This window comes from Dromiciops gliroides, chromosome 4 (assembly GCF_019393635.1).
Source record: "Dromiciops gliroides isolate mDroGli1 chromosome 4, mDroGli1.pri, whole genome shotgun sequence".
NCBI lineage: Eukaryota > Metazoa > Chordata > Mammalia > Microbiotheria > Microbiotheriidae > Dromiciops > Dromiciops gliroides.
In genome coordinates this window covers 87,826,661-87,898,749 of record NC_057864.1, presented here as the reverse complement: position 1 = coordinate 87,898,749, position 72,089 = coordinate 87,826,661, and the positions used below count along the sequence as shown (strand labels likewise).

The following is a 72,089-nucleotide window of genomic DNA, read 5'->3' as shown; positions in this document are numbered from 1 at the left end:
CCTGTTGAGTTTTGAAGGAAAACAGTGTTCCAAGAAGTGGAAGTAAGGAAAGAGTTCATTCAGTGAATGGAGAATAGCCACTGCAAAAACAGGAAAATGAGTTGTATGTATGTGAGTGCAGAACAGTATATAGGTCAATGTCACTGCATTGTTGAAAGAGTATGGAAGAAGTCTGAAAGGTTCTGAAAGTTTTAAATTCCAGAGTTTTTGATTTGATCATAGAGTCACTAGGGAATCAATGGAGTTTATTTGTTTACTTAGTCTCTCTCCTTACAGCCAGTTTGTTTTAATTTTGTATGTGTCATTTATATATTTATATGTGTCATGTTGTACCCCCCACTAGAATTTAAGCCATTGACGCCTTCTCAGAATAATGCTTTTATATGTAAAAAATAAAATACATAGGATTACAAAGGAAAATACTTATGTTGAAATAAGATATAATTTCCCTCTTTTCAAATTCACAGACCCCTTGAATTTATCCATATACCCTCTAGGGATTTATGGGCTCTAGACCAAGAATCCTTGCTTTATATTCATATCTTGTACAATAAAGTTAACACATTCTGGTACTATCTCCCTACTGCTTTCCTCCCTACTTTTCAATCTCTCTTTCCCTCGACACATCTCTTTCCTTGTCAGATAAAATTTCCTGTCTCAAAGTGCACACACATTTCTCTTGAAAGATAGTGATTGTTTAATCATCTCCACTGAATTTATTTCAGGGATTTCTTTGCAGATAACTTGTATTCTTGAAAGGAGAATAAAAGACATTCATATAATTTAAGGAAATCAATAATTCCAACTAGAAAAAATGCTTATGGATCTTATAATTTCCTATAAATTGTACCTGCTTGTTTCCGAGACTAATGAATGCAGTATGGAAATTCTTCACACTCTGGCTCAAGCTGGATGCAAACCTATTTGCAGGCAGCCTTGAAAACCTATAAAATTCAGCCTAAGTCCATTTTAAATGTAAATAGTGAAATCTTAGCAGGGTTTGAATGTCAGAGTGAAAAAGTCTTATTTTCAAAGATTGCAGAAAGCTGTCAGGGAGAGTAGGAAGCATTGTGGCTCCTCATCTGGAAAATGAGAGGGTTCAACTGGATGGCCTTTGAGGTCCCTTCAGCTCCAGATCTTTGATCCTGTGGTTCTATGCCATTTATTTATAAACTAAATTCAAAAAGGGAACAAGCCAGACCCAGTTCTACACATTTACTCCCTTCCCTGTAGAATGTAGACTGTCTTGAAAAACCTTTCAGTTCTCTGAGAGGTGAATGAGGAACAATGGTAGAATGACATAGGTTAATAGCAAGGTATACATACATATTTAAATACATGCATACCCATAGTTATGTTGTGAAGACACCCACAATTTACATATGTACATACATCTATCATGAGCATATGTCTGATTCAGGCATGCATGTGTATTTATTTGGCTGGAACTGTGATTCCATCTATGTGGGGAACCTCTGTTTATGGAAATTCCTCCTACAGATTCATATTAGTAATTTGTCTTCAACTTTATAGTCCTACCCCAATGATTCTCTCTATCTCTCTGTCTGACACAGAAACACACATGATATTTCATGCAGGGAGCTCATAATAGCTTAGTACTTGATTATTTTACCATCTGCATTTTAGGAAGAATTTTTATATGAAGATGCATACAACTTCATGTAAATTAAAAAAAAATAAACATAATGAATTTAAGACTTTGCTACAATAAAGTACCTTGGATTTTGTAAAGTCTATTTGCCTCTTTCTCACTACCAAATCTATTTTTTCTCTACCATTTTTCTTTAATCATCATAAACTTGGATAAATAGTATAGTTGGAAAACACCAACAACACTGAAATTAAGAGAAGAGAATTAATTGGAAATCAATTCTAATTAATATGGCAAATGTTCTGATGGTGGAACTTGCTCTCTAGATGCCTCTGCATTAGGGTGAGTGTCACTGTGATTGATTTGAGAAGCATGGGGTTAAAACCCTTCTCTAAGCATTTAGAAGTCCCTGTAGCTACTGCTGTTAGTGTAGTGGGGACTAGACACCTGAGGCTCTGGCTCTCAGCAATTAGGCTTAATTGGCTAGCATGCTTTCCTTAGGGGATTGCCTGAGATGCCTAATTAGCAGCAGGCAGTTGATTTTCCAGTAGGGCGCTCCCTAACTTTCTCCCAAGTTTGGACTTTGAACTGGTTGAGGGCTTAGAGGTGGAACTTTTTCTTCATCTAATGGCTTGAATTTTGATGAGAGATGATCAAGTAGGATACTGATGTCTCTATAACAGAAATTCCTGATCTTTATCTTGAGCTTGTTTATGGGCTCCATTCAGAATTTAGATGTGGGATTTGGCTAATCTACAACTCCAAAATCTCCATGTTCATCTTTTTTTGGCTGATTCTGTATAAGACAAATCTATGAGAAGCAAAGTTTGTCCTTTTTTTTTTTTTCAGTGAATAGGACTAAAGGAATGACAGCAAGAAAGAATAGTTATGATTTTTCCACCAAATTGGTTGCTGACCTTTAGACTGATTTTGACATATATTTTTTTCATCAGTGGTAGGTGGAACACACAAAGGCAATGCAGCTAGTGACTTTTATGGTGCTAGTCTCTGTGAGCATGATCAGGACTCATGATACATTTAAAAAAATGTGCAGAAAAATGAGAGACACAAAATCTCTCTCTCCCTCTCTCCCTCTCTCCCTCTCTCCCTCTCCCTCTCTCCCCTCCCTTCCTTCCTGCCTCTCTCCCTCCTTCCCTTCCTTTCTTCCTTCCTTTCTATTCTTCTTTCCTTTGTATGCTTTTATACACACACAAAGACTATTTATATTCATCATCATGACCAATTTTAAAATATACTTATTGAAAGGGCTTCTATGCATGGTCCTAAAGAAGCCCCCAGGCATAGTAAATAGATACAAGAATCACTGTATTTGATAATTAGTAATTTCCTTGTATGAAATATTGAAGAGGAAACTGTTGTACTTCTATAGGAAAGGAAACATTTTCTTATCAACATTTAATACTTTAAAAATACATATATACACACACATATTCACATATATATATGTGTGTGTGTGTATGTGTGTGTGTATGTGTATGTATGTATGTAAACTCTTGTTTCAGAGATGCCTTATGACATTAAGGACCCAGGTACACCATGGGGCATTTTCTTACTTCCTTGAATTGAAACCACTATCCAGGAAACTTGGAAAAAAATCTCTATATGTCACCCATTGATCCTATGACAATGAACTCAAATCCCCATAAGAAATCATTCAGTTAATAAAAACTAAAGAAAAAAGTTAAAGAAAATGAAATAGATTGCACAAGAGATGTTGCTACTGTTAGGCCATCCAACAAGGGTCTTTACAGCTTCATGTGAAGCCTCCTGGATCTTCACTGATTTGGCTACTGAAGAAGGAAATTTCAATATGCTTCTTCAAAGTAGTTTTTATTATAAGTTTCATAGTGCAGGTAGGGGGAGCCAGGTGGCACAGTAGATAGAGAAGTGGCTCTGAAGTCAGGAGTATCTGACTTCAAATCTTACCATAGACACCTAGTAGCTTTGTGACCCCGAGCAAGTCACTGAACCCCAATTGCCTTAAACATTAGGGGTTATATCCAGTTTTCTTGATGTCTAGCTTGCTACTGGACCCAGATGTCTCTGGAGGAAAGAGTGAGGTTGGTGACCTTGCACAGCCCTACCTCACTTAAATCTAATTCTGTGGGGGGCAGCTAGGTGGTGCAGTGGATAAAGCATAGGCCCTGGATTCAGGAGGACCTGAGTTCAAATCCAGACTCAGACACTTGACATGTACTAGTTGTGTGACCCTGGGCATGTCACTTAACCCTCAGTTCCCCTCCCCCCCAAATCAAATTCACTGCAAATCATGACATCACCTTAATGTCATGGTCCTCTTCAAGAATGAAGGACAAAGAACAACATCATAGTGCAGGTTCTCACTGAAGTTATTGTCTTTTGCCAGCAATCCTGCCAAAATGTGGGGTCCCAAGTGCTTGGTCAGGGAGCAGGGCCCTACCATGATTTTGCTTTCAAGAAAGTTAATGGGGGGCAACTAGGTGGCATGGTGGATAAAGCACTGGCTCTGGATTCAGGAGGACCTGAGTTCAAATCCAGCCTCAGACACTTGATACTTACTGTGTGACCCTGGGCAAGTCATTTAACCCTCATTGCCCCACCAAAAACAAAAAGTTAATAATACCAGATTTGAATATGGTGTGGTAAAATAATGGAATTTGGCAGATTCCCCAGTGTTAGAACTGATTGATTTAGTAGTGTTTAAATTGGGTATTAATGAGAAACTACTAAGTACCCACTTAAGACGATTAAATTTTTAGCCACCTAGTTTAAACTTGTCCAACCCTGAGAAGGAGTGTCCTCAGAGGCTGTGGACTTCATCATCAACAGGGAACCAGTTGTAGCCACACTACTTGAAGGACCTCTCCTTTGGGGGAGAGAGAAAAAGGTAGAAAAAGGGACCCCAACAGGAAGTGGCTGACTCAATCTTGGTCTCTTTCTGTCCTTGGAGGAGCATTTGGATCAGATTAGAGGCTGGCTGCTGACTCCCATAGAAATTACAGACCCCTGGTGGTGAGTTAAATCCAGACCTTTGAATTAGCTGAGCTGAAAGTGAGTTTTGGTTTGAGACAGCCTTTGCCAGGGAAATTATCCATTTTCCTTTTTTCCTATTCCCTTGTCCTTGACTTTATTAATTTCACCTTTGCTGTGTATTTTATTCCCATCAAATAAAACCTGATTTATTAGTGGAAAAGAAACTGTTAAGCTCCTTTCTTATTGGCCTGGGAGAAATAACTAAAAAAGGCAGTTCAGAGGGGAGGAAACTTTGGACCTAGAGGTCCCTCATTATTTTCTGAACCCCAATATTACGGTGAGCCACCCAATTAACTCCCCCCATATTAAATTTAGTCCCTACAATGGAAACCTAAAATCTCTGTATTCTTTTTCTTTCTGCCATTCTGTAGAGTTTTTCTTTCCTTCTTTCCTTCCTTCTTTCTTTCTTTCTTTCTTTCTTTCTTTCTTTCTTTCTTTCTTTCTTTCTTTCTTTCTTTCTTTCTTTCTTTCTTTCTTTCTTTCTTTCTTTCTTTCTTTTATTATTTCTTTTTTTCAGTGCAACAAACTTTTATTTTATTTTTTTACAGTTGCATGTAAGGGTAGTTTTCAACATTCATTTTCATAAGATTTAGAGTTCCAAAATTTTCTCCCTCCCTCCATTTCCTCCCCCCTCCACCAGACATCAAACAATCTTATATAGGTTATATATGTACACTCCACAAATGTTTTCTTTATCAGTTCTTTCTATGGGGGCAGATGGTATACTTCTTCATTAGTCCCTTGGGATTCTCTTTGATCATTGTATTGCTGAGAGTAGTTAAGTCACTCACAAATGCTCATTGAGCAATACTGCTGTCACTATGCACAATGTACTCCCAGTTCTGTTCACTTCACTATACATCAGTTCATATGAGTCTTTGCAGGTTTTTCTGGGATCATCCTGCCTGTCATTTCCTATAGCACGATACCATTCCACTACAATGTCATTCTACAGCTTCTTCAGTCATTCCTCAATTGATGGACATTCTCTTGATTCCCAATTCTTAGCCACCACAAAGAGTTGCTATAAACATTTTTTGTACAAATTCTCCCCCTTTTATCTTTTTCATGATTACTATTGTTAATTGTTTCCCTCCATCCTATTCCCTTCCCCATGACATGTACTCTATTATTTATTTTCTTTCACCCTATCCCTCTTCAAAAGGAATTTGCTTCTGTCTTTCCCCTCCCCCAATCTACCCTGCCTTCTTTTGCCCCTCCCTCTTTATCCCCTTCCCTCATATTTTTCTGCAGGATTAGATAGATTTCTCCACTCAATTGAGTGTGTATGTTATGTCTTCTTGAGCCAATTCTTATGAGATTGAGGTCTTTGAGCCAATTCTGATGAACGTAAAGTTATTTACTGCCCTGCTCCTCCCCCATCTCTTATGGTATCACCCTTCCTGAGGACATCTGTACCCATTTTGAACTTATCTTGGTATACAGTGTGAGATGTTCATCTATATCTTGTTTCTGCCATACTATTTTCCAGTTTTCCCAGTAGTTTTTATCAAATATATTACCAAAGCTTAGATCTTTGTATTTATCATATACCAGACCGTTATGGTCATTTACTATAAATAATGTAATGTGCATTTAATCTATCCCACTGATCCAATATTATATTTTTTAGATTGTACCATATTGTTTTGATAATTAATGCTTCATAATTCTGTTTGAGATTTGGTACTATTAGACTACCTTCCTTCACATTTTTCTTTTCATTGATTCCCTTGATAATCTTGACTTTTTCTTCCTCCAGATGAATTTTGTAATTTTTTTCCAGCTCTATAATTTTTTGGTGCACTGAATAAATATATTAATTTAAATAGAATGGCCATTTTTATTATATTGATTTGGCTTACCTACAATAAATTAATATTTTCACACAAATAAAGTCACATCTAAACAATTGAAAAAATATTAATTGGTCATTGGTAGGATAAGCCAATACAGTAAATATGACAATCCTATATAAATTAATATATTTTTAGTGCTTTATCAAACTATCAAAATATTTTATAAATCTAAAAGAATAATAACAAAATTCATCTGGAAAAACAAAAGCTCAAGGGTATCAAGGAAATCAATGGAAAAATGCAAAAGATGGTCTAGAAGGACCAGAACTCAAACTGTAGTATAAAGTAATTATCAAAACAATCTGGGACTGGCTAAGAAATAGAAAGGTGAAAAAATTTAAAAAAATTAGAAATAGAAAGGTGCATCAGTGGAATATAATAGGTACAAATTATACTATAGTAGATTATAGTAATCCAGTATATGATAAGCCCAAAGATCCAAGATTTTGGAACAAAAACATTATTTTATGAAAACTGCTGAGAAAACTGGAAAACAATATGACAGAAACATCTCACACCATGTACTAAAATAAGGCACATGATTTATGTATAAAGGGTGATACTATGAGCAAATTAAGAGAGCATGGAATAATTTATATGTCAGCTTTATGGAAAGAGGAAGAATTAGGACCAAAGAAGGTATATAGAGCAATACAAAATGTAAAATAATTTTGATTATATAAAATTAAAAAAGATTTTGCACAAACAAACCTAATGTAACCAAGATTATAAGAGAAGCAGAAAATTAGGAAAGATTTTTTGAAATAAATATCTCTGATAAAGGCCTAATTTTCCTAGTATATAGAAAACTGAGTCAAATTTATAAAAATACAAATAATTCCCAATTGAAAAATGGCCAAAGGATATGAACAGGCAGTTTTCAGACAAAGAAAACAAAGTTATCTATAGTCGTATGAAAAAATGCTGTAGATGACTATGATCAGAGAAATGCAAATTAAAACAACTCTGAGGTATAACATCACACCTACAAGAGTGGCAAATATAACAAAAATTGAAAACATTGGATGTTGGAGGGGATGTAGGAAGGCTGGGACACTAATCCACTGTTGGTGGAGTTGTGAATGGATCCAACCATTCTGGAGAACAATTTGTACCAAGTATATGTATTTATCCATTTATTCCACTGCTAGGTTTTTGTTCCAAAGGTTTCCCCAAAAAGAGAAAAAGGTCTATGTGTACAAAATTATTTATAGCAGCTCTTTTTATGGTGGTCAAGATTTGGAAATCAAAGGAATGCCCATCAATTGGGGAATTGTGAAACAAGCTGTGGTATATAATGGTGATGGAATATTATTGTGCTCTAAGAAATGACAAGCAGGATGACTTCCAAAAGGTCTGGAAAGACTTCTATGGACTGATGTATAGTGAAGTGAGCAGAACCAGGAGAACATTGTGCACAGTGACAGCAAAACTGTTTGATGAAGAACTCTGAATGATTTAAGTATTCTTAGCAATACAGTGATCCAAGACAATCCAAAAGGACTAATTTCAAGCATATTATCCACTTCCAAAGAATGAACTGATATTGATTGAACACACACTGAAGTATGCTATTTTTCACTTTCCTTCATTTTTTTCTTTTATTCAAATTTTCTTATCAATATGACTAATATAGTAATGTTTTACATGATTTCACATGCTTACTTCCTGAGGGAGAGGGGATAGGAGGGAAGGAAGGAGGGACAGAATTTGGTATTCAAAAATTTAAATAAAATATTTATTACTAAAAAATAAATTTATATTTTTCTAATTATTTACATCTGACTTTATTTGTGTGAAAAGGTTTTTATAGTTTTGTTCATATATTTCTTGGGTTTGTCTTGGCATGTAGACTTCCAAGTATTTTATTTTTCTACAGTTATTTCAAAGGGGATATCTCTATATCTTGCTACTGGACATTATTGGCAATATATACAAATGCTAATGATTGATATGGTTTTGTTTTATATCCTGCAACTTCGCTAAATTTGTTAATTATTTCAAGTAGTTTTTAGTTGATTCTCTAAGTATACCATTGTATCATTTGCAAAGAGTTATAGCTTTGTTTCCTGGTTGCCTATTCTAGTTTATTTAATTTTTTTTATTTATTGCTATATCTAATATTTCTAGTACAATATTGAATAATAGAGATGATAATGGGCATCTTTGCTTCACTCTTTTTTTTTTTTTTGCTTCACTCTTGACCTTTTTGGGAAGAATTCTAGCTTATTCTTATTACAGAGAATACTTGCTGATGATATTAGATAGATACCACTGATCATTCCAAGGAAAGCTCCCTTTATTCCTATATTCCCTATTTTAAAAAAAATAGGAATGGGTGTTATATTTTGTCAAAGGCTTCTTGTGCATCTATTGACCTAATCATATGATTTCTGTTGGTTTTGTTATTGATATGGTCAACTATGCTGATAGTTTTTCTGATTTTGAACTAGCCTTGCATTCCTGGTATAAATCCAACCTGTTCATAGTGTATTATCCTTGTAGTACATTGCTGTAATCTCCTTGCTAGTATTTTATTTAAATTTTTTGCATAAATATTTATTAGGGAAATTTGTCTTTCTCTATTTTGGTTCTTCCTGGTTTAGGCATCAAAAAACATTTGTGCCACAAAAATAATTTGGTAAGACTACTTCTTTGCCTATTTTCACAAGTATTTTATATGGTATTGAGGTTAATTGTTTTTCTACTTCTCTAATTAGATTAAAATCATTTTAAAGCTCTTTTAGAAGTTGTGTTTGGGCCTGAGACTAAACCACATTTTTCTTTAGGTTCCACATGCAGCGATTTTGACACTGTTGTCATCTTCTACATTTGTGCCTTGATCCTTCTAGTCAACAATATAACTTCCTATAGTTAAATTCTGTTGTTGTTTTTTACAGTTCATACTCATCCCTGTATGTTTTGTGACTTGGTATTTTTATGTGAGTATTGGCTGTGGTCATGCACTGATCCAAGCTTCTTGTTCTGGGATTTATTGTCTTGCTGCTGGCTTTCACTGGTCCTCACGGTCTAGGCGCTGGCCTGTTCCAGAGTTGGGGTTTTACTATGTTGCTATGGAAATAGCTCTCTCTCTCTCTCTCTCTCTCTCTCTCTCTCTCTCTCTCTCTCTCTCTCTCTCTCTCTCTGTCCTGCACATGCATGTGTGTGTGTGTGTGTGTGTGTGTGTGTGTGTGTGTGTGTGTGTGTGTGTTTGCAGACTGGCCCTAGGAGAAGTATCTTGTTTCTGGTTGGCCCTGGAGGTAGGGTTTCACTCCTGGAAGGACCTAGGTAAAACGGCCTCACCACCATTAAGCAATGGGGGTAGGGCTTCTAGGGTGGGGCCTTGCTGTGCTACACAGACAGCTGGCTTTCCTGGGATGGGGGAGCTGCTGGCTTGTAGGGGGACAGGTTCTCACTGGCTGGTGGATTGTCCCAGGCTTTGAAACTTGATGCAGGCCCCTTCCTGTGAGGCTGGCTGTTTTTCTTTGACCTTGCTCCACTCTTACCCATTGAGACCCAGCTTTCCTGCTGTGCTGATAAACTGTGTCCCTGTTCCTAAATCAATTTGAGGCAATTTTCAAGTTGTTTGGAGAAGAATTTAGGAGGGCTCCAAGTGGTTCCTTCCTCATTCTGACATCTTGACACTGGGAATAAACTAATGCATGTGATGTTTAAAATCCAATGTATGATCACCTTACCTGACCCCAGTGTGGAGGAGAAATTAGCTAATATTTACTGTTAAATTTGGCAACAGTTTAGGCTTTTAAGTATTTATTAAAGTGTATTAGAAGTTAGTGAGAGACAGACGGTGAGAGCAGATCTCTTAAAGAATGGAAAAACCTAGCTTAGATCTATGTGGGATAGACAGAGAGAAAACATTGCCTTCACCCAGCAGCCCACGCTTCCAAAGAGAACATGTGAAGTTCTGAAAGTTAGGAGATCTGTCTACCCTGCCTGCTTCTTCCACCACATGCTTGTTCCTGCATGTAAAAGAGAGAGATCCTCAGTGGCTTCTTCTGGAAGCCCCCTGTGGAACAGGAAGCAGGGCAATCTCCACACACAGCCCCAAGCTAATTGGGTGGTCCATTGATTGACATGACTTACAGGTGGTTTATGAATAGAGGTAACTTCCAGATGCCAGGGAGCATCCAGATGCTTGTCACATGATTTCTTTAAAGGGGGCATCTCCCTGGTTCTCACAATGTCTTTCTCAGCAGGGAGTGGCACCCTAATTCTCACATGAAATCATGAGCTACATTAAGAAATATATCACTTTCAGAAATAAAGAGGGAATTTTCACTCTCTACTATGTCCTAACAGAACACATATGTAAAACTGTATTAATATCACAATGTAAAAAAGACATTGATAAGCTGGAGAGTCTTCAAAAAATGGAGCATGGAATGGTGAAGATGCAAGTTCTTTTCATTAGAGGAATTGGAGGCAGCTAGATATACTAGATAATGTCCAGCATGTGGGATTAGGGAGACCAGGGTTTGAATCCTGCCTCTGATATTCCCTAGTTGGGTGATCTTAAGCCTTGGATCCCAGGCAATGTTCACTTCAAATGCCATTTAATGTCTACCAGGTTATTTTCCCATATTCTAACTGCTGTTTCTTCCTCCACATGAAAATCTCTGTCACATTCCACCTATTGTTTTTGGCACAGTAATCAAAATATTAATGTTAGTTATGGAAAAGATGTCAATCAGATTGCCCATGGATCAACTCAACATCCCTGTTACTCTCTGGAACAAAACATACTTCCTGATGAACAATCTCCCCCTCTCCACCCCCCCCCCCATAATTTTGTTTTCTTTTGTGGGACAATAAGGGTTAAGTGACTTGCCCAGGGTCACACAGCTAATAAGTGTCAAGTATCTGAGGCCGGATTTGAACTCAGGTCCTCCTGAATCCAGGGCTGGTGCTTTATCTACTGTGCCACTTAGCTTCCCCTCTCATATTTTTAACCCAAGAGCTCAGTTGTGAAATAGTCAATACTTAATGAAATTATAAAATTTATTTCATTCATCCATTCATTTATACTCAAAGTATACAATTTGGAATTAATTTAACTGTACTTTAGGCTTTTAAAAAAGGTCTGAATTACTAGAACTGCCTAAAAGATGCAAAGGAATTATAGATGACAGCCTTCAATTTTCTGAACTCTTTGGAGCCATTTTAGAAATACATTCCTACATTTTGTCAGCATATTCATTAGAAAAGTTCAAATTTCCAAAAAACATATTTCATTTTTATTTTGAAATTAATAAAATTCAAAATGAATAGTGCTTCCCTTATTAACTTAATAGATTGTTTGACTGTATTGAGGGTTTGGGGCCTTCTATAGACATAATTATAATTACATAGCGTTTTTTGTGAACATTACCTTATCATAAATGAAACACTCCCAAATGGATAACCTTGTATAACTACATAATTGAATCATGGGTAATATGACATAAGGAAAATCATACAGAATGGATTTGAGGTTTCACCATTATAAGTGGTAGCTTATTAAGAGACTGTAAATTGCAAATTTAGGGGGCTAGTGGCCTCAGTTGAGTTACCTCAATTGTGACACATACTTATAATGTAAATCTTCTAAAACTAAGCATTGCCATCTTTAGAAAATGTAGACCTCTTTTTCAGAGCATTTCTCTAACCCATTTGTAGGTGGCTTGTTTCATAGCTTCCAAAGGAAAAAAAGGTGATGTTATACACAGTAATATGCTTTGGCACACTTTCATGTAGCATATTGGCCTGTCCATAACAAAAGATGATGGTTACCTTTTCTATGTGGCTATTATCTCCTACCCTCAGGGAATCTTTTCCTGAAAGCAGAAAAACAGTACTATAATCATAGTGCCATAATCGAGAATTTCTGAACATTCTTCTCACATTCAGTATTATCTTCCTTGGTATTTTCTATTTTTTGGTGGTAATATGAATGCCAGATACTAGGGAATTCCATGGTGTTATAGTCTTAATATTTCCTTATTATAAATGTTTACAATATGATGAATTAATTTATTAACAATTTTGTTGAATTGTGGTATATTAGTGGCTTACTAGTAAACAAATAAATGTTTCACTGTTATATAGTATATCAGCTATTTAGTTTTTCAGCTAGTGTAAAATTACATTTGGATAATATATATTACACAGATTTCAAAATCTGAGGCAGTGAATCTTTTTATTGAAAAGTTTCTACTTTTGAGACTTAACATTATAGCATTATCCCTTGACAGAAAAGTAATATTCCTATATTAAAGCAAGATTTTTTCCTTACATTTTAGCAGTCTTCAGATATTTACTACTATGAATAAAGGTACACAATAATTGTCTGATGTTTCTTCTTCTTCAGGAAGCCATCACTTTTGCATGAAGCATTATTTAAAACAACTTTAAAACAAAAATCTGAAAAATTTCAAAGGTTACATATTCTATTTTAATCATATACTTTAAAAATAGACAAATCTTATAGGTTTAATCATAACTATAGATAATGGCATTATTAAATCATACACATTTTAAATAATTCATTTGTTTCTTATTTTGTAAAGTGTTTCCTTAACTTCTTTAAAATGTTTTGGTTTTTCTGTTTTTTTTAATTCTTTAAAATTTTAAGAAGTCTAATTTAGAACATAATTTCACATACCTCCTTCCATATGTCTTTTTGACATAGTAATGCTATATTTTTTATATAAGGAATTATGTAAAAGCTTCAAAAATTTTCAATTTCATATTGTCTGGACAAAATAATTTCCATTATAAATTAAAATGATTAAAATCACATAGCAAATAACATGGGAAATAACAATTGATATATTCATTCTTTCATTATTCAAATTACATTGTCAAGTAATTTTTCTAAAGGGCAAGTGCCTTACAAAATTGTAACATGGCCAGAAGAATAAGTTTATGTAAAGTGATATTATCATTAGTCTATGCCCATAACTTTAACTGGTCACAGTTTCTCAGAGATTACCTAAATCTGAGAGCTGGGAAAGACCTTAATTTGGAAAGAATGAGGTCACCTACTGCATCCTGGGTCATTGCTAGTCATCTTGACTTTTGTCTTACCACTGGACTCCAATGACTCTGGAGGAAAAAGTGAAGATGACAACTTTCCACCGCTCTGCATCACTCAGATACAATTCATGGCTAAGTCAAGATATCATGCTTATGATGTCACTAGTCTTCTTTTAAGAACAAAGGATGAACAGCAACAACAATGTAGACTAGATCAGAAATTCCCTCTATAAAACCTTTAAATGCTTGTCTCTTCTGTCTTTAAATACCTTTAGTTTTGGAGAAATTCCTACCTCCTGAGGCAGGTAGTTCTACTTTTGTGTAATAATAGCTATTGCTATTATTTTGTGTAGCTTAAACTGTTAGATAATCTCTTCCAAGCATGTGGATATCTTTTTCTCTACAAGTGCAATCCTCCATACAGAGGCTATCCATTGCTCCTAGGTCTGTCTTGGAGACCAAGTAAAATGTCTAAAACCTATCATATGTCATATGTCATATGTCATAGTCATTTTTCTCTGTCCCAAATTAATTGTCCCCTGTTTCATCAAATTATTATTGAACAGCATGGTTTCCTGACCTCTTTTTCACCTGACTTTTCTTCTTAAATGTTTTAATCTGACAAAGTCTTTCCTAAAATGTTGCTTCTAGAACTGAATGCATTCTTCTAGATATAGTCTACCAAATGGAGAACACAACACTACCATCACCTCCTTCCTTCTGATTACTACATCTACTAACAGTTAAGTAAGGCCTTTCAGCTCATGTGTGACACATAATTCACATTGAATTCCTTACCAATGAACTATAGGGACCAATTTTTAAATGGGGAGGGTTAGCTAGGTGGCTCACTGCAATATCGGGGCAAGGAAAGAGACTGACAGCTTCCCTCAAAACAGAGCAGGATTTATTTAACAAGAATGATTAAGGGAAAGGAAATAAAATGGGGAAAGGGAAATAATACAACCTGGATAACACCACCACCCAGGAATCAGCTGAGAACACACAGCAGCATCCTGTCACCTTCCAGATTCAAGCTAGAATGGCGAAAACCCTCCCTTCTTCCCAGCAGACCCCAGACTGACCACACACAGCCCCAAGTCAATTGGCTGGAAACGCTGACTGACAGTCACATGACTGCCCTCACTGGGCTTCCAGTAATTATAATTTTACCAGGCCCATGTAGGTGTTGGCAAGTTGTGATGACATAAGATGCCAGCACCATGGTGATGGCTACAACCAGTGGGTAAAGCACTGTGCCCTTTGTGGAGGTGCTGGCCTGAGCCTCCGGCCAGTGAGCATGCTGGAGTTTTTAAAATTCTAGCCAAAAGATGGGGTCATAAAATCCTCAAAAAACAATTAATTTTATACACAATCAATAAGTGTGTTTTTAAACACCTACTATGTATCAAGTGTAGTTCTAGGTGCTGAGGATACAAAGACATACATGGATTCACTCCTAACCTAACATAGCTTAATTTTTATAGGGAAGACAATTTACACATATTAAAATATACTTTATAAATGTGAGATTATTCTTTTTGGTTGGGGGGGGTAGGGAAAGACTAGTAGCTAAGGGAACTAGGAAAAAAATCTAATGTAGGAGATATTTGAGATGGGCTTTAAATGAATCTAGCAATTCTAAGAGGTAGAAGTAAAGAGAGAATATATTCCAGGCACTGGAGACAACAAATTCATAGGAACAAGAAATGGAATGTCATGCATGAAGAACAGCATGATGGCCTATTTGGCTTGTGCATTTGAAGGATAGTATCACAGCACAAGACTACAAAGCTCAAGTTAGGGATTTTTATTTTGTCCAATGGGGAGCTGTGGAATTTGCTAAATCCATTCTTGCTTTAGCTCTTGTCCACCAAATGTGTTCGGATAATGTTGGATGATGATGGTATCATTCAAAGTGTCGATACTTCTTGCAAGTTTGTGTCATTTCGAATTTTGATAAGCATGCCATCTGTCTTCATCCAATCTAAAAATGTTGAACAGAACATGACCAAGGACAAGTTTTGGAGAAATCTACTTTGGCACACTTTCAGTGGATTATTAATCAAATAATCTATACTTTTAAGAGTCACTCTTCAGTACTTTAAAATACAGTGTGAATGACATTATATTTTGCACATTAATTTGGCTGATGCTTGGCTAATTTTGGGTCCTTAGAGGCATTTATGTTGTAAGAATAATATCTCATTCATAACAAACATTGTGCTGTACACTACATACCTGTTTCTTCTTTGCTCTCATGATATTTAAAAAAAAATTTTCCCCTTCCCTTTCTACCCTTTTTTTCATTGTCACCTTTATGGAAAATTTTTGTATATCTGCCTTCTGGGAGATTTTCAAAAAGGTAAGTAGAAAAGTGAAAAAATTAGTCAGGCTAGACTATGTTCATCTAATATCTTTTCTCCCCTCTTTTCCCCAGAAGTTGCTGAAATTAACTTCTCTTTTTCTGAATCTTTTTTTTTTGAGAGTATATCATTGTGAACCACGCTTTGGTGAATCATTAACCAAAAAAAATGTACTGGCCAGTCTTTAAAATTCTAGTCAATGGGGAGTCTCTACATTTTTATATAATACCCCCACACTATTGATATTGAAATGAGAAAAAAGATGCTATCAATTATCTCCAGAATTTATCACAGTGCTTAGCACCTTATAGGAGTATAAGAAATGCTTGTTGATTGTTTGATCCATCCCTGTCTTTATGACCTATTCTAAGCTTTCAAAGCACCATGACTTGCTTGGAAAGTCACATGAATAGCTCACATTGAACTACTGGTGTGTTGACTACACATCAAATACAGAACTTCATTCCATCTCATGTATCATTATTATACTCTTGTTAACAATATAAGTAATCAGTTTCTTTTTCTTTCCTTCTTTTAGTGAGGCAATTGGGGTTAAGGGACTTGCCCAGGGTCACACAGCTAGTAAGTGTTAAAGTATCTGAGGCCGGATTTGAACTCAGGTACTCCTGACTCCAGGGCCGGTACTCTATCCACTGCACCACCTGCCTCCCCTAGTAATCAGTTTCTAATGGCAGCTACTATAGTGTTCTTCAGTCAATGATGAGTCCATGAATTTCTCAAATTAGGTAGTCCATGATTTCCCCTTCTGTACTGCTAACACCTATGGACCATATAAAAGCTACTTATTAAAAAAGAACAAATGGAATCCAAGAGTGTAGTTTTGACAGTACCTTCTTTCTCTTTTTTACACATCTAATATCATTTCAGTGGAAAGGACTTTTAAATATGAATTTACAGCCATGGCCCCTCAGTCACAGCTTCTAGGGTCCACAGGTTGTACTACAGAATCAGAAATTCAAATGTTAAAAATTGAACTTAGTCAAAGGATATGAACAAGCAGTTTTCTGATGATGAAATCAAAGCTATCTATTACCTTATGAAAAAATGCTCTAAATCCCTATTGATTAGATAAATGCAAATTTAAGCAACTCTGAGGTACCACCTCACACCTATCAAATTGGCTAATATGACAAAAAAGGAAAATAATAAATGTCAGAGAAGCTGTGGAAAAATTGGAACATTAGTGCATTGTTGGTAGAACTGTGAACTTATCCAACCATTCTGGAGTGCAATTTGGAACTATGCCCAAAGGGCTATGGTACTGTTCATATCCTTTGACCCAGTGGTACCACTGCTAGGTCTGTATCCTAAAGAGATCATAGAAGAAGGAAATGACCCACATGTTCAAAAATATTTATAACAGCTCTCTTTGTGATGGCAAAGAATTGGAAATCAAGGAAATACCCATCAATTGGGGAATGGATAAACAAGGTGTGGTATATGAATGAAATGGAATACTATTGTAGTGTAAGAAATGATGAGGAGTTCAGAGAAACCTGGAAGGACTTACATGAACTGATGCTGACTGAAAGGAGCAGAACCAGGAGAACATTGTACACAGTAATAGCAACATTGTGTGATGAACAATGGGGATAGACTTAGCTCTTCTCAGCAGTGCAACGATCCAAAACAATTTCAAAGAACCCGTGATAAAAAAATGTTCTCAACATCCAGAAAAAAAGAACTGTGAATCATGAATGCAAATTGAACCATACTGTTTCTCCTTTTGGACTGTTTTTTTATTCCTTCTTGTTTGAGGTTTTTCCTTTGTGCTCTGATTCTTTCACAAGATTACTAATGTAGAAAATATGTTTAATGTGATTGTACATATACAACCTATACCAGACTGCTTTCCATCTTGGGGAGGAGGGAGGGAAGGGGGGGAGAAAAAAATTGGAACTAAAAAAAGAAAATGTTCTCAACATCCAGAAAAACGAACTGTGCATTATGAATGCAGATTGGACTACACTGTTTCTACTTTTGAACTGATTTTTCCTTAATTTTTGAGGTTTTCCTTTGTGCTCTGATTCTTTTTTCACAAGATAACTAATGCAGAAATATATTTAATGTGATTGCACATATATGACCTATATCAGATTGCTTCCTGTCTTGGGGAGGAGGAAGGGAAGGGAAGGTGGGAAAAATTTGGAACTAAAATTCCTATGAAAACAAATGTTGGAAACTGTCCTTATATGTAATTGGAAAATAATAAAGTACTTTTATTAAATAAAAAGTTTGAACTCAGCATCTTTCCTTGTTGTTGTAGGGCAATGAGGGTTAAGTGACTTGCCCAAGGTCATACATCTAGTGTCCAGTGTTTGAAGTCGGATTTGTACTCAGTTCCTCCTGAATCCAGAGATGGTACTTTATCAAATCTGCTACCCAGATGCCCCCATAAGCACTTCTTTTTGCTCCCATTTTATTGCCAATGGCATTAACTAGGATGTGGTTGTATTTGTTCCTATTAAAAAACAATTGACAAGTTTCTCCCCACCTCTATGATATCTGGTTGATTTGAGCTTCCAATTGATTTCCAACATAATTACCTGAGCTAATCTTTCAATAACTCTTCATATTGGATTTCTCTCTCTCTCCCTACCCCCCCCCCCCGCCCCTGTCTCCTACAAACACCTTTGGATAATCTATTTTCAATTCTGTTTTTGTCATGTCTCTGGTAGTGATATTGTTTAATTATTGTTGGAAAATCTTCTTTTATACCCTATGACTATGTATTATTCCCCTTTCAGATTATCTTCTTTCTAATCTTTAAACATCTTGAACCTAGTAATTTACATGTTGTTTTTTTTTTTTTGTCTTTTCTCTATATATATGAATGTGAACTCCTTGAGGATAGGCACTGTTTTTGCCTTGCTTTGTATAGTGCCTTGCAGATAATAAGGGACTGTTCAATGCTTGTTAACTGTTAACTTGCTCACATATCAAATGTAAACTCTCTAACTTCTTGTTCTTTCTTTAGATTATCCTCTCAAGCAAACAGAAACAAACAAACAAACAAACAAACAGTTAAAAACAAGACAGACAACCATAGGTGTTTCCAAATTCTTCTTTCCTTGTTGCCTGGGTAACAATGGAATTCTCCACCCATCCATTCATCCATCTATCTGTTCATCCATACATTTATCTATACCTTTATCTATCTCTTTTCATTCTCCTTTAATTTTTTTATATATTTTTATTTTATTTATTTATTTATCTATTTGTTTGTTCGTTCATTTATTTATTTATGTTTGCAGGGCAATTAGGGTTAAATGTCTTGCCCAGGGTCACACAACTAGTGTCAAGTACCTGAGGTCTGATTTGAACTCTGGTCCTCCTGAATCCCAGGCCAGGGCTATATCCACTGCGCCACCTAGCTGCTCCTTATTCTCTTTTTATTTATGATTTTTTCTATTAAATAATATGAAAAGGATTTGTTTTCTTATTGCTTTATATATTTTACCTTATCACAATGAACTGATAAAATGAATGAAAATACTGTATATTCTAAAGTATTATACTGATGTGAGACTTTATTTTATTTATGAACTGCACTACTAAATTGGAATCTGCTTGTGAATATAAACCAATTTTTCTCCCTATCCCACATAATATCTAATAGTGATTTTTTTCATTCAGTAGGCTGTCAACAGTCACCTGGCACAATAGTAAGCATAATGCAGATTTTCAGTAAACTTGAGAATTGAATTGATTAATTTTGAAATTTAAGTGTGTGCATATTACTATTTCTTCAACATAGGCAACCTGTGCGGAAGCCATGCTTCTGACTTTCTGGACTTCAACACTATACCTAAGTCTGAAGCATCTTGCCATGGTGTCAACCCCCTTCTTCCATTAGTGATTTCCTTCAAATGTCATCATTTAGGGGAGGGATGAGGCCAGTCAATCTGAATTCCACTTCTTGGCTGTACTTTCTGTCTTTCTAGACTTCAGCATCCTGTTCCTAGCTATTACTTCCCAACCCCTTTAAACCCTTATTAGAATATAAAGCTTATTGAGTGCAGGGACTACCTATCTTATCTCTTGGATTTCTATCCCCACCACTTAGCATAATGCCTGACACATAGTACAACCTTAATAAATGTTTGTTGCCTTGACTTGCCATTGCATATAGAGCTAGATGTAATTCCACCTAATGTCTATACTGAGGGAAACACAATCATCCAATATATATAATATATATTTTTCTTCCATTGAGCTTTCCATTTTGAAAGCTAATCATTAAATAATTTAAAACTTCTGCCTTAATTAAGGCCTATAATAGCACATGAAAGTGTTTTTGCCAACCCTGGATGCTCTACTGGAAATGGGAAACAAAAAGAAAAAAGCCCAAACAAATAAAAAAAAAAAAACACTTGTTAAATGCAAACAAGTCCACGGGTTAACTGTCCTAATAAAAATCACTATGTTTCAGAAGAGAAAACTAAATAAAAGCAACACACATGAACTTGATAGCATTTATTTCTTTACTACATAATTTCTGTCTATAAAGAACAAATAAACATGGGTAGTATAAAACCTTAGAATGCCTTTAATAAAATTCTAAATATTCTTAAAGTCACTACAAAATGATATTACTGCACCTTTTAATGGTTTAAGTTGTTTATTCAAATAAGTCAGTTTAGGAAAATAACTTTTTATTGAAATATAAATACATATAAGCTTCATAATATGACCTTTTATAATCAATCTTTAACTTTGAATGTTATGAGTATTTTTCTCTTTTAAAAATATTGCTTTTAGCAAATAAGGGCATAGGAAGGAACAAAGGAAGGAAGAAAAGAAGTAAAGAAGGGGGAGGGAGAGAGCATGCAAAGGCCACTAAAAATTGTTGGACATCAAATGATCCTTAAAAAGAACTGCTTTGGTAGATTGATCATAAACCAACTGTTAAAATCTCCCTGGAAATGCACATGGCATTAATAATGGGTTATTGTATGTCCCCATAAAATTGTTATGTTTGTGTATTAAGCAAGTCCTGCTTTGGGTGATTAACTTTGGAACCTGTTTTTCTCATCATATAATACACATTTCTCCCATTTTTTCTGTTTATAAATGGTAATGAAAATCAGCCATATGACTTTGGATTCATTATTATAGTTTTATAGCAAACATGGAATGTTTGAAAAAGAAAAGAAAAATAAATCAATAATTTAGAAGCTCTGTGTACAAAAAATATTTGCTCTTTTTAGGAACAACCTAGTGATTAAGAAATATATTTCAATTAAATATTTAAATGATATAGATGCCCAAAACATTCGAGATATCTACATCATGAAAAATTAATTTGTTCTTATTGCCATATTATAGGAAAACAGTAGAATATGTATTAAAAGTTATCTGTATAGTAATCATCACTCACTATATGTTTGACTCAGTTATTACAATGCATTTTTCTAAATATACAGAAGCAATAACTGACAATGATGCAACTATGACATTTTTAGGAATTAATTAACAGTGCCAAAACATTCTTGTCTATAAAAATATAAATAGCTGAAATAACTTTTTATGGGACATATGCAGAAATAGTTAATTAAACAATCATCACCCAGAAAATAATGTGAATATCAACAAGATGGCTCTTGTTTCTCAGAAACATTCATAGATGATGTTAATATAGATAGAGTACATGACACACATAAATATTCAGGAGTTAAAAGAACAGACTGAACTGCCAATGGATATTCTTATTTTGAAGACAAAGTTGTTGTATCTTGGACAGAACAGAAAGGGAGAATAGGAATAGTATGTGGTGCTCATATAAATTTTTTTAAAAATTACACCTGTTTTGTTTTATTTTCACACCATCTGTTTCATTTGGAAATGCACAGGTATCTCTTCTCACTTGTTTTCAGAATTAATGCATATTTCGTCTAATCACCACTGCAAACAATAATAGTATTTAACATAAATTCCATCTGGAGAAGCAATGCTAAAACAGTCATTACTTGACATGTGTCATTAAAAATTCATTGACAATCCTTAGGAAAACATGGAGAGGAAAAAGTATGCATATATTCTTTGTCCTTAGAAGATCATAACTGGATATTATATTACTCTGCCTTTTCGTAACACTTTTGACATGACTATAGAGCTATCTTTGAAGTAAATGGGATCCTGGTAAAAGAAATTTTGTGGCTGTGTGAAAGAAATGAAAACTGGTACCCTGTTAGAAATCATGCAGCCTAGAATTATTATACTGAGAATGGAGGGAAGAGCACCAGTAGTGTCTATACTAAGTCCCCATTTCTTTAAATTGGTGTCTTCATTAAAAATAAACTTCTCTTTCTTTTCTAATAGTGATTTGTATTCATTATTATTTTTTGCCTGCTAACACAGCTTGTGTGATTTCAGATAAGTAGCAGGTATGGAAAAATGGAGCATAATGCATTTAGAAAAAAAATTATCTGGAATCTAAAGATGGCATGATATGTGCCAAGTTCTCCATTATATCTCAGGAAACCTAAATGTGCTATTTCTAAAGACAGTGGTTCACTCTGCTATTGGGATCAAGACTGAGGGAATCCTGCATATTATCAGGGAGGATATCAGAAACAAACAAACAAAACAACAAAAATATAATCCTATAATAGGATAAGAAAAAACAACAACAACAATAGACTTAGAGCTGGGAGGGATATTAATTCATCCAATTTCCTAATTATACATATGAGAAAGTTGAAGGGGAGAGGTTGAATGGTTTGTCCAATGTCATGCATATAGTAAATGGCAGAGTCAGTTTTCATACTCATGTCTTCCGACTCTAAATCTAGCCATCTTTTCTTTCTCTCATCCTTTCATTTCTCTATGATACCACCGCCTATCCATGATACTTTGGCACAAACACTTGGAATAGTGAGTACAGCTCTGGTTTCTGAAACTCAGAGAAGATGTGAAAACCTGGAGAAGGTTCAGACAGTAAAAAGTAACTAATATATCCAAGGAAAAAAGTAAAGGAACCTTTATTAGTAGAGAATTTTTTAAAAATATGATTATTCATTTGAAGATTTCAATTGTAATAGAATGTAAACTTCTTGAGGGCAGTATTTTCCATTTGGTCTTTGAAACTCCAATAGCTAGTATATAACATTCAGAAGGCCCTTGAGAAATTGTTTTATAATTTTTTGAAATTACTAAGGGCAGGGAAAGATTCATCTTTGACTTCTTAACAAAGGAACAGAATACTAGAATCAGGAGAATATTATATTTGAAGTTTAAAAGCAGCATCTTTGGAATACATAAGATCACATAACATGTGGAATTCAGTAACCTAATTGTAATAGAGGCTAAAATGTAAATAATTTCCAAAAGGAAGGCTAGATAAGTTCATGTGTTGTTTAGAAAACATTACACGGTAACATTGTATTATTTGAGCAGTAGGTTGGTTTCATATTCAACAACTGTCAATTTTTTGGGGGGGATGAAATATGATTTAAATGTTTAATTCTGGTAGGTACTGTAAATGTCATCTGGAATACCATGAAAGACAGCTTATTTCACAAAAATTAAACTTCGGTGCCAACATCAAATTATTTGAATAGATCGACCATTGACCTAACCCAGAATGGGTTAGTTGTCTCCTTATGATTTGAAATATATTAATTTTAAAAATATTAGAATAGATAAATTAGATTATCACTTACAAAAAAGGAAAAAAAAAACAAAAATATATATTTGTGTTTGATATTTATCTCTTTTGGTATTTCCAGTTTTTATTATTTTATCATAAATATTTTACCACCAATGGAATTTTGATTAAATTGTTTTAATAAAGAAGGATTTTTGGTACTGTGGCTATGAAAGCACTTCTATGTTGACAGAAGTGGGAGTAAGAGAAGTCTGGAGTAACTCCTTCATGGAATAAAAATGTTTCTATAGAGGTCTGGTATTCCTATTATACCTATGTATATGGTATACCTATGTTTGTGTTTGTGATGGCATTTTATGTGTCCCTAGGAAAGTTATATTTGAAGTTGTACTGTTGTTACCTGAAGGAGGCTTAAGCAGTTTTTAGTATATGCTTTATGGACAGCTATATCCCGAATACTCTTCTAGTTTCTCAGGTGTGTCTATGTCAGCAGTTAGTAGGACCTTGATTGTTGAAGGTCAGAGGAGCTTCACAATGGTCCATGTAGAGCTAAGGTTCTGGAACTTGTAATTTCAGAGACAGATTTAAGCAAAATCAGAGAAAGTAATGGCCAGATGGGTGGGTAGTCAATGAAAATGAGATAGTTTCTTTGGTAAGTAAAGGCTCAAAGAGACAGAGTTTTCAGGTCTCTAATGCATTGAATTAGTATAGAATAAAGAGGTAAGGAACCAAGATATGAAAACTAGGCAACCCACATGAGGGTTCACAATAAACAATATTGATTGAATTTAGAGGCAGAGAATTTCTGCCACTAACTACCTGTGTAACAACCTCTGTAACCCTCAGTTTCAGCATCTATATATTGAGTTCAATCTAGATAGCCTTTAAGGTTCCTCCCAACTCTTTATTAAGTCTCTATTCTTCTAACTAACATGACGACATGATATAACCACAAAATACCTTGTACCTTTAAGTAAAAGAATCTTATTTTCTGCTGAAATACTTTTTTAAAGTTTTGAACATCATGCTATGGTGATTGGATTGCTTCATCTTTGGCAAAAAGAAAATGCAACATTTAAATTTCTCCAATGATATTTATTGACTCAAGTAATAGGGAATTTTTGTTATTCCCAGATAGCTGAAGTATTCCAGTCTAATGAATGCTAAACTAGAATCTTACATGGAAAAGCAGCTTCCTAGATACAATTTAGCAGTAGGCCTTCCAGGATAAATGTAGAAAAGTGGGCAGCTCTCTTAAGAGAGGCCTGCCTCTAACATATATTGGCATTGTGATCCTAGGCATGTGACAATCTCTCAGGACCATAGGAGGCACTTTTCCTGGTAGATGGGATCCTGAATCAAGAGCTCCCCACAAATCAGAAGGCTGCTTCAAAAATAAATAACAAGAACAACACAGAGAGAAGCCAGAGCAACAACAAACTTTATATAATGTAGAATACTTTGTTTGACATTATACTCTCTATACTTGGACTTACAAATTTAAAATGAATTTTCATTTTGCATATGCTTTATGGTTTATTGTTTATGTGGATGCGGAAACATGGTTTTGTTTTACAAATTAATGCTCTGGAAGAATAAAGGTAGGCATTCTATTTTTAACCCTCATGAATGTAGTGTTATTTCAGCAGAGATATAGTTCCAACCTTATACAAATGGCAGTAGAGATGTGAAGATTAGTTTTAGATCTTTGTTGCTGGTCTTAGTCTTTTGATATTTAAAATTTTAAAGACTATTTTATAATGCTTATAAACTTGGCTTCTTTTTTTTTTCCTAAAAGAGAAAGACACCGATGATTTTAGGGTCATCTCAAATTTACAAATTTTTATATGTGAATTCCTTTTGAGTTTTACAAAGGTGTTTTGCTCATGAATAAATGAATACACACATAGGATCCCAATATAATTTGACTTTCAGAAAGATTATTCTCTAACAATACCCTCTGTGCTCATGTTATTTCTTGCAGAATTCATGTAATTGAAACTCAGGAAGTGTTAACTCCAATTCTGTCATTTATTCACACTTCCCTTTTGAGTAACTTTAAGCAGTAATAAAGTTAAATGGAAGCGAGAATGAAGTTTATCACTGCCTTTTTTTCTCATGAAAACTTAACAGAGGACTTACATCTCTCCAGTAGGTTGGTTTGCAGACTGGATAGTATACTCGTTGAAATACTAATAATTGGGTATAATTGTTGCCACAATTAAATCTATATTTCTTTTCACTCACCAAATTGGACTGTGATCTGATCCATCCATTATTTATCTTATAATCTTCATGTACTACTATACTAACAATGTTAGTTAAACCACAGGCTAACTGTTTTGGTTGATTTTTTGAAGCAATTTATTTTACCCATTTTATCTCCATTAGGAAAAAAACAACAACAACAAAAATTGTTTCACAACAATGCAAGTGTGTTTAACTAATGGAACAGTCATAACTTCAAAAAGTGTTTATTCATCACTTCTTTGACCACAACTCTCTTCCTGTCATTGGGAATACAAGAAGTTGGCCTGTTTCCTCCTATCCCTTACTCTCATTATTTTACAAAGTTTTCCCCATTAGAATGCAAGCTACTTGAAAGTAGGGGTTGTTTAATTTGCTTCTATATCCTCAACACAAATCCAGTGCCTGGTACATAGAAAATGTGTAATGAAACCTTGTAGATGGATGGGAACAAGGAATAAATGAATCTACTCCTAATTGTAAGAGAAGGGGGGATTTTATAACTTGAACTTATTTAGATAAGATGGTATCTAGGAATGTTATAATTACGTGAACACTCAATCACTGCTTCCTACATGAAGATGACTGGATAAGTACAGACATGGAGTTATTTTATCTAGGATTGTTTGATAGGATGGTAATCATACTCCATTGCCACTCCTTAGTCCCTCATTCCATTTACTCATATGCATTCCCCCACTAAATAGCTGAATAATCTCCCTATTTCACCAAATTAGTTCTATACTAAATCCCTCACCTCAGCTCAGTACTACCTCTAAACATTGAAGACTTCTCCAGGGGATTATAAACCTGAAGCTAGAAGGGACCTCAGAGATCCTCTAGTTCAACTCCCTTATTTCATGGTTGAGTACACTAAGTCCTGGGGAAATTAAGAACCTTTCCCCAAATCATGTAGCAAATGTCAAAGGCAAGATTTGAATCCTAGTCCTTTGAATTTAGAGTCAGTGTTCTAGTAGAATGGAAATGCTCTACCAAGCCCTCATTGAACTGATATGAATCATGTATTTTGGTAGATATAGGGAATTATACAGAGCATTCTTACTCTTTTTTCTAAATATGTCATTGTGTTTCTCTTAAGCAGCCTAGGGAAGGTGGCTGACTAGGTGGTCTACATATCCAAATTACAAGATCTGATCCCCTTTTCCATGAAAATGGAAGAAAAAACACATGAAATGACTTGTTTTGGTTTAAATGCTCATTTTTTTTATACAGACAAGTTTTTAAACAACATAAATGGTACTTAGAATGAAGAGCATAGTTTTACACAGCTTCCTGCAATATGTACGTCTATAATATGAAGATTCATTGTTTTTTTTGATATTTTAATATTAGGAGAATTTCTATTTGACATTATATTATATAGCTCTGTAAAACCCCTTTCTACCTTCTGTCAGGGAAAGATTTTCAAATGCCTGGTAAAATTAACAGAATCTAAACAAATGACTTTAGACATCTAGGCCTGATACATACTTTGAAAGTTTTTTTCTGTGTCAGGAGAATAAAAGTTTCTAAACTCTGTAATGAAAGAATCTTATATTTCTAAAATATAGCAATGGAGAAGAATGCTTCAGATATAGTTCAGTATAATTGTTGTTCAATAGCAGACTAATTATGAGCATTTGCCTTCTTCACAAAAAGGGGAGCCATTTTTTATGATTTCCATCCTGTTGGCTATTTACCAGTTTCTTATAAGCCTCTGACTTTAGAAAACGAGGAAAAGAGTCCTTGGCCATGAGACTATAGATTAACCTTTGAGCTTCATCAAAACATTTGAGAGTTGGTTCTGAGATATTCCGTGAGATGAGGTCTCTGGTGCTGAAGTCAATGTTAATCTATGAAAAAGAAGGTCACATAATATGTTGTTAGGCTGTATTGGAGGTTCCAAGTTTTCTACAGAAGCAAATATGCTTTGAATTTATTTTCAAAACACAAAACAGATCCAATGCAAAATAGCAGGAAGTTCATTTTTTCACCACTCTGTATCATGAACACTTTCTATAATGCTTGAGAGAGAGAGAGATGACATTGACAAGAAACACAATTAAAAAACATTTCTTATAATTGTCAAATGATAAATTACGTAAGAAATTTAATCACATTCTATGAATCTAATTTTTAAAATGTCATTTAAAGGGGCAGCTAGATGGCGCAGTGGATAGAGCACTGGCCCTGGAGTCAGGAGTACCTGAGTCCAAATCCAGTCTCAGACACTTAATGCTTAACTAGCTGTGTAACCCTGGGCAAGTCACTTAACCCCAATTGCCTCACTAAAAAAAAAAAAAAAAGAAAGAAAAAAGAAAAAAAGAAAATGTCATTTAAATATTTCCAAAACCAGAAATGTTTTTTCCATAGCCTCTACTGATCCTTTCCTTTCTTTTTCTCCCCTAGTCCTTTTTCCATTTCAAATGAACCAAATAAAACAAAATATTAACACATCTGCTTATTAGGAGAGTTCAATATACATATTAATTTTTCTCAAATACTCAAACTTCCCCATTCTTCAATCTACCAAATTTTCATGATCTGTGTCTTCACTCCACCTACTCTATTCACAGAGATGGTAACACCCTAAAACTTGCCATACTCAAAAGGGTTCCACTTCCATGCTTAGGAATTGTAAAATTTATTTTTCTTATCATAACATTTTATCATTACTGCAAACCCTGTTCATCATCATTATGACCTCTAGTCTCTCTGCATTTCAGTTATCTTTCCAGGCTATCAGCCTTGAATTGGTTACACTATCCTCATAAAACTAGTTAGACCCTTTGGTACAATTCAACTCTACGTTACTTTTTCCACCTGAATGTCTTACCTTTGTATTACCAATCACACTTTGCCAACCAAAGTCTTACATTATTCTTGCCCTCTACTTCCTATTCATGTGCTGCTGAAGTGAACTATAGAAAATTGCTGAATTGGAAAATTTAGGCTACATAATCTCAACTGGGCCCTCAGTGCACCAAGGTAATCCTTTATTATCAGAAACATCCATTCCTAATCCACCTATAGCACTCCCTCCTTCTACCATTTCAGTATGAGACCCTGACTTATACTTCATTAAAAATAAGTTTAAGGGGCAACTAGGTGGTGCAGTGGATAAAGCATTGGCCTTGGATTCAGGAGGACCTGAGTTCAAATCTGGCCTCAGATACTTGACACTTACTAGCTGTGTGACCCTGGGCAAGTCACTTAACCCCAATTGCCTCACCAAAAAAAAAAAAAAATTAAAGAATTCATAGAGCATTCCCTCTGCCACCCACTTATCTCACATCTCTCAGATATTTCTATTATTTCTATCATTCCTGTTTCACATGAAGAGGTGACTCTTCTTGGCAAGACAAATACTATTGATCCTAGTGCCTCCCTTCGCTACTATCTTTTCTTACAGATTGTCCCCAGGGGTGTGCTAGAGCCAGGTATAACTTACTTTTCTATCATATTAGATTTTCATTGTAAAAACTAAAATGGAATACATCTAAGAAATCAGCAATCATTACAAATGGGACTTGATTTGTTGTTTTGCTTATTGTCTAATCCTAAGAAAGTGTTAATGATCCAGATAAAAGTAGTATTTTTCTCCCTGAGATCATAGTTGTTAAAAATTTACTACCACATTCCTGTATTGCTCTACTATCACCCTCCTTCTCTCTCTCTCATCTTGAATCTCACCCCATATAATCACCTTTCCCCTTCTGTCTATAAAAAATGTTCATGTTTAGCCCCATCCTATAAGAACCCCCCCACTGAAAAAAAATTCTTACTAATTCTATCATCCAGGCTGGCTACTGTCTTATATTTGTATTCTCCTTCACTAAACTTCTTGAGAATGCCATTTATCTTAGGTATCTTAATTTCTCCTCTCAATCTGTTATAAACCTTCTGTAGTCTGGCATATGACTTAAGCATTCCATTGAAACCTCTCTCTCTCCCCCCACCTCTCTCTCTCTCTCCAGTGTTACTGATAATCTCTTAATTGATAAATCTATTAACTTTTTCTTGATATTCATATTTCTTGGCACTATCAATCACCCTCTTTATCTTGATAATCTGTCCTTTGCCTCCTATACCCCTCAGATTCTTTGTTAGATTTTCATGCTTACTTCTAAGGCTCTGTCCTGTATTTTTTGCTTTTCTTTTCTTATATACTATCTGACTTGACTTCATTAGCTCCCTTTAGATTAATTATTAACTACATGAAAGAGATTCACATACACATATGTGAAATAATATATATAATGCATACATATGAATATATGTATATCACAAAAGTATGTATTATACTATATTAAACATGTGTGTATATATGTATAGCGCATATGATATTGTGTATATATATATGTATGTATCTATATAGCCTAGTGTCATTACTAAGCTATAGTCCCATTTCATCAATTACATTTTGAATATCTCAAATTGGATATCCTATAGGCAATCAAGTTCAACTGTTCAATACATATCCCTTCTTTCACTCAGGAAGATACCAAGTGAGAGAAAATAACTGTTACGCAGCCACCATATTTATATAGGCACTTCTTGCTTGCGATATTACATAACCTTCTAATTCCTCCCCATGTCACAAGTGTTTTCTCCCTCCAATCCATCCTCTGCTCATCTGGCAAAGATCAGGTCTAAAGATCAGGTCTAACTAGGTCTCTCCCCCCACCCCCACAAAGAAACTCTTGGTTCCCTAGTATCTCCAGAAATTAATCCTTTCTTTGTTTTTTAGAGCCCTTCACAATCTGTCCCCTTTCTACCTTTCCAGTTTTTCTTTACTCTACTCCATGCACTCTAGGATACAGCTACACTAGCCAGGAGATACTAAACTTCTTGCCTTTTTATTGGTTATCTCCCCTGCCTTATCTCTGACTCATAGCTTCTCTGGCTTTTTAAAGACTGGTAAAATCTTATCTTCTATAGGATACTTTTCTAGCCCCTCTTTCCCCAAATTCCCCACCCAGGTATTCATTCCTTCCAATATGTTCTTCCATCTCCTTGGTATACATGTTGTATGAAGATATTTATTTTCATGTTGTCTCCCCCTTTAGGATATGAGATCCTTGAGAGCAAGATCTATATTTTTGCCTTTTTAAAATACCCTCAGAATTTAGTACAAAGCCTAGAATGTAATAAAACCTTAGTAAATTACTTTTTGGCTAACATCTTTGTATATTTGAAGTAAAGCTGAATTGAATTTGGAATCAAACATTGTTTCTGGTATGTAATATTTATACCTGAAGAATCTTTCCAGTACAGGGTTTAGGAAGAAGGACCTGAGTTTAGAGAAGATAGGCAGACCAAATAACAAGAAAGGGGGTCTAGCTCATAAATGCCTGGTTGAACATTTGGTTCATTCTGCTAATAAAACAGTTGAGACTTTAGGGCATGGAATTCTAAGGTGAAATTCTTGGTCCATTTGAAATTTTAAAATATAGGGCAATAAAGAAACAGTAATTCAGCTGAATGTAACATGTAAGAAATTTTAGTCTTGATTCTGGATGGATATAACAAGATCAATATACATTTAAAATCTCCATTTCATGCCCCACCTCCTTCATGATTTGCAGCAAGGGAATATTTCTGATTAAAAAAGAAAAAATGTAGCTATTTTATTCTGCATGTCTATGTTGAGGGGCAGTAAGTCTTAATCATCAGAAAGCTGGCCTTGGTGTCAAGAATTCATTTTTTTTTCAAGTCCTGCCATGAATTCATTTGGGTTTCCCAATCATGGGCAAGTCAGTTAAACTCTCTTTACTCCAGACAATGGTCTAATGCTCTAAGGAGCTGAACTGGAAGAGAGAATACTATTAAAGCGGAGGTGCTTATATGGATAAAATTAAAGATCTGGCTGTTCTCTACTCCCCAAATTGGGCAAGTTGGGTGGCTCAGCACTGGCCCTGCAGTTGGGAGGAGCTGGGTTCAAATCTCACCTCAGACACTTAGTAGCTCTGTGACCCGGGGCAAGTCACTTAACCCCAAGTGTCTTAAACATCTGAGGTCATCTCCAGTTCTGATATATATCTTGCCACTGGACCCAGATGGCTGTGGAGTAGAGAGTAACTTGACCTTGTACAACCCTCCCTCACTTAAATCCAATTCAGTGCAAGTCATGACATCACCCTCATGTCAGAGTCCTCTTCAAGAATGAAGAACAGGGGCAGCTAGGTGGCACAGTGGATAAAGCACTGGCCCTGGATTCAGGAGTACCCGAGTTCAAATCCGGCCTCAGACCCTTGACACTTACTAAATGTGTGACCCTGGGCCAGTCACTTAATCTCCATTGCCCCACAAAAAAAGAAGGACAAACAACAAGAACTCCCAAAATGGATATATGCATATGCATGTACATCCATGTATACATATACACAGATGTATACATATGTATATAGTAAATGAATATTATCTTTAAGACCCTCACAAAGGGAGATAGGGTATAACCCCTTTAAAAGTTCTGTCAGCAAAATATCCCAAAGTATAAAAATACTGATAGTCAATGTTGAATAGAAGTAAGACATATGTGTTAATTTTAATATGCTCCACAAATGAGCTAGGGAGTAAGGAGATGTTTGTTAGGTCATTTGTGATTCAGGAAAAGAATTATCATTGGAAAGAAGCTTACATTGCAGCTTTTTTTTTTCATTTGAGGTTTTAATTCATTTGGAAAAAGCCAAGAGAGAAAACCAAGACCTAGAGGTTGGCAGGGCAACACCACAAGTCAGGGAAGGACTTCTCTGATAAGTGCAGTCCCTGAGTAGGATGTTAGCCATAGTGTTAGAGTAAGCTTCTAATTAGGCATAATTCCTAAGGGGAGAAGATCACTAAGGTGACCTGGAAAAAAAGATGTGTGTGTATCAGTGTGTGCATGTGTTTGTGCATGTGTATGTGTGTGTGTTTTAACAGAGACCTGGCAGGTCCAGTAATCCAGAGGATTCTCAGGATCAAAGTGGCCTGAGGCCTTCTCTTTACCAATGGTGGCCTGAATAAAATCCCTAGCAGAAACCCAAAGTTGATTTACAGTGCTTGGGTGCTTCAGTGTGAGCTCTGAGAAAGCTTGAAATATATTAAGATCGTCAGATAACACAAACAGAGAAGCAGTACCTCTCCACTGGACTTGTCAAAAGGTGCTAGCATTTTCCATTTCCTTTTTATTTATTTCTTGTATTAATCTCTCTTTCATTATACCATTCCCCACAGGATTTCTTTCCCTTAGTCTTTAAATCTCTAAACCTACAATCTTTCCTCCTCTTCTCTAATTTCCTGACTCTCAGTGGACATCTTGCCTAAAGGGTCTACTAAAATGGCTCTGAAAGGATTTCCTTAATTTTTCCTTTCTCCAATTCAAAGCATCCATTTCTATTCCTATCTTATCTGAAAATATTTCTTTTTTTTCATTCTCTTCTTGAAAATAATATGTACTTCTATGCATTTAATAACTTAAGGGAAAGACTTCCAAATTTATATTCCCATCCCTGATATTGTCACATTATCATACATCCTTGGTATTAGAAGAGATCTCACAGACCATCTAGTCCAATCTTTTCCCAACTGAAAATGTCTTCTACAACACACCTGACAATTGGTCATCCAGTTTTTAGTTGAAGGCCTGTTACTTTGTGAGGAAGTATTTTCTAGTTGTCTTAGCACTTATTTTTAGGATTTTTTTCTTTATAATAGCTTTAATCTGTCTCTCTACATGTCTAATATTTATGTGACAGTCCTTTAAATACATGAAGATTGCTACTATTATCTTCTGTAGGTTTTTATCTCCCCTAAATTAAGCATATTCAGTTGCTTCACTGGATTCTCAAATGGCATAATCTTGAGGTCTATGCACCTCAGTCATCACTGTCCCTTGTTTGATCTCTTGCTTATCAGTGTCTTTCCTAAAAGAGGGTGCTCAAAACTAAACATAATACACCAGATTGGTCTGACCAAGGGAGAGTATAATAATAATTAAATTATTAACTCCCCCATTGTATACATTGTTTTTCACACACAAAGAGGCATCATCCTGTAATGGATAGAGAGTTGGCCAGGAGGACCTGGTTACATTCTTTTTCTGACACATATTGACTGTGTGACCCTTAACAAGTCATTTAACTCAAATTGCTCTAGTCAATTCTCTAGGAGTAGAATTTACAGAGAAGGAGATGCTCTGCATTGCTAGAAGAAATCGTCATATTCAGGAGTTTTTTAAACACATGAAATAAGGAACCTAATCCTTATATTTACAAAGACCAGTCCAAGGTCACATTATTCTTTTTTTGGACTGCCAAGTCACACTATTGATATGTTTGATTTGGAGTACACTAAAACTCCAGCCTTTTTTTCAGAAAAAAATTCTATATAGCCACATCTCCTTAACTTTTCCCATGAACTTCTTTCATTTTTATAGCTGTTTCATTTCATTTCAATTCAATGTCCCAAACAACATTTCAATTTCAGGAAAATTAAGAATGGACTCAATTCTTCATTGTAAACCTATTCCTTGTATTATGTTCATTATTTCTGTGAGTTAAATCATCCTTTTCCTAGTCATCTAAGGTCAAAACCCTAGACTCATCTTTACATTTTTTATTTTCTGTATCCCTTAAATCCAATCAAAGAATAACAATTTATAATTTTTGAACAAGGGACGTTAATAATCTAGTTTATAACTTTTCTTTATAGAAAAACAATACTAAGTCACAGTGATGTTAAAACACTTAAAACATATCTAGTAAGTGAGAAAACCAGGTTTAGAACCCAGATCTTTTAACTTTCTGTCTTGTGCTGGATCTATACTAGTGGTGTCAAATTCAAATAAAAATGGGGGCCATTAAACCATATGTAAGCATCCTTGTATTACTATATTGACTTAGAAAGCAACATGTTTAAGTTATCTGGTGGGTTTTTTCCAATTTTATTTATTTCCTTTAATATTTTCCAATTACTTTTTTTGTGAGGCAATTGGGGTTAAGTGACTTGCCCAGGGATACACAGCTAGTAAGTATCAAGTGTCTAAGGCTGAATTTGAACTCAGGTCCTCCTGAATCCAGGTCCAGTGCTCTATCCACTGCACCACCTAGCTGCCCCACCCAATTACTTTTCAATCTGGTTTGAATCTACTCAGGAGTGTTATAGCTGGAAATCATGTGTTTGACATCTCTGTTCTATACTATGATATCCCTTGTTGTCAAATTTTCCTTCCTAGTGTCTCTAGAATTCATGCCTTATATTCCATTCCCATTGAGAATATTGTAATCCAGGCCTTTATTGTCTCATTGTTTTAATTGGTTGCCTGTATACAATCATTTTCCATTTTTCTTTCATGGAAACTACTACAAATTTCATTTTCTCATATTATGATGGTGTCATTCTCATGCTCAGATATTTTTAAAGACTTCAGTGAACAAAGTTTGAATTCTTTGGTATGACATTCATGGTTCTTCATAATTTGACACTGACCTTCTAAGCCATTTTCTCTCTTCCATTGTATTTCTACTCTATCCCTAGTTACACATGAGTTCTAGTGGCATTTCTCTGAAACATTTTCACTGTGCTGATTTCTGATTAAAAATACTCATTGGCTCCCCATTATTATCATTATGGTATCATAGATTTAGAGCCAACAAGGACAAAGAGTAAAGCTCATAAATTAAATCCCCTGATTCTCATTTCACAACACAGATAGTAGACATAAAATTCAACCAACATGAATTTGTTAAGCACCTAATTTGTGTATTGTGGTTGATAGTACTAAACAGAAACTGGTGATTTGAATGACGATAAATGTAAACTAATGATTTTCTTGTTGAGCAAATATAAATAATAAAGTTAAAAGATCTGAGGAGGCAAGTATATCATTCTACTTTCATCCCCACACCCATCCCCACCCACACACAAACCCCTCCTACACTCACACATCCCCTAACTCCTTTCTTCTTGTAGCAGGATTTAGATGCATGCTAAGAACATTGAGGGAGAATAAGAGAGGAGAGTAAAGTAACTAGATCTTTTGTGGTCCTGTTGGATAGAATCCCTTCTTCAAAATTACCTTCAAAACCTATGATTCATTCTTTTGGATATCCTTAGTGGTGAATCATCATACTTTGAGAGTATATCTTTTTAAAGTAATAAATCCTTTAGGGAAGAGTTTAGTAAATAAAGTGAGTAGGGCAGGGACCCTACTTATTCATCTCTGTTTCTCTTCCAAAAGCTGAGTACAGTGGTAAAGACATTTAACAAATAACTGTTATATTGAATCAAGAAAGATATTACTCTTTTGAAAATGAAAAGGAAGAAGGTTTTTTTAACCAAACTTTCTATTAAAAATATTGGTCACATAAGTAGTGAGTCACATCTAGAAACCAATTCCAAGCTACCGGATCACAGGTTACCTCCAACCCTGGCATTTAAGGTTCTCCATCCATAATCTAGCTCCAACCTACCTTGCCAACTTGAACTTTCACTGACTCTGCACAAAGGCCCTCAAATCCAACAAGCTATGCACCTTAATTATATTTTTCTTATAACCACCTTTGAACATGTGCTTATAATAATGAATTAGACAACTATTGTGCTATAAGAAACGATGAGCAGGAGGAGTTCAGAGAAACCTGGAGGGTCTTGTGTGGGCTGATGATGAGTGAGATGAGCAGAACCAGAAGAACATTGTACACAGTAACATCAACATTGAGTGTTGATCTACTGTGATGGACTATATTCTTCTCACCAATGAAATGGCACAGAAGAGTTCCAGGGAACTCGTGATGGAAGAGGATCTCCAAATCCAGGAAAAAAAAAAAAGAACTGCGGAGTATAGATGCTAAATGAACCATACTATTTCTTTTGTTTTTGATGCTGTTGTTTTTTTTTTTCTATTTTGAGGTTTTCCATCATTGCTCTGATTTTTTTCTCTTATAACATGAGTAATGCAGAAATAGAATTAATGTTATTATGTGTGTGTATATATATATATATATATAAAACCTATATCAGATTGCCTGCTGTCTAGGGGAGGGGGGAGGGAGGGGAGGGAGGGAGAAAGAAAAATCTGAAATTGTAAAGCTTGTATAAACAAAGGTTGAGAACTATCTTTACATGTAACAGAAAAAAAATACTTTATTAATTTAAAAAAATGAATTAGACAAAGCCACTGCCCTCCTGATGTCTTTAGTCTAATAATTACTGGTTCTATTGGCCAGATCAAACTCCAACTGATTAGTTGTTTCCAAAAATAAAATCAACTTGAAAATAGTTAAGAATAGATTTATTTCTTGGGCTAATTTCAAAATCAGTAATTTCAGATGTTTCAAGCAATGGCAGCATCAAACTTTTGAGAATGTGGGAGGACCACTAGAAAATGTATACTCTAGAAAATCCTGACGAAATCCATTTCTGATGCAAGAAGGCTAAGCATCTACATTATGGACACAGATTCCATTTGTCTTTGCAATCCAGTGATGCTGAATTCCTTTTTGTGACTCATACAATATATTACCTCTATGGACTGTTCCTTTTTTACTGGTAGTGCTCTTAGTATAGAATATTATCCCTTTTCATATCTCCCTCTTATATTCTTTCAAGTCTTGACAAAATTTGAAACCTGCAAGATGCCATTTCTAGTTTCCCTAAATACCAGTGCCTTGCCTTTTAGGGTACTTCCTATTTATATGGTATACACACACACATATATATATGTATGTATGGGTATATTTCTGTATGTATGTGTTTATATATGTGTGTATATGTGTGTGCATATAATTGTTTGCATGTTCTCTCCTCCATTAAATTGTGAGTTTCTTCAGGAAAAGGACCATTTTTGCTTTTATATCCCTGGCTTTTAGCAAAATATCTTACACAAAGTAAGCCCTTATTAAACCCTTGCCTTGATGTAAGTCTGGTGCAGGGATAAAGTTATTGTCACCTACAAGTACTGTTTACTTTCCCCCTACCTTTTGTTGCTTAGGATCAGAATATGCCTGGATAAGTATAACCAGATGTGGCTATCTTTCCTATTTCCTGTCTCAAAAAATTAGGTAGAATCAGATTTCTACATGCCAGAAGGAGAAATATCTGAAAGAGAAATCTGGAGAGGACCTTGACACTAGAAGATCCAGAATCCTACCTACTATACAGGATGGGAGAAGCAATGATAGATAGATTTGTAAGGGAAAAACATCTAGAATTTAAGTGGCCTGCAAGCTCAATATGATTGAACAGTGTTTTCTGTAGGCAAAATATGATTTTAGGCTGTCTTAAGAATGACAAGATTGGGGGGCCACTAGGTGGTGGAGTGGATAGAGCACCAGCCCTGGATTCAGGAGGACCCGAGTTCAAATCCAAACTCAGACACAACATTCCTCAAACACAACATTCCTCAGATACAACACTTACTAGCTGTGAGACCCTGGGCAAGTCACTTAACACTCACTGCCCTGAAAAAAGAATAACAATATCATTTCCATTCCTGGCAAGGAAGAAGGAAATGATAGTGCCTTTGTTCATAACTGAATCAGATTACCTCTAGAGTAATGTGCTCAGTTGTAGTGTCATACTTTAGGGAACACTCTGGTAAGATTAAAAATATCCAAAGAGGAATAAGCAGAATGGTAAATGGCCTTGATTACTACGGATATTTAGCCTGGAGAAGAGAAGACTTTGATGGGAATATGATCTGCTGCAGGTAATAAATATCAGAGGCAAGATTTGAATCTAGGTCCTATGCTTCCAGAATCAGTACAGTTTCCAATACACAATGCAGAACTACAGTTAAAAGCTAGCCATTGCTTTCTCTCCTGAAGTTTTTAAATCTTGTCAGGTTCTAAATCAGTCTAGTTACAGCTTAGTCTGGTTTAACATAATGCATTATATTCAAATATTACTAATTTAAAACATTTTGCAAACTGTTTATGGCATATGTTCAAAAACAAGCTTAACTTTGAGTGCATATTCCTTGGTGGTTTATCCTCTTTAGCAACTTCTGAGATGAGTATCCTTTGCAATATTCATATGCTTCCCTTAACAGGGAAAATATGCAAACAAAATCCCTCTTCTCTATACCAGAAGTTCTTAATTCTTTTAGGGTTTTTTTATGTTTTCTTTCTCTTTTTTTCCAACTGGGAAGTTATTTTTGTGGTAAGAACTAATTTTCAAATAAACCTGTTGACTACCTTTAACCTTAAAATATTTCCCTAATTTTTTTTTGCATAATTTGAATGAATAGTGCAATAGTGCTCTCAGATTCAAATTAGCCAAGCTGCTCTCATTTAAAAGTTAGCATCTATCTAAGGAAGGATTTTCCATTATGCAAAGGGACTGTGTGCATACATATGCAAAAGACTTCACCAAAATGAATACACAGAATCTTCAACTTCTTTCACAAGGGTTCTCCTAAAAGCCATGGCAATGAATGGTACCTGTGACTATTCATATAAGTGTATGTATTTGTGTGTATATAAAATATATACACACATACATATACATGTATATATAGACATATGTGTGTATATATATATACACACACCTGTATATGTGTACACATGTGTGTGTTATGTGGGTATTCACACATATATACACTTATTTTCTGCACATTTTATTTTATTTTAATTTTTTTGGTGAGGCAATTGGGGTTAAGTGACTTGTCCAGGGTCAAACAGCTAGTAAGTGTCAAGTGTCTGAGGCTGGATTTGAACTCAGGTCCTCCTGAATCCAGGGCCAGTGTTCTATCCACTGTACCACCTAGCTTCCCCTTTCTGCACATTTTAATGACAATTCTCATTCTTAATTTTACTAACCTTCAGCATCAATACTGACAGATTTATATGCTGAAATATTTTCATAAGGGCAAGCATTTGAATTAAGAACCAGGAAGTTTGGAATGCCTTTTTAAAAAATATCCTGGACCAAAACATTATACTTTTGTCATCACAGAATTCTGAGATTGAAATAGATGACAAAGTTATGAGAGGTTGCTAACACTTTTCTTTATAACATACAGGTAGACTAACTAGATAAGTCAGAAAGATGAAATTGAATAGACAATAGACAGACAACCTTCAATCATCTCTCGTAACAGAGAACACATGTTATATGTATACATACACACATACATATGTATATGTTATATACATAAATCCATCTAAATGGATATATGTATGCATTCTTTCTCTGTCCCTGAGAAAACCCTGTTTTTTTGTAAAGGCATAAGTGTTTTCATTAACAATAAAAATTTCTTTGATATAGACCATTTGACATAGTAATTAATAAAAAGGTCAAAGAAGTTACTTTAAGTAGATTCTCCTTTTATTTTCTCTGCCTATCCTAGGTCTAATGCATAGAATGGTCAGAAAAGCAGGAAGAAGGAATATCTTGGATAACTCCCAAGCTGATTATTTGGCAAATTATTGCCAGCAATATTTTTAAGAGCTTAAATGGTACTTCAGCTTTAGAACTAGAAGGGACATTAGAGGCCATCTAGCTTCAACCCTGATTTTTACAACTAAGGAAACTCAGATTTGATAAATTGACCAAAGGCAATAGAAAGCTGTGAAGGGATTTGAATTGAGGCTGACTCTCCCAACGCAGTGTTTTTTCCATTGTAGCATTTTACTTGCATAGTAGTAGGAGTTCTCAATACCTGGAAGGTCTATGTAGTGTGCTATAACTACTCAGCTTCTACAGGTAAGGAAGATTCTTAGACATACAGTAGAAGCAATGAGTTGGTGTAGTCCTGTAAGCATGCTGCACATGTATTATTGCATTTGTATTTATGTATATGCATATGTTCATCTCTATACACATGTGTATACATGTTTGTTTATATATGAGTATGCATATTATATACATATATTCCTACATATGCAAAAAAGGCTGTGGGCATCTACTAATTCCCCTTCTAAATCTCCCTCTGTCTTACATTACACACACACCCCTTTCTTTTACTGTAGTTCAGTCTTGCAGCACTAGATCCTATTCAACACTTCAAACTATATATCTTGAATACATCTCAAACTTAGTATGTCAAAAAGTAACCTTGAGGCAGCTAGGTGGCGCAGTAGATAGAGCACCAACCCTGGAGTCAGGAATACCTGGGTTCAAATCCGGCCTCAGACACTTAGCACTTACTAGCTGTGTGACCTTTGGCAAGTCACTTAACCCCAATTGCCTCACTAAAAAAGAAAAAAAAAAGTAACCTCATCTCCTCCCCTTCCCAAATCTCCCACTTTCCAAGCTTTTTTTTTAAGTTTCAAAGGCATCATCCTTCTTCCAGCACCCCAGGTTCATAACCTTGGCATTATTGTTGACTCTTTCTTGTCTGTTTCCCTACATATCCAATTAGTTGGCAAATCATGCCATATCTTCTTTTACAATATTTCTTAAGTCTTACTCAATTTTTCTACACATACATCTACCATTTTATTTCAGGCTCTCATCAACTCTTGCTTAGATTATTGAAACAGAATCCTAATTCTTCCTCCCTATGAACTGCTGCCAAAATAATTTTTCTTAAGCACATAGCTGACCATGTGAATTCCTCATTCAATCAAATCCAATAACTTTCTATTGTCTTGAGGATAAAATTAAAAAAAAAAACCCACCACTTTCTCTTTGATTTTCAAAGCTTGAAATGATCTAATCCTGACCTATCAATCCAGTATCCTTAAACATTAATCTTCTCTTCCCGACTCCCATCCATACACTCTGTCCCTCCCATTCTATAATTTAGGGGGAAAAAACTGGCTTTTTCTCTATTCCTCATATATGTCTAGAATGGGCTTTCATCTTACCTCTGCTCCATTGAGTCTCCCTCTATATTTAACATGCAACTCAAGCACTATGAGACCCCCAACTTCTTATGTCTTTACTCCCAAATTACCATATATTTAACTTCTCATTATTCAACCGTTTAGTCATGCTTGACTTTTCATGACCCCACATACCATGATCATAGTTTCAATGAGCTACACAAGTCTTTCTACAACAACAAAGAAGTGATCCAGGAGGGGATATATTTAACTACTTTGTCTATGTTTACATTTGTTCATTTTTCATTTACTCTGTGTGTGTGTGTGTGTGTTTGTGTTGGTACTTGTCTGCCCCATTAGAATTATTTTCTTTTCTTTTCTTTTCTTTTTTTGCGGGGCAATGAGGGTTATGTGACTTGTCCAGGGTCACACAGCTAGTAAGTGTTAAGTGCCTGAGGCTGAATTTGAACTCAGGTCCTTTTGAATCCAGAGCCAATGTTTTAGCCATTGTGTCACCTAGCTGCCCTATCCTCCATTAGAATTTAGTGTCCCCATGAATAGATATCAATTTCTATTTCATTTTATTTTTACAACACCTAGAAAAGTGCCTTGCACATAGTAAGTGCTTAAAAAAAAACTTGATTGGTCTTGTACATTTTTTTCTATCCAAATAACCCAAAGCTTCTTTAGGATTAACAATATTGCTTGTATTCATTTTGTTCTACCACAAAGCCTTATAGACATAAGCCATAACCAGCAAACTTTTTATTTGGAGAAAGGCTAGCATGGGAAATAATTTTTGAGTCTTGCAGAAGGGTGTGCAGGGGTATCTGCATTGCCTTGAGGTTTCCAATCCGATACAAGCATGGGCTGATAGATATTTCTGATGGAACAACCAAACATGGCAACAACAAAGTCAGGACAGAAGCTGCACCATCAGTGTGATAACCCGGGTAGGGAAGGGCAATAAAGGATCAGGCTGGTATTGTTTGAAGTAGAGCTAGAAAAGGGGCCTTCTGGGATCACAAGTTAGTAGAGCAGTCAGGGGGGAAAGCCCTAAAATCTTGATGCCAGAACTGGACATGGAGGTAAAAAAGAGAAGGGTTTGGATGGATAAGACCAAAGAGATGGCAGTGCATCATACAGGGGAAAAAAAAAAAAACAGTAATGGGAAGGAAACTCCAGGACACTCTAAGTTCTCCACCATGAATCAAAATATTCACTTCCCAACCCTAATACCATCTCTGCTTGAAGAGGGAACATAGTAGGCACAATTGAAAGTATTTGCTAAATAAATGACTGAATGAGATAATACTTTTTGAAAAAAATGATACAAAATAATAGGAAATTACATCAGTAAAATTCTGTAGATACCCCTTTACTATATGAATTTTGAGTTTCTCATTTGGAATGAGAAAATTTTAAAGCTAGGTTACTTGTGCTAACTTTCTATTAGTTACCTGTATTTATTTCTATTTAACTGCCAACTGATCTATTCCTCCACTGACAATCATCTATATTTGGGTTCATGTGGGGTTTGATAATTTCTACCTATGGTATGACAGCTATTCTCTAAACATAGTATAGCAATCAGTTATTTTTTTTTCTTCTCTGTATTGTTGTTGACTTTTCTTTTTGGCCTGATGAAGTTAGGGTTTAAAATAATCTTCAATGTATCAATCAATGTTTTTCCTCGAGCCAAATGTGAAAAAATTATCATAAAAGTTATTCATAAGTAAAAAAAAAAGTCTAAATGATTTTACTTCTCCTGAAGTTTTTCAAATCAAATGAAAAGGTTGAAGTGAAAAACACTATTATTTTTGCTTTTCACATATAATCTGTCACAAAATATTCCAATTTTGAAACATGTTTGCCGTATCTTTGTCCCCATAGTCACAAATCTGCTCACAATCCACAATCTAGTTCCCGGCCTTGACGGCTTTCCTCTCTATGGGTACCTAAGTAGTGATATGGTAGCTTCAGAGGGCCTGAACTAAGAATAAAGAGGACTGGGATGGGGCAGCTAGATGGCGCAGTGGTTAAAGCACCGGCCCTGGACTCAGGAGTACCTGAGTTCAAATCCGGCCTCAGACACTTGACATTTACTAGCTGTGTGACCGTGGGCAAGTCACTTAACCCCTGTTGCCTAAAAAAAACAAAACAAACAAACAAAAAAAAAAAAAAACAAAAAAGAGGACTGGGAAAGGTTTCTTACAGAAGGTACCATGATTCTTATTGTCTCTTTCTTAATTGTGAACTTTAATTTCTTCCACCTTCACCAGCTTCTATAATTGCCTCAATCTTTTTAGCACACACATGTGTTTCTTTTTTTGTCTAAATACTATTTGTATTTTTTCTATCTCATTTATCACTTCTCCTTCCTTGAATAACTTCTCTGTTTTCCTTTTTTTGGTTTCTTTTAAAAATTTACTATAGACTCATCCCCCTCCTCTTCCATTTAGTCCTATTCTAGTTGCTCTCCCCTATCCCTCTTTATACTTATTGAGTCTATTTCTTGGAATATTAAGAACCATACATAGTAAGAGATGGTAAGACATGATAATAAAGTGAGACCTCAAAAAAAAAACACAACACAAAACACTGGCTATGCCATGAAACAACCATTATTTTTCAAAGTATTCTTGGTGAGTTCTGCAGTTTGTCAAATATTTCTGACATAGTACTCAAATAATTTTTGAAATTCCCTTTTGAGATTTGCTTTTAGAGTCAATTCACAAGTTACACGCAGATACACAGACATGCAAGAACACATGGTTTCATTACTTTATAGTCAAATCTCATTTTGGAGCCAAATGATATTTATTATGTAGCATGACCCTTCATCTAATCCAATAAACTAGGTACTGAATGAATTTTGCCTGCTTTCACAAATCAAATCCACTCTCAGAGGGACAAGGATTGGCCACCACTAAGGATATTCAGAAGAATGTGACAAAGACTTTGAAGCTAATTCCCAAAGAAAAATTCCCAAAGTGCTTTGAAATATGACAGCATCATTTGAAGTACATACCCTCCCAAAGTAACTACTTTGAAGTGGTTGACTCCCATTTGGACATCTAAACTCTGGTATGCCTGTTTAAAAGGCAGCTGTATTACTTCTATTTGTTAAAAGATTAATTCTCTATAAAAAGAAAGGGAAATGTGCTATCACAGAGTTTAAGATGATTACAAATGGTTTTTAAAAGACTTGATATATGTAAAATGGATCACAAATGAACCTTACAATTTTTAGAATACCTTCGTGTTCTCTCCTACATTGTCATCTTGATACTCATACTATTCTTTTTGTTCTCCTTGCCAAAGTGATTGCTCATTGAGGGATTCAACCTCAAGATACTCAGATTTAGAGTTAGATGATTGGGTTCATGTATCTGCAACTTCCAACCATTTGAGGTTGTGGAAGTCACTTCATCACTGGGCTTCAAGTATTTTCTTCTGTAATAACAACAACAACAATAACAAATTGGTATTTATATAGCACTTACTAAGTGTTGGGCACTTTGTGAAGCACTTTATAATAATTACCTCATTTGATCCTCATAACAATTTCAGGAGGTAGGGTCTATTATTATCCTCATTTTACCGAAACGAAACTGAGGCAAACAGGTTAAGTGACTTGCCTAGGGTCACATATCTAGAAAGTATCTGAGATAAAATTTGACCTCCTATTTTTTTACCACAGGCATGGTACTCTTTACTATTCTATGAAGCTGTAAAATCATGATTTTGTATTAGCTGGTCTATGATGACTCTTGCAACTTAAGCTCTCTCTATATGATCCTATGATACCCCACCAGGATGCTCAATTATTTTGAGCAATGGCAACATTATTGTGATAAAAATTACCCGAAGATGATGACTTTGAAGGGCTATCAGTCAATTTGATTGCACTAGTCATGATTTCTTTGTTAAAATAATTGCATTATAGTGCTATTTCATATCTCTGTGTACTCTTGTCATCTAATCAGCATCTATACTCATGTTTAGATATTCATATTTTTCTAACATAATGTGCTGGTCTTGAAGACTCAGAAAAACCTAGTTCAAGTTATAATCATAGCTCTGCTAGTTAGTAGCTGCAGACCCCTTGAAAGGTTGCTTAAAATGCTGTGTTTTAATGTTGTTATATATCATATATAATATCAAAATTCTATATTATATTTTATATGATATTTATGGGGCTGCTAGGTGGTACAGTAGATAGAGTTCCAGGTCTGGACAGGAAGACCTGAGTTAAAATTTGGCCTCCTAGACTTAACTAGCTCTGTGAACCTGAGCAAAACACTTAACCTGTTTGCCTCAGTTTCCTCATCTTTAAAATGAAGATAATAATAGGACCTACCTAGCAAACAATAGACAGTATATGGCTGGAAGATAACAGGCACTATATAAATGCTTATTCTCTTCTCCTTTCTCCCAATAGTAACTATCATACTTACAGTAGGTAGCTGAATTGTTAGAAAAAAATTGTAAAACAATATATAATATATGTGAGCTATTAAACACATTGTTTATATTATATCTATTGGTTTTACTTTTACATATTTACATTATATATGTATATATGTATGTATGTATGTGTATGTGTGTGTGTGTGTGTATTGCGGAGCAATGAGGGTTAAGTGACTTGTCCAGGGTTACACAGCTAATAAGTGTAAAGTGTCTGAGTCCAGATTTGAACTCAGGTCCTCCTGAATCCAGGGCAGGTGCTTTATCCCTTGCTCCACCTAGCTGCCACATACATTATAATTTAACAAATCAGAGTTATAAATACCAACTTTGAATTTACATAGCTAAATGCATGTCAAATTTTCCCCAATGTAATGTAAACTTATTCAGGGTACGAAAGATATGCTTTTTGCTTTGGTATCACCAAGGTCTAGCACAGTATCTTGTACAGAGGAGCTGTTCTATTGATATATGCAAAAAGGAATGGAAATACAAGCCAAATAAGAGCTCTAGTATACCTGGAAGGAATATCAGAGACACTTGAACACAATGAGAACACTTTACCAAATCCACATGAAATTGTAATTTTTTTTCTTTCTATATTCAAATGAAATAGGAATGTGACAGCTAATCTCATGTGTGTGTGTATGTGTGTGTGTGTGTGTGTGTGTGTGTGTGTGTGTGTTTGGAAGTGTGTATGTTTCACCAATCATATCAAGAACTACTTCAGATAATGGTACTTTATGGACTGTGGCATTTTAATTTTACTAGTTTAGTCGTTGTCTATTTGCCAGACATGCATCAGTAAACAAATGATGACATGCTATTGATTTTACAGATGAGAGAAATGAGGCACAGAAACTTTGCAAAAAACTCTGAAACAGGCTCATAATGTTATCATAACCTAAAAGTGGCTCAGGTTATAATTTGACCATTTCTGCCACTTATCATAATCACAATCTATTATTATTATTAATTATTATTATTGTACTTTCTTCTAACTCAATCTACTGCAACTTTGATTCAAAGTAGTTCCTGAAACAAATTTTTTAAACTGGCTGGTTGAAGCCCCTTTTGATCAATATGAAGTCAGTTACATAACTGAATTGAACATAAAAAAATATCAGTCTCATCTCAGTTTTGACTAGGTTGCTTTTCTCTGTATATAAGCTTTTAATAAACACCAGACAGTTGTCAGTGGCGAGAATTTCTAGCTTGGTTTATGTTTGGAGGAAAATATCTGATAGACTACAAAGAGAGAAGGCAGGTAAATACATCTTAAAATCCTCAAATTGCCATGAAATATTACACATGTTATCTTGTAATTCAACTTAGAAAAATCCATAGCAATTCAATAAGAATGAAAGTATTATTATTTCAAATATACAGTTCTTTGGTCTTGTTGAAATTTGGCATATCTCAAGAAATATATATATATATATATATAGATAGATAGATAGATAGATAGATAGATAGATAGATAGATAGATAGATAGATATAGATATAGATATATATAAATCATTCCAAAAAGACATTACAATAAATTATTTTGGACTTGTTAAAAATAAATTATAACTGAAAAACAACAACAATGAAATCATGGGTTTGTATCTTCCATGCTTCTGAGTTCTGCTTGCTACCTTGTCCTCTGCACTTTTGCCTCAGCCCTTGGGCCATAGCTCATGTTAGGTGAGAATTCACTATGCCCAGGTGTTCCAAACTTATGCCTATTCAGTCTAACTACATGTAAAGCATGCACTTCATTCCACACCCACTTTCACTTTTTTCTCTTGCAATAGTAACCAAGTAGACCTTACCATTCTTGGAAAGGTCTCATTCAATTGCCCTATGATTCCATTTTCCACTTGTGACTTTTCAGACCAAAACACTTCTAGGCACAACTCCCCTATATGTCTCGTCTAACACTATTAGAATCTGGAATCAGGTCACTGCATTTACATTCCAGCTCTGCCATTTAATAATCTTTGGGAATTTGAACTAGTCTTTTTATTTCTCTGAACTTCAGTTTCTTTATTTGTGAACAGAGGACACTGCACTAGATGACTTTATAAGTACTTCCCAATTTTAAAATCAATGATTCTTTATTAGTATTGAGTTTAAGTTTTAGGTTTTGGTATTTCAGTGAATAGAATACTAGATCTAGAATTAAGAAAACCTGAGTTCAAATCTGTCCTCAGACATTTACTATCTGTGTGACTATGGACAAGTCATTTCACCTGGTTCTGCCTCAGTTTCCTCATTTATAAAATATAAATAATAATAGTCCCTTACTCTCACGGTTCTAGAAAGGACAAAATGAGAATATTTGTAAATCACTTTGTGAACCTTAAAGTGCTATGTAAATGCTAACTACCATAATTATTTTTATTAAAATTGAATCATCTCAGCAATTTTGGGATGAAATAGATGAATATCATAACCTTTTAAAAATGTGGCAATTTAAGTAGAGATTAATGGAATTGTCCATGAATAAATCAATGATGATAATAAGAATTAAACCAAGTCTTCCTATTTAGGGATCAGCCTGCTTTTCTGATCTCAGACAACTATTATTTATTTTCTGATCATTAAGCAATCATTTTCAGTCTATGTGCATTCACACAAGGGGATGCCGGTAGTATCAATTTTTCTAAATAACCATTCCCTAGGTTTTATCTGTTTGCTTTTACAAATTAAAAAAAAAACAAGCAATGAATAAATGGCCATAATTTAATGAATGTAGGTTCATAGAGACTTTCTTTCAGATGGACTAAAATGCTCTAAATTGATCAGTTTTTTGCTACATGTAGTAGAACTAAGATTATTCACTATACTTTTATTTTTTTTTACCTCCTTGGGAGCATCAGCTTGAATGAATTCAGAATAAATCATCCTGGCTTTGGAAGCAATTTTTTCTGCAGATTCAGTTTTTTTATAATCTTCACAGGCCAGCCAGAACTCAACATTTTCTTCACTAAATTCTGACTTCAGAAATGTTCTAAAAGCATCTAGACCAGCTGTGAAAAAAATAAAATAAGAAAAAGTATAATGAAAGCTATAAAATAATATTGCCAAATATGTTATGTAACAAATATCCACTTCTCTAAATATAAGCAATTAAACGTTTCCCATTACTTTCCCCAGTAGATCACATTTAAATTATTTGATGTAAGTATTGTTACTTATCACTTACAAGAGAGCATTGTTGCACAGTGGTTAAAAGAACCAGCCTTAGAACCAGGATGACAAGAGTTCAAGTCTTGTGTCTGATAAACACAAGCTAGGTGCACATGGTCAAAACCCTTATACAATGGTGTACAAAGGCAATTCCCTGAAACTATGCATATGTGTTTCTAATCTGCATTGGAAGAAGGAATTTACTTTGTGAGAGTTCTCTACATCAATGAAATCTATGTGCAAGACTAAACATAACCCAATACAACCAAAGCCACTTTCATGAATACAATTTTCAAGATTCTCCATCATTTATACACTATTGATCTAAAAATCCTATCTTATAATGCTTGAATATTATAAGTGTAATATAGTTGAGATTCTTTACTAAATCTGTCCCAAATTGAAGCCTTATGTCATTCTTTGGATCATAACGATAGAAACAAGTAACTGGCATTTTAAGTGATTTTGAGAGAGACAATGCTAATCCTATGATGGGGCTTAAGGAAACAGAGCATCTACCACATCTTGAAAATATATGGGTTTTGTGACAATCTTCTATCTCCTCATATAAGTAAACTATTTAGGGGTAAGGTATTCTTATTAACGAAAAATGATGGCATTCCAATGGGTAGATAATAGGATATCTTAGGTCCAGTGGTATAAAGAATCTCATATTCAATTTAGTTAAATACCCTCATTTTATAGTTGAAGAGACTTAGGTATCAAATGTCTTAAGGTGGTTCCAAAAGATGATTCAATTAGATAGCAAGATTTGTATTCCTGAGCTATCTGTCTCTATGTTGCCAGATGAAGGCAGCACCTTAATGCTACCTGATTACATTTAACAAATTTTACCTCTTTCCAGTGGCACCCTATGTGATACATGCAAGACAACAGATTTAATTATGGATTAATTACCCTTCCCTCCCCCAAAACCATCTAATCCACTATAGTTAGTATGTACATAAACTACCTGTAACCCCAGAGTGTTGAATTTTTAAATTTTCAAGATAGGTTGGAAATAGAAACAAGAAGTTGAAGGAGAATGAGAGAGGGAAGGAAGAGGGAACCAGTGGGGAAAAGAAGAAATAATGAATGAGTAAAGGTTACAAGGCTAATCTTTTTCAGGGAACGTATCATGGAATGTTAAGATGAAGGCTGGGGGTGGCAGCTAGGTGGCACAGTGGATAAAGTACCAGTCCTAAATTCAGGAGGACCTGAGTTCAAATCCTACCTCAGACACTTCACAAGTTCTAGCCATGTGCTGTGTGCCCTTGGGCCAGTCACTTAACCTTCATTGCCCCACAAAAAAAAAAAAGAAAGAAAAAGAAAAAAAAGATGAAGGCTACAAGATAGAGAATAAGGGTAATATAGGAAAAGGAGCAGAAGGAATAGAATATGAAGAGGAAAATAAAATGTATAATATAACAAGGACTTACAGTTGTATGTTTTAAATTTAATAAAGCACTTTATGTATAATATTTCATTTGATCTTCACAACAGCTCCTAGGTATTATTAATCAACCAAGTATTTATTAAATGCTTGTTATATGCCAGGTATTGTGGTGGGCACTGAGGATACAAGTACAAAATATGAAACAATGCCCATTTGCAAGGAGTTTATATTCTAATCTAGAAGACTAGGATACAATAGCAAAACAACTGAGCACTGGACCTGGGGTCAAGAAGACCTGAGTTCAAATCTGGCCTCAGACACTTATTAGCTTTGTGATCCTGGGCATATCATTTGACTTTTGACTTAGTTTCCTGATCTGTAAAATAAGAATAAAAATTGCACCTGCTTGCAGGGCTTTTGTAAAGATAAAATGAGATAATTTTTTCAGGATGCTTTCTAAATCTTAAGGTTTTATATAAATGCTAGCTATTATTTTTACTATATAAAGATATAAAGTATAAGTATAAATTTAATAATACACATATATGCAATATAGGTATATTCAAGCTAATTTGGGAGAAGGATTCCAGTAGTTGGAATGATCAGGAAAAGCTTCATATAGAAGACAGAGCTTGGTTACATCATAAATGAAGTGAAAAATTCTTATTTTATGAAGTTAATAGAAGGATGGAATACATTCCAAGTTGTGTAAAACACGGAGACAGGAAATAGAGCATTATGTGTGAAGAACAAGAGAAGGCCAGTTTTTCTGGATCACAGAATGTGAGGGGGGAGTAATGTTTAATCATGTGACAAATATAAATTGGGTCCAGTTTGTAAAGGGCTTGAAAGCCTAAACAGAGATTCATGTATTTTATTACAGAGGCAAATGTTAACCATTGGATTTGATAGAGTAGTGAAGTCACATGGACAGTTATGTACTATAAAATGATTTTGGCAGCTTTGCACAGTATGGTCTGGAATTATGAGAAACTTGATGTACAGAGACAAATTGAGAGCCTCTTATAATAATATAGTCTTTTCCTCTACCCTGCTGCCCTGCTAAATGAGGGCCTGTGTGGGTGGAGGAATCATATGCAAGAGATAGTACAAAATTCGACATGTCAAAATTTGGCAACCTTGGAAGTTGGAAAGATGATGGTGCCTTGGATAGAAAAAGGGAAGTTTTAAAGAGAAGAAGACTGGGAATGGTAGGTGGGGAGAGAAAAGATAATAAGTTTAGTTATGGACATGTTGAATTTAAATTGTCTCCAATACATTCAGTTTGAAATTATCCTGAGAAAGGATGCATAGGTTTCACTAAACTGTCAAAGGGGGTCCATATATATATATATTTATACATGTATGTACATGCACACATACACATATACATAGTCATATATCTGTGTGTTAAGAATCCCATAATATGCCGAGAAAAGGTAATAAGTTATAGTATATAGAGCACTGGACTTAGCAAAGACCTAACAAATTGCTTTTCTTTTTTTTTTTTTTGCGGGGCAATGGGGGTTAAGTGACTTACCCAGTATCATACAGCTAGTAAGTGTCAAGTGTCTGAGGACAGATTTGAACTCAGTTGCTCCTGAATCCAGGGCCAGTGCTTTATCCACTGCGCCACCTAGCCGCCCCCCTAACAAATTGCTTTTTGACAATTACTAGATGTTGTGACCAAGAGTAAATAAGGCTTTTTGTCATTTCAGACAACTTTCTAGGCCTAATCTACTAAACCATACGTGGTTTTGATCTGCTTTGGTAGGAGAGTGAAATTAGGGATGTGATCTGCTTTACTGAAGAGAATTCCCACATGATGAGGTAACCATGGCTATAATCACAACTCAGAAGTTAGCTCATGGGCTTATATTCAAATTTCTATTTGGATAAAACTGTCATCAACAACTTGGTCTCACCTTTGTTGGCTAGCAATGTATCCATGGACTCTGACCAGGCCATTGTGTTCGTGGATGTTGACCTGTGGAAACAACATCTACCCTTGAAAATAGCATTGTGATCTTTTGCCTTTATAAACTATACTTATTTTGATGCTCTCCATATACTTCAAAGCCAACTTTAATGAGCTGTTGATTAATAACTTTTAGCGTTTCAATATGAATACAATAGTGAAAGGTCAATAAAAATTATATAACCATTCTTTTCCAGTATGAAACCAACATCAGAGCCCCTAAAAGTATAATGTAATTTGGCATTGGTGACTTCTTAATTAATCTAGCAGACAGTAATAATAATGTTTGCAATTGGTCCAGCTATAACAGAGGCACAAGAGAGATATTACTCATTGTTCTGTAGGCGAGTACTGAATTACTTCTTAACTAAGAATGGATTAACCATTAATTTATATGACACTCTTCTACGCTCTCCCAGAAAAATATCCAAAGGTGTTTCATGATAGCAATAGTGATGAATGGACTATTTTCCAATATTTTTGAGTATAAAAATTGACTTGGTTCACAATTCTTCTTCTCAATGAGGTTTTGATTAAGAGTTTCAAGTAAGTAATAGTCTTGAAAATGCTTATCTGTATCCCAATATCCTGAAAGTCCCTGGCTATTCTTCTTTAGGACCTCCATCCCTAAGACAAGAGCAGTATAAAATGAGTTAGTACGATCCAAATTCTGTACTAATTTATCTGTTATCTAATGGTCTGTCATAACAGAGTGTGAACTTTCCCAAACTAATCAATATATATTTTTTTGCCTTCAGTCTTTTGAAGGAGTACCTTTTTGGAGAGTTTTATGTAAAAAGTAATCAATCAGTTTTAAAATCAAGAAATTTTGAGATATGGACTTTCTCATTCATTTCTCCCTTAACAACAACAAAAAAACAACAACAAAATTCCCAGTCTTCCTTACCAGAAAGCACATGCCTCAAAGAAGGAGAAATGCAGTACATTGTTTGGCAGGATGACTTTGTTTTGAAAAGTAGTGGTATCATAACTTTTAAAATGAGAACTTGACAATTTGGAAGATGCTTTTTAATGAGATTAACTCATTTCTATTAGTACCATTCACAGAGAAATATCTTAAATTAACTTCTGAGGATATGTTATGTGATTCTAAGTCTTCCTTTCTATCTTCTGGTTTACTAATATCTTTATGGAATTAAATGGTATTAAATTAGTTCTCCTTCTACCCCAGCATCAATTGTGCCCCTATCTCTCATAGCTAATTAACAAGGGAACATTTCTTATGATCTACCTAGCTAGTTTCTCTTTTTGCCTTTTGTTTTCTTATTCTGCAGTTATAATTGCTTAATGCTTCAAAGAACTTGAATTTCTTCTATGTGGACATATCTTCTTTTCTGTAGAGAGTTGGTGATGTTATATATAATATCATATATGCTTTGTTAGTTTTACTTAAATGGATTTATTTCTTAAAAGGGAGGATTCATTGGGGGGGAGGTGATCATTAAGGGAAATGATAGGTGTTAAAAGGTGGAGGGGTTTCTTTGGATCTGTGATTTTGCTGGAGTGTGGCAGAATGCGGTACTACCTCTTTATTGAAGTCAGAGCCCCAATGGCAGATCAACAACCATTCTGTATTTTAAAGTTTTAGAGAGCTGTCTTGGTCAAAGAGAGGAAAATAAATATTTGGAAGTGTATACTAGATTACACAGATTAGATTCATGTGAGCATATTAGCTAAGTGGTCTAGAGTATATTCAGAGGAAGAAGGGAGCTTGGTAAAAAGTGAATACATAGGATTGACTTCCATTTTTGTATTTTTCTTTGTTTTAGAAATTTCTCATCAAGTGCCTACTCTGTTTGTCTGTACTTAGATGTTTTGGCCCTCAGAAAGCAAACTTAGATTATTTTTATAGTCTGTCTAGCATGATGCATCTTGCCAGGATCTGTTGCCATAGCCAGGAGAATGCATGGTTAACCCCTAGGTCATAATAAATCAGAATAGACTTTATCATTCTAAATCCAGCATAATTCTATGTATTGCCTTGATTTGCAGGTACTTTAATCTATGATGCTATTTTCTGTTTCTCAGAAAATTCCTTTCACAATTAAAACATAGGATAAGACATATAACATCTAATTAATATAAACATGTCAATAGGATCAGTAATTTCATTGATATAATCCCCTTCTACTGATAAAATTCAACCCTCCTATAACTTAGTTCCATAGTTATTTAATTTTTATATTCTGTTTAAATAAATTTATTACCATTTATTAATTTCTAAATAATTCTTCGTTTCTAATTTTTTACTTGATTTTTTCTCAACCCTTTGAAAAACAATAATGTGTTATCAGTTTATGCATAAGTAAAAATGAGCTAAAGAATCCATCATTTCAAATACTATCGATATATACCATGATATAATGGTGTGGGGGAAAATAGTGGCCTTGAGATCAGAGGACTTGATTTTGAAGCTTAACTTTCTCATTACCTCAACAACAAATATATCGATAAAATTTGCATATATTTGAATTTGGAAAAGTAAATGGTCACTGATTTTCAAAGAACTCGGAGGGTTAAAAACTCTATGGGTGAGTGGCACATATACCTGTTTGCCAGTTGTTAGCTACTTTCTTATATTATTTCAAATATCCTTTAGAGGATAAGTGTTAGGTTCTCTGATTTCCTGCCGAGTGAGATATGCACATAAAATATCTAATTTTATACTGTATTCATACGTGTGTCTGGAGTCAAATATCTACCAGAAGTATATCATGTGCATATTATTGATTTCCTTTCAATTTTCTTAATTTAATAAAATGCAATAAAGACCATTGATATTCCCAATTTTTGTCCAATAGAATTATGTCTGATACATGTGTGACTGGGCAAGTTGCTTAACCATTCTGCGTGTCAATTTCCTCATATGTCTACTAGTATTTACCCCTCAGGGTTGATACGAGCATCAAATGAGGTAATGAATGGTAATTGTTTTGTAAACATTAATATGCTTAATCTCCTCATCTTTTTCAATAGAGTTCAAATAGAAATGCTCTTGTGACAATTCCTGATCTTGCTATTCATTTTTTTATTTAATATTATAAATTGATTTTCAAATACATATATATCCACATATATATGCCATTTAACATATTGTACCCACAATCTGTGTGTATTCATATTATTATTATAATAACTTTATTTTGCTAACTATAGAAACTATTTTCCTGTTATTGTCTTAAAATGTGATATCTAACAGCTTTGTCAGTTCCCTGTGTACTAGAGAATGAAAAGTCCAATCCAGATAATTTTCAGGAGATATCTTGTGTTTGAGGAAGAGGTTGACCAATCCCTTCTTTTTGAACGAGTAATTCTTATTTCAAAATTCCCAAATAAAAACATATAAAACAATGCAGAAATTGTGCTCCTATCATAGATAACTAATGCATATAATGTGTTCTATAGTTTTTATTTAGCATCAAATCCATAAGTAAAAAATATAGCTGAAATGATAAGCTTAAATTTCATTTTAGATTTTTCATCTTAATGAATCTGTAAGAGCAAGCCCAAGATTGTTGGAATCTTTTAAGAAAGAGGAAGGAATTAGAAGTGGAAAACAGGGAAGAACAAATCAGAGAGATGGGAATAATTAGCATATTTGTCATGAGTAAAGAAAAAAAAATCCACCCAGAGTCACCAAACAGTCATGTTTCATTCTGTAGATAATTTGAGATAAAAATAGCTTTAAACAACTCACTTCACTGGCATTTTTCGTTCCACTGTCTGACTGTCACAGATGATGCAGAATGTCTCTTTCTGACTGATCTTCAGGCTGAAGGTAACGTGACAGCAGGAACATGACAATTAGTATGCAAATACCTGGTCATTGGGTTATAAATTGACTGTTTAAATCATACTTTTCTATTGTGTTTCAGTTTAAGTTTGAGAAGGTTCAACAGGCTATTATTTTCATTAGTCAACACATTTGAACCTCCTGAGTAGAAGAATAACAATGTCAACAAAGAGGGCAGTTTTATGAGTTCTACGACATAATTTAAATATGTTCCCACAATATAGTTTATAGCAAATATACTTTTTCACATGAAGAGAAATCAAGATAGAAAATTACATTTGGAGTTTTAACATTTACTTCTCAATTTTCATACTCAAATCTCTAGTACTCAAACAAGATCATTTTTGTTTTCCTTTGGATTTTCAAAGACAGGAACAAATGATTTCTATCAATTTATGATTAAACTAAGGACATTTACTTAATGTATCATATATGTATAAATACATACATATTTACATTGAAAATTTTATACAATATTTTCATGGAAATATTTGTGTACATTCACACATTATTTTTAGCCATGGATCTCTGGCTTTTTTTTTTGTCTTCTCTTTTGACAATTTCTCTGTCAAAGCAATTCATATGAATCTAGGAACAAGAAAACCTGAATGAAAAATGAAACATTTTCATAAAGGTGAGATTCTCATCAAGGCATTATGGTTGTTTGAATGCAAAGCTCTTAATACTTTAACCCTAGAAAATAAGTGATTATCTCTTTCTGTATTTGAATTACAGAATCACAGAAAATCAGAACTCTGAGGAATCTTTGGGGTTAACAATTCTAACTTTTGTATACAACTAAAGATTTTTACTTTAATATGGTCCAGTAAAATAATTCTACACCTTTAGTGAATGGAAAACTCACTATCTGGCAAGGAAGTCCATTTTGCTTTCAAATGGCTTTGACTAGTTGGAATTTCTTTTATTAAGTCAAAAATCTGCCTACCTCTTCTGCACCTGCACCATCCACCTGTCTTATTTCTTCTCTATGAGGTCATCTAGACAAAGTATGAGACTCATAGTCTAGTCCATCAAAAATTTGAAGAGAACAATCATATACCCCCTAAGTCCCTAAGCTTTCTTTCTTTTTTTTTTCAGCAATCCCCAGTTCCTTTGGAGATTCCTGCACATCTTTTTCTTGAACACAGGGAAGGAATAGAAAGAATTTGATGGCACTGATTAGTCCGAGTGTCCCAGTGCTTACCAAATCTTCTGAAAATGATTAGGGTATATTTTAAATATATCCCCAATTTTTGTATAGATAATTAAATTACTACTTAGTATATTGGTGCTTCAATGAACTAATTATTTGTTTGGGTACCAGGGTTTGCTATGATGTTGTCTGTATAAAAGTCTTGAGCTTATAGTCTATGCATTGTACCAAGTTAGTAACATTAACCTATTTTATTAGGCTTAATTATTTCCCCACTACATTACATGTCTACATATGTACTACGTAGACATGTAATGCAGTGGGGAAATAATTAAGAAATTTAATTTAGTTAAGCAAACACTTATTAAGCGCCTACTGTATAACAAGACATTTCACAATGTTCTAGTGCTATAAAGACAAAAGAGGAAAAAACAACCTCTGATTTTAAGGAGCTTATATGGCATTCTCAACATATGTAAGTATATACATCCTTTACATATGTAAGTATATAATCATATGAGAATGGAGAGAGGGCTACAACTAATAGGGAAATAAGGAAAGACTTCCCTTATAACAGGGATTTTTAGCCTGGGATCCATGGAAAATTTTAAACATTTCCATTAGTCACAAATATAAATATATATATATATATATATTATATGTGTGTGTGTATGTGTGTATATCTGTACATACATATACAGATTTGTATGTATACTTTTACACTTATATGTGTTTCTATATGTATATGTATGTGTGTGTTGTTGTTGTTGTTTGTCCTTCATTCTCAAAGAGGACCATAATATCAGGGTGTTGTCATGACTTGCACTGAATTGGATTTAAGTGAGAGAAGACTGTGTAAATTCAAAAGCCTCACTCTGTCCTCCAAAGTCATCTGGGTCCAGTGGTACAATATATATCAGAACTACTGGAGATGACCCTAGATTTTTAAGGCATTTGGGGTTAAGTAATTTGCCCAGGGTCACACAGCTAGTAAGTGTCTGAAGTCAAAATTGACCTTAGCTCCTCTTGTCTCCAGGGCCAGCACTCTATCCATTGTGCCACCTAGCTTCCCCATGTGCATATATGAATATATGTGTATACATTTGTATATGTATGTTTATCTATATTCTTAGATGTCTGTCTATATGCACATACATGTATGCATGTGGAAAACACATATATACATATACACATATGTGTAAGCGTATGTATCCTGAGAAGGATCTATAGATGGATGCAGATGCAAACAGGGTTCATGACAACAATAAGACTGAGAACCCATGCTTTAAAAGGTATGCTTGAGTTGAGTTTTGATTGAAGCTTGGAATTATATGAGACAGAGATACAGTATATTTCAGGCATGAGGGACAGCCTGGACAAAAGCAAAAAGGAAAGAGACATAATGCTGAATTTGTGGAAGAGCCAATAGCAAGTATTCCTGAACCATAGAGTAAATGGAGGGATATGAAATGTGTTCTCCAAATGTTAAGCTAGTACCAGTTATTAAGGGGTTTTAATGTCAAACTACCAAGCCTATATTTTATCCTGAATCCATCATAGAACTATTGAAGCTTCTCAAGCAGGAAATCACTGTTAGACCTGTGATTAAGGTAAATTATTTTGGCAACTGTGTGGAGGATTGATTGGGGAAAAAAGGGAGCCTGGGAACTAGTTGTCCAATTAAGAGACTTTGTGATAGTACAAGTATGAGCTGATGATGGCCTTAATTAGGTTTGGCACCATGTGAATTAAAAGAAAGGGAGGGATGGAATAGATGTAGAGGTAGAATTAAACCAGACTTGGCCACTGAATATTTATGGGGATGAACGTGAGGAGTCCATGATGTCTCTGAGCTTACAAATATGGGTGATTCAAAGGGTGATGTATACTTTTAAAATTTTTTTACATTAATATTTTCTTTTTCCCTATTACATGTAAAGAGAGTTCTCAACTTTTGTTTATACAAGCTTTCCAATTTCAGATTTTTCTCCCTCCCTCCCCTCCCTTCCCCCTCCCCTAGACAGCAGGTAATCTGATATAGGTTTTATATATATATATATATATATATAATTAAACATATTTCTGCATTAGTCATGTTATAAGAGAAAAATCAGAACAATGACAAAAAACCTCAAAATAAAAAAACATCACCACCAAAACCAAAAGAAATAGTATGGTCCATTCAGCATCTACTCCACAGTTCTTTGTTTTTTCCTGGATTTGGAGATCCTCTTCTATCATGAGTTCCCTGGGACTCTTATGTACCATTGCATTGGTGACAAGAATATAGTCCATCACAGTAGATCAACACTCAATGTTGATGATACTGTGTACAATGTTCTTCTGGTTCTGCTCATCTCACTCATCATCAGCCCACGCAAGACCCTCCAGGTTTCTCTGAACTCCTCCTGCTCATCATTTCTTACAGCACAATAGTATTCCATTGTATTCATATACAACAACTTGTCCAGTCATTTCCCAATTGATGGGCATCCCCTCAACTTCCAATTCCTTGCCACCACATAAAGAGCAGCTATAAATAATTTTGTACATGTGGGTCCCTTTCCCCTTTCCATGATTTCTTTGGGCAAAAGACCCAAAAGTGGTATTGCTGGGTCAAAGGGTATGCACAGCTTTACAAAGAGTGATGTATTCTTAAAGAAAAAGAGAAGTTTGGAGATAGTAGGTTTACGCTGGTATTAGGAGCCAAAATAACTTGAACTTTAGAAATTTTGAGTCTGAGATCCTCATGTGACTTCTATCATTTTTTTACAAATTAATTTATTTATAATTTTCCCAAAGTTACATGCAAAAAATATTCTTTTTCATATGGATTTTTAAAAACTTTCTGTTCTGAATGTTCTTCCTCCCTTCCTCCTCACCCCTCCCTAAGAAATCAAACAATTCAATATAGGTTATACATGTGGAGTCATGCAAAACATCTGTATATTAATCACTTTGTGAAAGAAAACAGACAAAATAACTTTATAAAGAGGAACTAACAAAAAAAGGATTTATAATTCAATCTGTATTTAGATCCCATCAGTTCTTTCTCTGTATATGGACTGTATTTTTCATAAGTCCTTCTGATACCATCCTGCTAATCATTTCTTTGATAGTTACTATTGCTAACTGTATTACCCTCCATCCTATTCCCTCCCCTTGATATTTACTCTATTTTCTATCTTCTTTCACCCTATCCCTCCTCAAAAGTGTTTTACTTCTTACTGCCCCCTCCCCCAATCTACCCTCCCTTCACCTCTTTCTCCCTAACCCCTTCCCCTCCCACTTTCCTACAGGACAAGATATATTACTATGCCCACCTGAATGTGTATGTTATTCCCTCTTTGAGCCAATTCTGATGGGAGTAAGGCTTACTCACTCCCCCACTTCTTCCCCATCTTCCCCTCCACAAGCTTTTTCCTGCTTCTTTTTCGTGACCTACTTTTCCCCATTCTACCTCTCCCTTTCCCTTTCTCCCAGTGGATTCTTCTCACAACTTAATTTTATTTTAAAGATATCATCATGGGGCAGCTAGGTGACACAGTGGACAAAGTACAAGTTCTGAATGCAAGAGGCCCCAAGCCCAAATCTGGCCCCAGAAACAATCCACCCCACCCTGACTACCCCACAAAAAAGGATAAACAAAAAAATAAATGCTTTACACATATCATCCCTTCATATTCAATTCATACCTGTGCCCTTTGTCTAAGTATATTTCTTTCAATTGCCCTAATACTGAGAAAGTTTTTATGAGTTAGAAATATCATCTTCCCATGTATGAATGTAAACAGTTTAGCTTTTAAGCATCCTTCATGATTTCTTTTTCCTGTTTAACTTTTTGTGCTTCTCTAAGGTCTTGTATTTTAAAGTCTATTCAGTTTGGGTCTTTTCATCATATGCCAGTGTATGTTTAATAAAATAAATGATGATATAATATGAAGAATCATAGGACCTTACATTTAGAACTATAAGGGGCCTCAGAGGTCGTCCAGTTAATTAATTCATTATAAAATGACTAAGACCCATAAACATCATGTAGCCTGCCTTATTACACAGGTGTTGAGTTGCTTCAGTCATGTCCAACTCTCTGTGACCTCATTTGGGTTTTTTTTTTTTGGCAAAGTTACTAGAATGGTTTGTCATTTCCTTTTCCATATCATTGTACACTTGAGGAAATAGAGGCAAAAAAGTCAAGCCCAGGGTCACATAGCTAGTAAGAGTCTGAGGCCAGATTCAAACTCATTTCTTCCTGATTGCAGAGTGGGCATTCTATCTACTACATTCCCTAACTGCTTGATTATACATGTAGAGTGGTAGAATCAGTCTTCAAGCACAGAGACTTTTTCTTCAAGCCCAGTATTCCTTTCAGTGATGAACTTGGTTCAATTTTAAGAGCATTCTCAGCATTTATAGGTAAAATCTGTGTAACACTTTTGCCTTTAAATTATTTAAACCTCTCTTTCTGTGTTAAGCATAAGACATTACACACAGATACACACAGATACACAGACATAGACACACAAAACATATATAAAATATTGAGGGAGAAGGAGGGTAGGGCAGGGGAACAATAAACAAAGACAGGTAATAGGAATTTTAAAAGAACTTAAAAGAATATATGTCTCATTTGCCAAAAGATATTTTATGTTAAAATATTTTTATCATATATATTTAAGATGGGCCCCCATCATAACCTCTAGTATTCTTTCTTCCTATTTTAAAGAGATGAATAAATTGTATTTATTACATATCATTTTTACATGTTTGTGGATTTACATGCTTATTCTATCTTGGAAACTCTTCACAAATCCAAATTGGAGGTAATTGGAGAGAACTTGAACAGATTTGATCTTATTTTCTCTTTCTCCCCCAAAAGTCTCTGTTCTCTAGGCTAGTCTCTTTAGTATACCTATAAATGTTATCTTTATTCTGTGACCTATACCTTAGTTTATGTTATCTGCTTTCCTTAGCATATACACACATCTTCTCTACATTAAAATACAGCTCAAATACCATCTCCATGTTAACTTTCCCTAAAAAACTATAACTCCTTTATCTAAAATACTCTAACACATGTGTATATCACACTTGATTCTATACCACCTTGTGTTGCTTTGTAATTCTTGCACATAAATCTTCTGTGCCCAATCAGATAACAAGTCTTTGAGGGTATGACTCTGTCTTGTACTTCTTGTGTATCTTCTACAGAATCTCAAATATTTCTAGGTACATAGGAAGAGCTAAATAAAGACTTAATATTGACTGAGGAGGATAAATATTTTCAAGAGTAAGGACTTGAAAATACAACTTCATTTTCCATGTCATTTAGTCTTATTTTTTTTAAACTGATGAAATATAGTTTTACAGGCTAGTCAAGGGGAAAGGGAAAATAAAAAATACACATATCCTTACCAGTTTGTTTTCCAAATCTGGCTAGCTACCTAGAAATAATCACACATCTAATTTTTTGACAGTATGAGTGAGTTTATCTTCATTTGTCAATTACTGCTGGTAGAACATTCTTTTCTATATTTTGAAGGAGACTGGAAGTCATCAAATATGAATGCTCCAGTGAATTTGGCAATAACAAATCTTTTCAAATTTGTCATTTTTGACCAATTTCACTCTTTAATCTTGTGATTAGTGATGCTCAAGCCTGTCTTCTAAGCTGAAATATCATTTATGGGAGCTTTTGGTCAATTAAGTCTTGGACAATCTATATATTTTTCAAGGGGAGGTATTAAATATTTTTTTTTAATTTTGAAAACAAGCCCCTGGATTTTTTCTTTGCTATCGTTCTCTCTCCTATCCCTCCCATCCCCCCACCTCAATCCAATTCCTTTCATTTGTAATTGCCTATTGAATCATATGATACATTTGTAGACTTTTCTTGGCTGAGATGCTGGAGTAGTTTGTCATTTCCTTTTCTAGCTCATTTTATAGATGAATAACCTCAGACAAACAGGGTTAAGTGACTTTCTCAGGTTCATATAGTTACTAAATACCAGAAGCTAGATCTGAAGTCAGGTCTTCCTGACTCTAGGCCTGACACTCTATTCACTGTGTCATCTAGTTGTCCATTGAGATTCAAGGCATTTTCAACTTATGTATTCAGTCTTCCATGTTCCTTTTCATTAATTATCGTTTCGCAAGTATCCAGTTTTTTTTCCTCTTTGTTTATGCATGACATCAACCTGAAGACCTTTTTTCCAACTCCATTTCCACTTATGAATTTCTTCCCTATCCTTCAATGCCTTGCTCAGATTTTTCCTTTTTTACAAAAAACTTTCCATTAGCCAGATAGAAATTAGTTCCCCCACATCCAGACCCCAATAGCACCTTTGTTTTGTAATACCTATATTTTTATAGTACATATATTTTTCCACAATATAATATAGGCTCCTAGGGTGAATCCACCATATCTTATACATATTTGTATTGTACAAACTACTAGGCATGATTCTGAGAACATAGTAAATGGTTAATGATAATTTGTCGATTAAATGAATTAACAGGACCAACAAGGAAGTTATTTATGAGATGAAACTCAAATGTACAATGAAAATATTGTTCATTTTAGATGTATGCTTTTAAACACTGAAATAAATAAGGCATTTCATGTTAAAAATTTTGAAAGTATTGTTTTCAGTTAGTGGCTGAGAAAAATAGAGAATTATACTGGAAAGGGTCTCAAGTAAAGTCACCCAGAATGACAAAAGTAGTTTTAGCATTAAATGTATTTTGGCAATATACTTCTTAAGATCAAAGATAATAGGACAAACCATACCTCCTTACTAGTAAGTTCAATAAACAGGCCCACACCTTAATATATGATGCTATTTGAAGATCAAAATGTAGTAATAAATATATAATTAGAAAGAGTTTTTGAGATACAACTTTTAAAAACAAAGTAATACATCTCCTTTATAACCAGAATCTTTATTTCTATATTAGTAAATCTGAGTGAGAATTACTTCAAAAGGAAAAGCAGCATGTTCCCTGGTTGTTCTATATTATGGGTCAGGGTCCTTCCTGAATGTTACATGAAGCAAGCAGAGTAGGGAAGAGGAGAGTGTACACTTCATCTGCTCCCCCTACCCCAAGTCTTCTTCCTTTTCTCTCCTCTACATTCACTAGCAAATTTCCAAAAAGAATGGTTTGCACTCTGCCCTCTGTCCTTATTTAACTATAACTACCCTTTGCAAGGTCACTAATGACTTTTTGTCAAGTCCAGAGGCCTCTTTCAACCCTAGGATCATAATAACATAAATTTTGAGCTGTAAGGGACTTTAGAGGCATTCTGTCTCTACCTTCATTTTCCAGGTAAGAAACTTAAACCAAGATGTAACAAGTGACTTTCACAATTTCACACAATGATCAGAGGTGAATTTGTACCCAGGTCCTCTAACTCCAAATCCAGTCCACTTTTCATAACTTTGTGAGAATGAGGGTCCCACCCCCCTGCTGAGAAAGACTTTATGAGAACCAGGGCAGCACCACCCTGAGGAGAAAGCATGTGACTAGCATCTGGAAGTTACATCTATTCATAAAACCACTTGTAATAAGTCATGTCAATCAATGCTACCAGTCAATTAGCTTGGAGCTGTGTGTGGGGACCACCCCTCTAGTGGTCCCACAGGAAGCTTCTGCTCAAGGAGAATGGGGGATCCTCATTTTGGTTGGAAGTCATGGTAGCAGCAGCAGGTCCAGGGAGCTAGGCTGTTTCTTTCTGAACTCCACATTTTCTTCCTCTCTCTTTTGCTAAATTCTAAATATTTTAATAAATGTTTAATGCCCAAAGACTGGTGCTTCCAATTTAAGGTGACCGCACATTAGATTTTTAGTCCCACATTTAGATTTTAAACATCACACTTTCATATATTCTCTTTAAGCTTTCTGCAGCATACTTTCCCCATTTCGGGATTTTGTATCACTAAAATCTACTGGTTCTCCTAACGATGTGATTACACCTTTCATGTCTCCTTTGCCTTTTTCCATCCCCCTTAATTCTAGCACCTTCCATCTGTTGATTTTTCCTAATTAATTATGTATATATGCATCTTGTTTATATATAATTGATTTTATGATGACTCCCTGCTTAGACTGTGAGCTTCTTGTGAGTAGAGACTGTCATTTGCCTTTCTGTGCAACCCCAGCATTTAGCACAGTGCCAGCATATAGTAGGTGCATAATAAATGCTCATCGACTGATTTCCTGATTTTTACTTCTCTGTCCTTTGTCTCCTAATTTTTGGCATCTCACAGGGCTCTGTTTTTAAGCCTCTTCTCTTTTCTTTCTACATTGTTTTGTTTGGCATATGTATCTGGTCCCATGGCTTAAAATATCAACACTGAAGATAATGTATATTATAAAATATTTCATCACACAGATCAATGACCAGAATAAAAACCTTTCATGGAAAGATGGTAAGACATAGCCAACTGACACCATTCATAATCAATTGATATCCATGAAATGTTAAGAGATCTGGAGGAGGACCATCATTATGGCCAGTAAGTGGATCCCCTGTGGAAAATTTATGGGAAGACATGAATGAATCTCACATAGGACTGGAGGACATTAAAGTTGAGATTTGTACTATTTGAGGGAGTATCCACATTTATGAGCTAATAAACACATCAAAATTTTGAAGTAACAGATGACTATCAACTCTGTATCTCCAACTCTGACTTTCCCTCTGATCCCTAATCCCAAATTTCTAACTACTTGCTTAATATCTCCACCGGGATATCCTACTATTGCCTTAATGGGAAAGAAAACAAGTATTTATTAAGCACCTATTATGTGACAGATACCATATAAAATGCTTTGCTGTTATCTCATTTGAACTCTCAGACATGCTTCTTGAGCATTGTAGATTGTGACACTGTTAACAGGACATTTTCTTTTCTCTCACTTTTCATGACACCAATTTCTCCCAGTTTTTCTACTATTAGGTCACTTTTTCTTCACTCTCCTTTATTAGGAGATTATCCATCTCCTAACACCTAAATATGGGTGTCTACAAAAGTGCCCTGGGCACTTTGTTTTAAATATACCATTTCTTAGCTAACCCATTGGATCCTATTGGTTCAATTACTGTACCATATCTATAATAGCTGACAAGTATATGTACATATCTAACTCATCTCTCTCCTGAGCTCCAGTCTTGTATCATTTATAGCCTACAGGACAACTCTACCTGGATATTATGAAGTAGTTTTTGCAAATTCAACAATTTTAAAATGGATATCATCATCCCTCCTAAACCTGACCCCCGAGCTTTCCTATTTTTTCTAAAGATATCATTGTGTTTTTAGTCATTCAGGTTTGCAACCACAGAACCAACCTTAATTTCTCTGTCTGTATGTCCCCATCTGTCTCTCTGTATATCCTGCTCTGTCTCTCTGTCTGTATATCCTCATCTCTCTGTTTGTATGTCTCTGTCTGTCTCTGTTTGTAAGTCCCCATCTGTCTCTCTGTGTCTCCATCTGTGTTTCTGTCTGTCTCCTCTGTATACGTGTCTCTCTTTCTCTCTGTCTGTCTTTCCACATCCTGGTACTTACCAATTCTTGTTAGATCTGTTTTGAGAAGATCAGTCCCATCTATCCCTTTTTTACCCTTCAAAAGGCTGCACTTTGATTCAGTCCATCTTTATTTCCTGCAAAAATTATTGCAGTAGTGATCTTATTATTCTACCTGTAGCTAAAATCTCTCCTAATTTTCCTCCACACACACATGAAAAGATCTTATTTAAACAAACATCTATCTGATCATTTCATTTCCCAGCTCAAGAATATTCAGTGGCTTTTTGTTGCTTCTAAAAGAAAATATGCACTCCTTATCTTGGTATTTAAATCCCTTCAAAATATGGCACCAGCCTATCTTTAGTGACTTATTTGATTTTATTCCCCATTATATACCATTTGTTTCAACTCACTGGGCCTAACTCTCTAATATTTCTGTGTCTTTGGATAGGCTATTTTGAATACTTATAACAGATTTCTTTTTTATTTCTGTCTTTTAAAATTTTTGTTTTCCTTTAAGTCTTAGCTAAGGTGCTATAACTTAAAGAAAAAGTATTTCCAATCTCTCCTTCTACCTCAATTATCTTGTATGAAATATCTGTTTAGATGAACAGGGACCACAGTAATTTGGAGTCCTGGTGGAGAGTTGGCTAAAGTTTATCAACTCCATCATCTTCCCTGTTGTGGTGGTGATTCTTGCTCTTGTAGTTTTATTCTGCTTGAGTTAACTTGTGTAGCAAAGAGGGATGCTATTAGAAGGAATGCAGGGTGGTTGAAAAGCATGACCTTACCCTAGATCTACTTTGGAATTTTGCTAAGTAGAGATGCTGGGAAAGGTTAAGGACCCCCAGGTCCACACATACTGTAGGAGTGATATGGAATAAAACAGAGCATAGCAAGTACTTCAATTTGGTTGGGATATGAAGTTAGTAGTATAACATCCAATATGGCCAGAAAGGATTAGAGTCAGAGAAGACTAAGAGCCTCCCTCCTGCATAGAATGGACTCTTTTTTCATCCTTATCTATTGCATTCCATCACTTCCTTCAAAGTCTTCAAGTTTCATCTGCTCTGTGGAACTCTTCTTTATTTCCTGATTTCTCCCACCCCCTTTTCAGTAAAGAAGATGCCTACAAAAATGTTTTGAAAAAAATGGGAAAAAAAGAAGATGCCTATAGAAACAAAATAAAAAATATTTAAGACACTGAAATAAGGAATGAATGTTTCAGTAGAAAACAAAGGCATCCCATTTATTCAAAAGGCATTCTCTTAAAAAAAAAAAAGCTATTGCAGTATCTAATCGAAAAAAGCATTGGGCAGGGGGGGGCGGGGGGGGAGTCAGGAGACTTAGATGTCCTAATTATTCTATATTATATGTGTGTAACAATGGCTCGTCAAATCATCTAACATCTTTCGGTGTTAGTTTCCTCATCTGTAAAATAATGAGGTTGGACTATAAGAAGAGCCACATCCTATCAATGAAAATCTCTGGTTCTAATAATGGGCAGTGTGGTTTGAAGAACAGAGAATTCTTGTATAAAGTTTTTTTTTAATCTTCTCTTCTTTCTTATTTCCATCTTATCACCCCCCCCATGTTAAAGGAATGTGTTATATTTTGTACGAAGTTGCAAGCTTCATCATGGTAGAACTGTGACTTATTCATCTTTGTATCTCTACCTGTACCCCATCCCCTTTCAGATTTGGAATTTCAGGGAAGTTTCTTGAGTGAATTAAGACAACATTATTTTATTTTTATAACTATTTTTTTTTTGCTTTAAAAACAGACTTTGTGCTTTTGTCACAAAATGTCTTAGTATGAATTAGTCCTCTCATCAAGCGGATGCCACTGTTGACCACAAGGGATTATTTGAAATTCATAGAGCATATTAAGTTGATTTCATTCCCCAATCCTCCACCTTGCATGTCTTTTTATTTTAGAATGTTCTCTCTTGTAATATAAGTAATAAATTGGAATTTTCTGCTTCAGCTGATGTTTTCATAAGTTGGAGATAACATTGTTCACAGTGTAATGCAGACTGCAGGGATCTGCCTTCACTCAGTTATTATATATTCTAGTTGTCTTAAGGTGGCTAGCCATGTATATTCTTCACTTATAAGAGCACACAGAAATGAGTAGAGGTTAGCTCTGCATAAGACTTCATAATATAACACTGTTATATATCTCATGAATTCAGTTGCTATTTCTAGCATGTGAAATTAGTTCAAACTTTGATCTCTATTTCTATAGATTCAAATATTATCCCTCTTTTACCTAGAAGACTGAAAATTACTTGTAACTTTTCATATAAACAGACTTTATGTTGCCTGTAATTTAGAATAGATATTTAAGGTTCATTTTCAGCTAAATCTCTAAAAAACGTGAATGCTTTCAAGACTTTTCCCATGACTAGTGAAAATGAGTAGAAAAACCCCTCTAGTTTACACACATCTTTTTTTCTAGATGATTAGCACTGCTCTCTCTGTCCACAACATATTTACTTAGTACCTATGTTATTCATTTAAATAATATTTTCAGTAACTCAAAAACTGAATATAAACCAGGATTTATGATAATACAACTGTTTATAGCATTGATACGCAGCTTGTATATAGAATTTTAAGGGTTTGCAAAGTTCTTTTTATGTGTCATCTTATTTCATGTAACACTTCTGTGGGTAACATGATATTATTCCCTCTGTTTTGCAAATGAATAAAGTGAAACTGAAAGAGATTAAGCAATTTACTCAGAATCACTGAGTTAATAAATATCTGATGCAGAATTCAAATTCAGGTCTTCCTGACTCCAAGTCCAGTGATCTCTCTATTTTTCTACCTAGCTATCCAGGTTTTTCTTTTACATGTAGCACATTTTCAATCTTTAGGACAGAGTATGCTTACTCAGGCTGCTCCCAGATAGGGTGGTCGCTATATTGACCCAAAAAGACACAAAGCTTGGGACAGTACCTGAATCTCATGAAACTTTGAAGTTATCAATAGGTAGACTAGTGAAGAAATACTTTCTTTTTCCACATCGTTAGAATACCCTGAGCAGTCATGCAATATACTGAAGTACTAGATTGCTAGGGCATGGATGAAAGGAAGGAAAGGGTAGGGGGAGTGTCTAGTATGTAAATCAATCTTACAGATTTTAGTAGAGTGGCTTCCTTATCTTTTCTACTTGGGTACCTCCTGAGAACTGGATAGGAATGCAGAGATTTTCTAGTCTAACTTCCCAGTCTAACAGATGAAGAAACAAGGGTCCAAGTAGTTCAAGGAATTTGCTGAAGGTGACAAGGATAAGAAGTGGCAGAACTCAGATTCAGACGCAGAATCTTCGGAATTCCAAAGAATGGCTCTTTACAGTACTCTACACTGGTATATCCATTCTCTTTCACCATCTTGCAAAGAAATGCCACTCATTCATCTTTTGGATTCTTTGACCAATAGACAGATGTTTAAAAGTGGATGGCCTCAAATATTCTCTAAATATTATGTTTAATCATTTCAGTCATGTCCAACTCTTTGTGACTCCATTTGGGGTTTTCCTGTCAAAGAGATTGGAGTGTTTTGCCATTTCCTTTTCTATCTCTATATATTATTACAGAAGAATTTCAAAACCTATCATTGTTTAGAGAGACCAGCAGTATTTTACCAAGCAAAATTTTGAAAAAGCGAGATATTTTGTTACCGGAAGGGATGTATAATAAAGAAAAGCCTAGAGAACAATGCCAACTTCAATTAACCCTTCTTTGCCTCCATATTTATTTGTATGCCAGTCAAGGACCATTGTGGGAACTAAAGGTATCCTTATTCTCATCCATCAATGACTCTTTTTTTTTTTTTGATGAGTCAATCAGGGCTAAGTGACTTGCCCAGGGTCACACAGCTAATTCAGAGAATTAAGATTAAAAAATAATGATTTAGACAGAAGTTGAGATCATTTGCAAACTGCAAATCAGATACTTGTCTAGGGCTAAGGAATTTGAATAAAAATAGTAGAAGAATTGGTCAAAATAATCTACTTAATCTTTTCATGGTGTTTCTACTTCCTTTGGTGGTTCATAATCAAAGGCTATTCATTAAAAGACATTTATCTTTCCCTTAACAGGGGAGTCTTGCAAGTTTCTCTACCACAGGGCATATCAGAGAGAAGATCACAGTGAAAGAGACTGCCAGATGGTAAATGAGGAAAGCTCAGAAAACCAGTGCAGGTCAATGAACAGTGGAGGAGGGAGGCTTACATAACAGAAATGACATGACACCCAGCAGAGACACACCTAACAAGGAGGCATAGAAACTCATCAGCAGAACATAGCATCTCTAGAGTTCAAGTTCCCATGATCACACGTGCACCCTGGACATATGTATTTTTATGTATGTGCTTTCTGTTTCTTTATCCTGACCACAATGTGATCACAGTATGTACCCTGTTCACATGCATTTCTCAGTCATACATGTTCTTTATATGAGTGATGTCCTTCCCTTATCACACATAATCTATATGTGTTTGATATCCTTTGCTAGCACATTGGTAATCTACTGAAGAATATATCTGCATATGCATGGTTAGGATGGACCTGTCACCTAATTTGCTATGCTAGTTGATTAAATACCCTTTATTTTGAAAATGAATGTTTTCTGGCCCTCTGAAAGCAAGAAATAAGTGTTCATAAACTAAAGTTTTGAGTAGATTTTGGCACACATACTGCCTCAAATCTCGGGTAGATTTGTAGGGCTCTCATAGCAGTTGGGGAGGGCAAAATAAAACTTCAGTAAAAAGTTTTGGAGTTTCGATCACCATAAATATATGAACCAGAGTCTATAACTGGTAGCCTCAAATAGTGTTGCGAAGCTTTATAACACAATTCTTTTCTGGTCAACTAGGTGGTGTAATAGGTAGAGCCCTGGACCTGGAATCAGGAAGTCCTGAGTTCAAATATAGCCTTAGACACTTATTAGCTTTGTGACCCTGGTCAAGTCTCTTAGCCTCTCTCTCTGCCTCAGTTTCTTCACCTTTAACATGAGGATAATAATAGAGCC

General features: G+C 34.9%; 1 protein-coding gene across 1 annotated transcript; it reads right to left on the bottom strand.

Annotated features, from left to right (window-relative positions):
* Positions 1-27,431: 27,431 nt before the first annotated feature.
* RGS21 (regulator of G protein signaling 21) lies at positions 27,432-56,282 on the bottom strand. Its single transcript, XM_043963583.1, has 4 exons — positions 56,272-56,282; positions 52,501-52,577; positions 48,853-49,019; positions 27,432-27,635 (listed from the first exon to the last, which is right to left on the bottom strand). Exons 1-4 carry the CDS (start codon positions 56,280-56,282, stop codon positions 27,432-27,434), a joined length of 459 nt encoding a protein of 152 aa, XP_043819518.1.
* Positions 56,283-72,089: the final 15,807 nt, after the last annotated feature.

What these genes read in the sequence shown, in the direction of transcription:
- RGS21 (XM_043963583.1), bottom strand. An exon ending in TACATTGCTAGCCAACAAAG is followed by an intron (nt 49,020 to 52,500) that starts GTGAGACCAAGT and finishes TTTTTTTCACAG; the next exon opens with CTGGTCTAGATGCTTTTAGA. An exon ending in AAGCTGATGCTCCCAAGGAG is followed by an intron (nt 27,636 to 48,852) that starts GTAAAAAAAAAT and finishes TCTTTTTCATAG; the next exon opens with ATTAACATTGACTTCAGCAC.